The sequence below is a fragment of the Coenobita brevimanus genome, chromosome 70, assembly GCF_032717465.1.
Source record: "Coenobita brevimanus isolate Jiangsu-jjx chromosome 70, ASM3271746v2, whole genome shotgun sequence".
Lineage (NCBI taxonomy): Eukaryota > Metazoa > Arthropoda > Malacostraca > Decapoda > Coenobitidae > Coenobita > Coenobita brevimanus.
This window is the reverse complement of record NC_137023.1, coordinates 36405152-36477240: the sequence shown is the minus strand read 5'-3', so window position 1 is coordinate 36477240 and position 72089 is coordinate 36405152.

The window sequence follows — 72089 nt, the reverse complement described above, 5'->3', positions numbered from 1 at the left end:
GGATGAGGATTCGGAGACATGGAGTGTCAGTGTGGCCTTTCTAGAGGGCTCTGTAGACGGTTAGTGGAGAAAGTAAAATAATGCTTTAAAACAGTAACCGTTTCGGGATTTCAACATGTGTGAAGGTGGGGAGATTTGGGAACTTGTTTCGTTAAAAGAACTTTATTAGCTACATTTCGTCCTTGTGTGAAGCACAGTACTGTACTGCACACTCTGGTTTTAAAGTAAACGTTGCGTATTGGTTTAATAATGATTATTTATTTATATAAGCAACGAAATTAATTATGGTCAGCCTAAACCTTAAAATGAAAAGATTCTCTAAGCATGAATGAACTAGATGGGCCTTGTATTGAATAAATAGATGTTTAAAGGCAAGGAGACCAGTTTCCATATCTTATAGTAATGAGAAGAAAGTGGAAGCAGGAAGGATACAACTGATGCTCTTAACTAAGTTTTTAATTGAAATAATGAGATCAAGACAGTCGCCTTAATCACACCTCCTTCCTATATGCTGTAGTCCACTTTGAAGACTTACCCTTCGGGTAACTTTCCAATTTAAATTCTTTCCCCACGACATTTCTTTCAACAGTATCATCAAACTTCTTCACTGTTGTCAGAAGGGTATCATCAGTGGAAGCCATCGAGAGGAAGTAGGCCTTGCATTTTGTCTGTTCGTCACCGCCGCACATGACCGTGGTGTAATCAAAGGCTCCACCCTGACCCTCGGGCATATCTATGTAGTACAGGACTTTATCTTCAGCCGTCCAGCGTACCTGTACTGCGTCTTCACTGAGTTGAAGCACCGACACCTTGTAGTCTGTGGGAGAAGGGAACGCGCATCAATCAGTGTGATGAGGGACGAGCTGATAAGAGCAGAATAGTGAAGCGGTGAATAGCAGAGAAACGTGTATTCGGAAACGAAGCACAGACACCTTGCAGTGTGGAGAAGGCAGTGGTAAGATGGAGTTATGAGCAGAGACGAGCTGGTAGTTGCAGAATGATGCAGTAGTAAACAGTAGAGAGGGGATGATTAACCGTTTGACTGCTTAAAAATTTCATTTTAGCATTAGCTATGAGTCACTCATTCAGTCACATGTCTAGCCTTACATATCGGTATTATATGTTACCATTAGAAGGTAGGCTAAGTAAAATAATTAACTGTTGATAGAAAAACATCGTTAATCTTCAGGCGGGTAAAAAAATTAATGACACCAAACTGTACCTGCACCAAAAAAAATATATAAATCATGCTGTTATGAGTCAATGACTAGAAGCCTGCTGACACTAGGTGATCATCAGACAAGTCGCGTCGCTCTACCAACACCTCCCCCCCTCCCCAGACTTGCAAACTAAACAGTATTAAAATAACCAGACTTTAATATTCAAAGTATTGTAAGCCATTAACCACCTTATACTCTCATTTTTATCTGGATGAAGTATATGTAAATGTCTCAAGGTAGCCAGTATGTAACAAGAAGGCGTCATCGTTGTGAAGAGATCAATAACGAAATACTGTGCATATATGGAGGATATGGAAGTCTTGAAGTTCATTGAAAACACAAACACAAAAAAACTTTAAGTCTTCACCTGTCCCGGCGTGAATAATGTGAATTTATGAGTTATCCTTGTACATCAGCAAAAATACTTCAGTTCCCCTCCCATTGTGTGAAATACCTGATGAAAAAAATCTCACTCAAAGATGTGTATACAAATTCTCGACGGTTACCATACGTTACTCTCTAGAATTCGGCGTGCTATCCGGCGGCACTGCTTACACCAACAATGGTACAGGTCTGAGCAACAGTAATATATTTAACCCCAAGAAGGCACATGCATAATTACCTTCAAAGGAGAAGTCCAGAGATTCTTTGACATCTGGGTCGAGAGAAACGACCAGGATGTTGAAGACAGAGAACGTATCGTCTATCAGTGTTGGTGTCACTTCACAAGCTGTTTCCGTCACAGTACAAGTCAGTATCTCCGTGGCCGTCGGCGCGGCCTCTGGCTTATAATACACCACTTCTCCTGACGCAGACACGTAATTTGTAATCTCAAGCTTCAGGCTGCCCTCATCTAACAGGCGAGTTAAGGTGGCTCCAGTATCCGTCATTTCTGGACTCAGAGTGGAAAATGTGAATTAGCTGATGTTTTATTAGCTGCCACGGAAGATTCACTTCACAGATTTTCAGAACTGGAATGAATAGAACCAAATGGAGTAAGTAATCTTCACGTATGATGATGAAACTTCAAAGGAATAATAAGGATCACACACACACACACACACACACACACACACACACACACACACACACACACACACACACACACACACACACACACCGCTCGCTGGTGCAGTGGTAACGTTCTCGCTTGCCAACTGGTGGACGGGAGTTCGCGCCTCGCTCAGGTTGCGAAAAGTTTCACTGACGAAGTGGGTGGTTACTGTCCCCCTTGAGCAAGGGGACGGGTGTGTGAATGTGTGAAGGTCACAGCCTTGCCCTTAGATCGGACTATATGAGCTCTCAGCTCCCTTCCGGGAGGGTAAAAAGCTGACGATCACGACCATCAAGTGATCCTGACCGACCCGGTGAATTACACACACACACACACACACACACACACACACACACACACACACAATAAAACCCACATTTTCATCATCAAATTCTCTTATGTATAAAAACTGAAGGTTTACCTGTAAATGGTGTGAGAGGTTGAGTGCGATCACACTGAGCCAAGTCTCGGTTCTGCTGGGTGAGTGATTGTTCTTTATGGTTATAACACAGTAACACTGGGTCACTGAAGTCGTCAAACTGGATGAAATACGTGACCTTCGATTCCGACGCGGAGCAGGCCCCGTTGTTAACCGTCCAGCCTGCGGGGCATGGGTCCACCCTTAGTGAAGCAGTCTGGGAGGTGTCCTCTCCACGGACTCCAACTTTGGCTACATTCGCGTCTGGCACAGCTGCAAGGCAAGTACCGGTAGTCAACAGCGTGTCTGCCACGTTTTACATATCTACAGTATATATCTACGATTATATCAATGTATGTATATATATGTTTGTCTATCTATCTATCCATCTATCTCTCTATCTATATCTATGTGTGTGTGTGTGTGTGTGTGTGTGTGTGTGTGTGTGTGTGTACACATGTGTACATAATTAGTAGTACATAAGTTTGACATACATGACTTATAGCTGTCATGAAATTATTTGGATCGATGTTCTAATGTTCTCGCTGTAGAACTGAGATGGGTGTTCGTTTACCTGTTAAAGAAACGAATGTTTCACCGTAGCCGATGACAGTGTCACTTGAATCGCTCATAAGTACCAGCAGGATCAGTTCTTTATCGACAGGCAGCTCTGATTTCGGGACTGTGAAGGTTATGACTTCTGGTGTGTTTGCTTGAGCGCCACCTGCTTCAGATACTTCATGAAGGTACTGAACTGCAGGCAGCGAGTCATTTGGATGTATAACGACAAGAGTTGTTTTCTCTACGTCTGTTATCTCTGTTGCAGACAAAATCTGAACTTCTAGTTGGATGTTGTCGTCGGCACGCAGGTTGCCTTCCAGAACTTGTGTCAGTTGCAGAATGTCATACGTCATGGCTGAAACACCATTTGAACAATATTAACCCATATAATAATGATGATAATAATAATAATAATAATAATAATAATAATAATAATGATAACTAGAAGCACACAGAGAGCACATACCTCAGCCAGTGCCAGTAAAATTTATGATTTCCTGCACGTGGATCTTGATCCACTTTGTAATCCAGTCAACTGTTCTTTGACCCACTGCCCACCTTAAAATCCAGTAAAAGCCTTTTAAGAGACCTTGTACATAAATAAACAGGAGTGGATACATAACTGTTCCATTCAGGTGGCGTAGGTAATTATAATAATAATAATAATAATAATAATAATAATAAGACCAAGAAAATAACATATTTAACATTTACGTGCAGTCAGTCGATGCTAAACATCAAGTAGTTAATGTCTGATTTCTGCATAGTGATCCTAGTTCCAAATTATTTTTATGTAATTGAGTGAGAATGTGAAAACAATATATCCCCCCTTTTTTTATTTTTCTGGTAGCCTAGTGAGTCAACAGAAGGTGAATAGCGCTACAGTGCTTATAAGGCATAAAGTAAGTAAAGGAATAACCAAACATGAAACTGTTAATAGGGGTTGTTAATCACAGCTGGTAACTGATAAGCCAAGGACAGTAGTATGACTGGTGGTTGCTGTGATGTAAAAATGACAACAGACGATCTCATTTTATTCTTCAGTAGGGGTCTGAGACTAGACTGCCGAAGTCCAGTACAGTTAAAGGTAGATGACCAGCCTAGTCCCCTTGATGGCATTACCTGATGGAAAAACCTCCGGTCACCTCTTGGGGATCAAACCTACCTGTATGCATGGGCATCACTTCCTGTGAGTTCTAATCGCCAGACTACAGTATAATGTCAGTAATCAATAATTAGGTATTTTCCGAACATGGTTACTTACCGCCGCCGTTGGTTGATTCAAATTCCCTGCCTACAACGTTTTTCTTTGTGCTGTCATCACTCTTCCTCACTTGAACCACTAATGTCCCACTGATGTCAGACATGGAGAGGAAGTAGGCTTTGCACTTGGTTACTCCCTCCTCGCAGACCAGAGTGGAGGTGTCAAATGCTCCTCCCTTATTTTCGGGCATTTCTATGAGATACTCCACCTTGTCTATGGCTGTCCAGCGAACCTCCACTGCGTTGGGAGTGACTTGATGTACAGATACCTTGTAGTCTGTAGGAGAAAGTACAGTTATATTGAGCATTTTTTTTCTTTATGATTTAACATAGATTTGGAAACCAGACCACCAATCCTTGCATTCCTCTCACTCACTATTGTACCGTGGCATGCAGGATCACTTTCTGGTTGTAATGGTTATTTAGTAACTATCAGCGATGTTCTCTACTACTCCACACCGGCCAACTTGTTTGTAGAGCCACACCCTCTCCGCCATCATCAAGACTCGTGGAAAGCCAGTATGGAATTTACGAATAAATATAAATAAACTATGCAACACAGTACGCCAGTTTATTAACAGCATGGAATTTTCTTGAGACTGTCATGAGAAGGTATGCATCTGTGGATAAGTTGGCTTATGTGGAGTATAGTGATAGGTTTGTAGGTAGGTGGATGGAAAGCTGATGACAGGGAGTGCTGGAGCTCCCGTTTCATCAGCCCTCAGGACAGTTCCTGACCATCCCCCTTTGCTGAACTTTTTCAGTGTCTCAGTTACACAGAGAGTAGGCCAGCATGCTCTCCAGTACAAATTTCTCTAACTATCTTCACCAAACTACATGCACAGTACACACTACACTTCCTATTCAAAATTTACCCAAAATGGCGTCGTTTTATCAAGCCTCGGAGTCCCCAGGGGGGGGGGACCATAAATGCCCCCACCATCTGCCCCTCTCCCGGTGACGACTCAAGGTGCCTGGAACCACTGTCTGACTCTCTTCTTCTTCTTCATTTCTGCAACATTCGCGGCCTTTCCTCTAACTTTCGCTCTGTTGAGCACCACCTCTCCTCCTCTAAACCTCACCTTCTTTTTCTAACGGAGACTCAGCTGTCTGGGGCAACTGACAGCAAACCCTTTTCTGTATCCTCCTACTTTCTCTATACTCATTTCAAAGCCAAAGGTGGCTGTTGTGTATATATACGCAACGACTTATCTTGCTCTCGTGTTCCTGAACTTGATTCTTCTGAATTCTCCACACTCTGGCTTCGGCTTTCCTGTCATTCTCTGACTAAATATATCTGTGCTGTTTACTTATCCCCTAATTCTACTGACTATCAAAAATTCTTCGACTATCTTACTTCTACGATGGAACACATTCTATCCATTTCTCCTTTCTCTGAAATCTCCATTCTTGGAGATTTCAATGTTCACCACCACCTTTGGCTCTCCTCTCCTTTCACGGATCCACCTGGTGAACAAGCCTACATCCTTTCTATCCTTAATGACCTAGAGCAGCTTGTACAGCACCCTACCCGTATCCCTGACCGCCTTGGAGAGAGCTCCAACATACTTGACCTCTTCCTCACAACTAATCCTTCTGCTTACTCTGTTAATCTTTTCTCTCCGTTGGGCTCCTCCGATCACAACCTTATTACCTTAACCTGTCCTATCACTCCGGTACGGCCTGTGGACCCTCCAGGGAAACGTTGTCTATGGCATTTTGGAGCCGCAGACTGGGAGGCCCTCAGGCAATACTTCTTTGATTTTCCCTGGAATGATTATTGCTTCTATGGCCGTGAGCCATCTGAGTGTGCCTTGCGCATTACGGAGGTTATTCTCTCGGGCATGGAAGCATACATTCCTTTCTCATATCCTTTGACTAACGCAAGAAAGCCTTGGTTTAATCACGCTTGTTCTAATGCTGTCCGCAACAAGGAGAGGGCCTACAAAAGGTACCGGAGCCAACCCACCCCTGAATCACATCATCTTTACATTTCTGCCCGGAATCGTGCTAAGTCTGTTCTTCGCTCTACTAAAAATAATTTCATCCATACTAAATGCTCTCAACTCTCCAACTCGAATTCTTCCGCGCTCCTTCTGGCATCTTGCCAAAAATCTTTCTAACAACTTTACCTCATCATCCTTCCCTCCTCTTTTCTACTCTGATGGTTCTGTAGCTATTTCTTCTACTGATAAAGCAGATCTCTTCACACAGACTTTCTCCTCCAATTCTACCTTAGACGATTCCGGTGCTGTTCCTCCATCACTTCCCCCCTCTGACTTCCTCATGGCTGACATTAAAATTTCTTCAGTTGATGTATTTTCTGCCATCACTGGCCTCAGTACTAACAAGGCATATGGGCCTGATGGGGTCCCTCCTGTTGTTCTCAAGAACTGTGCTTCTGTGCTTACACCCTGCCTAGGCAAACTCTTTCGTCTTTGTCTGTCAACTTGTACCTTTCCTTCTTGCTCTCATTCAGCCAGTCCCAAAGAAGGGTGACCACTCCCAACCCTCCAACTATCGTCCAATTGCTTTAACGTCCTGTATTTCAAAATTTTTCGAGTCAATTCTTAATAGAAAAATTTTAAGGCATCTTTCCTATCACAACCTTCTTTCCGATCGTCAGTATGGGTTCCGTCAGGGACGCTCCACTGGCGATCTTCTCACCTACCTTTCAGACTCCTGGTCATCCTCCTTTCGGGACTTTGGCGAAAGCTTTGCCATTGCACTTGACATCTCAAAGGCTTTCGATCTAGTCTGGCATAAATCTTTAATTTCCAAACTGCCCTCCTACGGTTTCTATCCTTCTATCTGTGCCTTCATCGCTAGCTTCCTTTCTGGTCGTTCTATAGCTGCTGTTGTAGACGGCCATCGTTCTTCTCCTAGATCTATCAATAGTGGTGTTCCTCAGGGCTCTGTCCTATCACCAACTCTCTTCCTTTTATTCATCAATGATCTTCTAAGCTGTACATCTAACCCTATCCACTCATACGCTGATGACTCCACCCTTCACCTTTCCATTCGGTTCCCGCAACGCCCATCTCAACAGTTACTTCAACAAACAAGGGATGAGGCTATGGCACACCTAATGTCTGACTTGGCTCGTATCTCTGACTGGGGTAAAAAATAATATGGTTGTCTTTAATGCATCTAAGACTCAGTTCTTACACCTATCAACCCGACAAAAATCTTCCACAGGTATACCCACTAATGTTTAATAATATTCAGCTTAATCCTGCATCATCCTTGAACATGCTTGGGGTTTCATTTACTCGGGACTTATCTTGGAAAGATCATATTACATCTCTTGTAAAATCTGCTTCCAAGAGATTGGGTGTGCTAAGCCGTCTCCGCTCTTTCTTTACCCCTGCGCAATTGTTGACTCTATACAGGGGTTTTATCCGCCCCTGTGTGGAGTACAACTCTCATGTGTGGGGAGGCTCCCCTCATACAGCTCTTCTCAATAGGGTGGAGTCAAAGGCTTTTCGTCTCATTAACTCTCCTCCTCTTACTGACTCCCTTCCAACCTCTGTCTCTTCGCCGCACTGTTGCATCTTTATCTCTTTTCTATCGCTACTTTAATGGTCACTGCTCCTCTGAACTGTCTGCTTGCATTCCTCCACCTCTACGACGGGCGCGTAGCATCCGTCTGGCAGCAAACTCTCATCCTTTTTCTGTCCAACTCTCTAATGCAAGAGTTAACCGTTACTCCCAGTCTTTCACATATGCAACAGGTCAGCTCTGGAACTGTCTCCCTCTGTCTGTATTTCCTGCTGCCTATGATCTCCAGTCTTTCAAACGCAGTGTGTCCAGGCATCTCAAAATGATCGGATCTTGAATTTGGCTCTATATTGTATTTTGTTTTTCTCTTGGGGGGAACTGTTACTGCGGGCTCATGGCCTTTGGTTCCTTCTTCCTCGCATAAAAAAAAAAAAAAAAATCTGTATCTTGTCTTTTTCTGAAAAATCACTGGGCAGTGGATGTGATGTACACCCACTAAAATAATTATCGGCAGCCCATGGTCTGATACCCCTTGGAACTCTCACTAGCACATACGAGGTAACAGTTGGTACACCTGATACTCCCCCTCCCTCGTTATCCTTGCCTCCCCCCCCCCATCTCCCTCTCTCTCATTTTCTCTCTCTCGTCAGATATAGTACAACTCCTATAACTTCCTGTCGTGTATTATGAATAATTCATAGCAGTGAACGAAATGCTGCGAGGAAAGGCTCGAAGTATTATTCACTAGGATATGCAGAAATCAAAGTGCTATTATTCTGCTTGGCACCCATCGTATCCGAGATTACCAGCGTAGGAATTTCTGACATGATACAGTGACAGCCACCATTAGCATTTGAAGAATGGGTTTATGGCAAACTCAGCTAAATACATCCGCTTCCAAAGAACTATACTACAGAGTTATATCTGATCTGCCTCATGTTCCATTTTTATCTCAATATCCTTCCCCTTGAAGAATTTTAAGTTGTATCGTATTATTCACTCCTTAGTACCAGTCTTTAATACCTTTCTCTCTTATCAGCCGTTTTCTTTTATTTCTCTGTCATTTCATACTATATCAGTTTAGTTTTTTTTAATTGAAAATCTCTTGTAACTGAAGCCAAGCTTTTTATAGGGCCTGATTTTTACCTTATACACACCGATGATCCTGCATAGCAGCCTACTATTGCACTAGAATTGTATTAATTAGTTATACTATGCATTACTTTAACAAGGGATTGATCGGCAACCCCTCAGCCATTAACATAACATGACAAGAAATACGGTATGACAATAAATCACCATTACAATATGGTACTAGCCACAAAGAAATTAATTAGAAAATATGATGAGCCGTAGTATTGTGTATTAATAATGCCATTAACCTGCCGCGTCCCATTGACATATATATACGTCCACACATTTTGTCACTGTCAATCCTGTTGACGTATATAAGTGCTCATCAATTGCAAGGTCCCTAATTTGCACAATTTTCAATTTTCGCGAGTGATTTTTGGTACATATACACGGGACACCTACAAGATGCCAGACAAGGACAATGCCTTACCCCCACATGACCTCCCCCCCCAGCATGCCATTGTCTCGGCAATTCACCTGTTACCAGTGACCTGGCCAGTAAAGACATGTCGTGCCACGGTACGAAATTCAGGGCCAGAGTGATTCCTCAATCGATGATAATGTGGAGGACAAAGTTTACATAGCATTAGAGGAAGAAACAGTCAGAAATGATGATCAGGTAATGTCACCAAAAAAGGTCAGGTATGTTGATGTGTTTGGTGAGTGAAACAATGCTTATATTGCCTATATTACTGTGCGAAAACCAATATACTCTCGTACTACATATAAATTCGTACCAAATAAATAAATAAATATCGTTTATGAGTGGTGTGGAATAGTTACCCTCCCATAGAACTCGTTTTCTTTGGAGCCAGCCTAATAGAAAACACAGTAAGATAAGGAGGTACTGCTACCTGTATCGAGTATTTTAAACCTCAGGTGAGCGATTTCTCCATGAATTTTCCATGTTTCTCACCAAAGGCAGAGGTTTGAGCCAAAAATTTTTTTTCCAAAATTGGTCGGGATTGGGGGAAGTCAGTGGTGGAAAAGTGGTCGGGACGAGGCGGGTTAAGGTAAAGAAGATAACCTACAAAGTTATAAAAATTCTGCCAGATTAAATGGATGAACATCACCTTGTAGTCTGGGGAGAAGGAAATGCGCATCAGTCAGTGTGATGAGGAAGGAGCTGATAAGAGCAGAATAGTGGAGTGAAGAATGGCAGAAACTAAGTCTACTAATGCCAAGTCGGATCACTTCCATCTAAAACGTGTCCAAGCTGGCGCAGGGGGCGGAGCATCGGAATGACGTCAGCTGGCATGAAACCCAAGTTCAGTTGACGCCTGACCGTGGCAGTGAGTGGATGTATGCTGCACTCTCCAGATCATGACACATTTTCAGTCCGAAGTGAGGGAAGGGACTGAAATGTGTGAGGGAAGGCGTTGGTGTGTGAGGGAACCAACTGCCGTGTTATACGGTTAAACGAGTCCGCACTTCTTCCCCTTCTTCGTTTTCCCTTATTATAAATGTTTAATTTGAGTCTGCCCTTTTATACATTTTCTGTTACTTAAGTCGACTGATGTCACACACAAGCCACGCCTCCCTGCGTCCTGAGGGAAAGTGAACCAACTTGGTATTAGTAGACTTAGGGCAGAAAAACATGTATACGAAAATGAAGCACAGACACATTGTAGTGTGGAGGAGAAGGCAGTTGTAAGTTGGAGCGATGAGCAGTGGCGAGCTGGTAGTTGCAGAATGATGCAGTAGTGAACAGTAGAGAGGGGATGATGAACAGGTGACTGGTTAACCGTTTGACTGCGTATATTTTCATTTTAGCATTCGCTATGAATCACTCATTCAGTCATCTGTCTAGCTTAACATAACGGTATTATATGGTACCATTAGGAGGTAGGTAAAATAGTAAACTGTTGATAAAAAAAACAGCGTTATTCTTGAGGCGGGGAAAAAATTAATGACACCAAACTGTACCTAGTTGTACGAAACCAGATATATAAATGAAGTTGTTATGAATCAATGACTAGAAGCCTACTGATATTAGATGATCAGACAGAAGCCGCATCGCTCTACTAACACCCTCTCCCCTAGCTGGTTGTTTGTTTGTGGATATTCGCCCCATAACAGTGGCGGGGCACAGGTAAACAGAGAGCCCATCAAGGTAAGAGGTAGAAAAAGGCTTCCCTAGGTAAGTATAGCACGGCAGGCAAATTGGCAGACAAGGAAAGGAGGCAAAGGGAGGGGACGACTCGATGGTGGAAGAGTGAGGCCGGCTGCAGATGGGTCGATGAGGGCGTGGCAGGATGGGTAGAGCAGGATGGCCAGCGTAGCGCCAATGGAACGGGCACCGACGACGAGCTACAGGTTGAAAACCGCCCCAACCCTGCCCTAAACCCCCTTGCCATTGATGTACTAGGGCGGTAGAGACTCGTCCAGCACAGCAGCAGATGGAGGCCGAGGAGGGAAGGCCCAGTCGCGGTCATGTGGAGGGGTGGCCCCGATCCAGGTGGTGGCAGAGGGAGGGTCGTCGGCCATAGTCTACGGGTGGCAGGCGGAGAAGCCTCACCTTCCTGCTTGGCAGGACCTAGGCCCTCGACCTCTGGGTGGAAGGGACAGGCCAGACCCCCTTGGTTGCTGCGGAGAGCTGGTCCCGCCGTGGACAGGCAGAGATGTCGACACGGCGAGAGGTGGGCTGCGAGAGCCCCCCTAGCTTGCAAACTAAACAGCTTGCAAACTAAGCAGTACGGTATTAAAATAACCAAACTTCAATATTCAAAGTATTGTAAGCCATTAATCAGCTTATACTCTCATTTTTATCTGGATGGAGTAGATGTAAATGTCTCAAGGTAGCCAGGATGTAACAAGAAGACGCCATCGTTGTGAAGAGATCAGTAATGAAATACTGTGCATACATAGACCTGGAAGTCTTGAAGTTCATTGAAAACACAAACGGTATGTAAAGACACTAGCACCTAGCTTGCACAAAATAAATAACTTTAAGAATTCACCTGTCGCGCCGTGAATAATGTGAATTTATGAGTTATCCATGTACTTAAATAAAAAGAAAAACTCAGTACCCCTCACATTGTGTGAAATACATGGTGAAATAAGTCTCACTCAAAGATGTGTATACAAATTCTCGACGGTGACCTTACGTTACTTTCTAGAATTTGCCATGCTATCCGGTGGCATTGTTTACACCAAGAATAGTACAGGTCTGAGCAGCAGTAATATATAAATTTAACCCAAAGAAGGCACAGACATAATTACCTTCAAAGGAGAAGTCCAGAGATTCTTTGACATCAGAGTCGAGAGAAACGATCAGGATGTTGAAGACAGAGAACGTATCGTCTATCAGTGTTGGTGTCACTTCACAAGCTGTTTCCGTCACAGTACAAATCAGTATCTCCGTGGCCGTCGGCGCGGCCTCTGGCTTATAATACACCACTTCTCCCGACTCAAACGCGTAATTTGTAATCTCCAGTTTGAGGTCGCCCTCTGCTGACAGGCGAGTTAAGATGGCTCCAGTATCCGTCATTTCTGGACTCAGAGTGGAAAATATGAATTAGCTGATGTTTCATTAGCTGCCACGGAAGATTCACTTCACAGATTTACAGAACTGGAATGAATAGAACCAAATGGAGTAAGTAATCTTCATGTATGATGATGAAACTTCAAAGGAATAATAAGGATCACACACACACACCCACAGACACACCCACCCACCCACCCACACACACACACACACACACAATAAAACCCACATTTTCATCATCAGATTCTCTTATGTATAAAAACTGAAGGTTTACCTGTAAATGGTGTGAGAGGTTGAGTGCGATCACACTGAGCCAAGTCTCGGTTCTGCTGGGTGAGTGATTGTTCTTTATGGTTATAACACAGTAACACTGGGTCACTGAAGTCGTCAAACTGGATGAAATACGTGACCTTCGACTCCGACGCGGAGCAGGCCCCGTTGTTAACCGTCCAGCCTGCGGGGCATGGGTCCACCCTTAGTGAAGCAGTCTGGGAGGTGTCCTCTCCACGGACTCCAACTTTGGCTACATTCGCGTCTGGCACAACTGCAAGGCAAGTACCGGTAGTCAACAGCGTGTCTGCCACGTTTTACATACCTACAGTATATATCTACGATTATATCAATGTATGTATATATATGTTTGTCTGTCTTTCTATCTATCCATCTATCTCTCTATCTATATCTATGTGTGTGTGTGTGTGTGTGTGTGTCTGTGTGTGTGTGTGTTTGTACACATGTGTACATAATTAGCTTAGTACATAAGTCTAACATACATGACTTATAGCTGTCATGAAATTATTTGGATCGATGTTCTAATGTTCTCGCTGTAGAACTGAGATGGGTGTTCGTTTACCTGTTAAAGAAGCGAATGTTTCACCGTAGCCGATGACAGTGTCACTTGAATCGCTCATAAGTACCAGCAGGATCAGTTCTTTATCGACAGGCAGCTCTGATTTCGGGACTGTGAAGGTTATGACTTTTGGTGTGTTTGCTTGAGCGCCGCCTGCTTCAGATACTTCATGAAGGTACTGAACTGCAGGCAGCGAGTCATTTGGATGTATAACGACAAGAGTTGTTTTCTCTACATCTGTTATCTCTGTTGCAGACAAAATCTGAACTTCTAGTTGGATGTTGTCGTCGGCACGCAGGTTGCCTTCCAGAACTTGTGTCAGTTGCAGAATGTCATACGTCACGGCTGAAACACCATTTGAACAATATTAACCCATATAATAATGATAATAATAATAATAATAATAATAATAATAATAATAGTAATAATGATAACTAGAAGCACACAGAGAGCACAGACCTCAGCCAGTGCCAGTAAAATTTATGATTTCCTGCACGTGGATCTTGATCCACTTTGTAATCCAGTCAACTGTTCTTTGACACACTGCCCACCTTAAAATCCAGTAAAAGCCTTTTAAGAGACCATGTACATAAATAAACAGGAGTGGATACATAACTGTTCCATTCAGGTGGCGTAGGTAATTATAATAATAATAATAATAATAATAATAATAATAAGACCAAGAAAATAACATATTTAACATTTACGTGCAGTCAGTCGATGCTAAACATCAAGTAGTTAATGTCTGATTTCTGCATAGTGTTCCTAGTTCCAAATTATTTTTATGTAATTGAGTGAGAATGTGAAAACAATATATCCCCCCTTTTTTATTTTTCTGGTAGCCTAGTGAGTCAACAGAAGGTGAATAGCGCTACAGTGCTTATAAGGCATAAAGTAAGTAAAGGAATAACCAAACATGAAACTGTTAATAGGGGTTGTTAATCACAGCTGGTAACTGATAAGCCAAGGACAGTAGTATGACTGGTGGTTGCTGTGATGTAAAAATGACAACAGACGATCTCATTTTATTCTTCAGTAGGGGTCTGAGGCTAGACTGCCGAAGTCCAGTACAGTTAAGGGTAGATGACCAGCCTAGTCCCCTTGATGGCATTACCTGATGGAAAAACCTCCAGTCACCTCTTGGGGATCAAAGCTACCTGTATGCATGGGCATCACTTCCTGTGAGTTCTAATCGCCAGACTACAGTATAATGTCAGTAATCAATAATTAGGTATTTTCCGAACATGGTTACTTACCGCCGCCGGTGGTTGGTTCAAATTCCCTGCCTACAACGTTTTTCTTTGTGCTGTCATCACTCTTCCTCACTTGAACCACTAATGTCCCACTGATGTCAGACATGGAGAGGAAGTAGGCTTTGCACTTGGTTACTCCCTCCTCGCAGACCAGAGTGGAGGTGTCAAATGCTCCTCCCTTATTTTCGGGCATTTCTATGAGATACTCCACCTTATCTATGGCTGTCCAGCGAACCTCCACTGCGCTGGGAGTGACCTGATGTACAGATACCTTGTAGTCTGTAGGAGAAAGTACAGTTATATTGAGCATTTTTTTTCTTTATGATTTAACATAGATTTGGAAACCAGACCACCAATCCTAGCATTCCTCTCACTCACTATTGTACCGTGGCATGCAGGATCACTTTCTGGTTGTAATGGGTATTTAGTAACTATCAGCGATGTTCTCTACTACTCCACACCGGCCAACTTGTTTGTAGAGCTACACTCTCTCCGCCATCATGAAGACTCGTGGAAGGCCAGTATGGAATTTACGAATAAATATAAACAAACTATGCAACACAGTACGCCAGTTTATTAACAGTATGGAATTTTCTTGAGACTGTCATGAGAAGGTGTGCATCTGTGGATAAGTTGGCTTATGTGGAGTATAGTAATAGGTTTGTAGGTAGTAATCTGTAAGTATCTTGTGTTTTTCTGAAAAACCACTGGGCAGCGGATGCGATGTACACCCACTAAAATAATTATCGGCACCCCATGGTCTGATACCCCTTGCAACTCTCATTGGCACATACGAGGTAACAGTTGGTACACCTGATACTCCCCCTCCCTCGTTATCCTTACCTCCTCCCCCCCATCTCCCTCTCTCTCATTTTCTCTCTCTCGCCTGATATAGTACAACTCCTATAACTTCATGTCGTGTATAATGAATAATTCATAGCAATGAACGAAATGCTGCGAGGAAAGTCTCAAAGTATTATTCACTAGGATATGCAGAAATCAAAGTGCTATTATTCTGCTTGGCATCCATCATATCTGAGATTACCAGCTTAGGAGTTTCTGACGTGATATAGTGACAGCCACCATTAGCATTTGAAGAATTGGTTTATGGCAAACTCAGCTAATTACATCCGCTTCCAAAGAACTATACTACAGAGCTATATCTGATCTGCCTGATGTTCCATTTTTATCTCGATATCCTTCCCCTTGAAGAATTTTAAGTTGTACCGTATTATTCCCTCCTTAGTACCAGTCTTTAATACCGTTCTCTCTTATCAGCCGTTTTCTTTTATTTCTCTGTCATTTCATACTATATTAGTTTCGTATTTTTATTGAAAATCTCCTGTAACTGGAGCCAAGCTTTTTATAGGGCCTGACTTTTACCTTATACACACTGATGACCCTGCATAGCAGCCTACTGTTGCACTAGAATTGTATTAGTTAGTTATACTATGCATTACTTTAACAAGGGATCGATTGGCAACCCCTCAACCATTAACATAACATGACAAGAAATACGGTATGACAATAAATCACCATTACAATATGGTACTAGCCACAAAGAAATTAATTAGAAAATATGATGAGCCGTAGTATTGTGTATTAATAATGCCATTAACTCGCCGCGTCCCATTGACGTATATATACGTCCACACGTTTTGTCACTGTCAATCCTGTTGACGTATATAAGTGCTCATCAATTGCAAGGTCCCTAATTTGCACAATTTTCAATTTTCGCGAGTGATTTTTGGTACGTTTACACGGGACACCTTCCTCTACAAGATGCCAGACAGGGACAATGCCTTACCCCGCATGACCTCCCATCCCCCCAGCACGCCATTGTCTCGGCAATTCACCTGTTACCAGTGACCTGGCCAGTAAAGACATGTCGTGTCACGGTACGAAATTCAGGGCCAGAGTGATTCCTCAATCGATGACAATGTGGAGGACATAGTTTACATAGGATTAGAGGAAGAAACAGTCAGAAATGATGATCAGGTAATGTCGACAAAAAAAGGTTACTGGTTTTCACACAGTAATATAGGCAATGCTTATATTGCCTATATTACTGTGTGAAAACCAATAAGCTCTCGTACTACATATAAATTCGTACCAAATAAATAAATAAATACCGTTTATGAGTGGTGTGGAATAGTTACCCTCCCATAGAACTCGTTTTCTTTGGAGCCAGCCTAATAGAAAACAAAGTAAGGTAAGGAGGTACTGCTACCTGTATCGAGTATTTTAAACCTCAGGTGAGCGATTTCTCCTTGAATTTTCCATGTTTCTCACCAAAAGCAGAGGTTTGAGCCAAAATTTTTTTTTCCAAAATTGGTTGGGACTGGGGGAAGTCAGTGGTGGAAAAGTGGTCGGGACGGGGCGGGTTAAGGTAAAGAAGATAACCTACAAAGTTATAAAAATTCTGCCAGATTAAATGGATGAACATCACCTTGTAGCCTGGGGAGAAGGAAACGCGCATCAGTCAGTGTGATGAGGAAGGAGCTGATAAGAGCAGAATAGTGGAGTGAAGAATGGCAGAAACTAAGTCTACTAATGCCAAGTCGGATCACTTCCATCTAAAACGAGTCCAAGCTGGCGCAGGGGGCGGAGCATCGGAGTGACGTCAGCTAGCATGAAACCCAAGTTCAGTTGACGCCTGGCCATGGTGGTGAGTGGATGTATGCTGCACTCTCCAGATCATGACACATTTTCAGTCCGAAGTGAGGGAAGGGACTGAAATGTGTGAGGGAAGGCATTGGTGTGTGAGGGAACCTACTGCTATGTTATACGGTTAAACGAGTCCGCACTTCTTCCCCTTCTTCGTTTTCCCTTATTATAAATGTTTAATTTGAGTCTGCCCTTTTATTCATTTTCTGTTACTTAAGCCGACTGATGTCACACACAAGCCACACCTCCCTGCGCCCTGAGGGAAAGTGAACCGACTTGGTGTTAGTTGACTTATGTCAGAAAAACGTGTATAAGAGAATGAAGCACAGACACATTGTAGTGTGGAGGAGAAGGGAGTTGTAAGTTGGAGCGATGAGCAGAGGCGAGCTGGTAGTTGCAGAATGATGCAGTAGTGAACAGTAGAGAGGGGATGATGAACAAGTGACTGGTTAACCGTTTGACTGCGTATATTTTCATTTAAGCATTCGCTATGAATCACTCATTCAGTCATCTGTCTAGCTTAACATAACGGTATTATATGGTACCATTAGGAGGTTGGTAAAAGAGTAAACTGTTGATAAAAAAACAGCATTATTCTTGAGGCGGGGAAAAAATTAATGACACCAAACTGTCCCTAGTTGCACCAAACCAGATATATAAATGAAGTTGTTATGAATCAGTGACTAGAAACCTGCTGATATTAGATGATCAGACAGAAGCTGCATCGCTCTACTAACACCCTCTCCTCTCCCCTAGCTGGTTGTTTGTTTGTTTGTGGATATTCACCCCATAACAGTGGTGAGGCACAGGTAAACAGAGAGCCCATCAAGGTAAGAGGCAGAAAAAGGCTCCCCTAGGGGAGCATAGCACGGCAGGCAAATTGGCAGACAAGGAAAGGAGACAAAGGCAGGGGACGACTTGATGGTGGAAGAGTGAGACCGGCTGCAGATGGGTCAACGAGGGCATGGCAGAATGGGTAGAACAGGATGGCCAGCGTAGCGCCAATGGAACGGGCACTGACGACGAGCTGCAGATTGAAAACCGCCCCGACCCTGCCCTAAACCCCCTTGCCATTGATGTACTAGGGCGGTAGAGACTCGCCAAGCACAGCAGCAGATGGAGGCCGAGGAGGGAAGGCCTAGTCGCTGTCGTGTGGAGGGATGGCCCCGATCCAGGTGGTGGCAGAGGGAGGGTCGTCGGCCATAGTCTACGGGTGGTAGGCAGAGGAGCCTCACCTTCCTGCTTGGCAGGACCTAGGCCCTCGACCTCTGGGTGGAAGGGACAGGCCAGACCCCCTTGGTTGCTGTGGAGAGCTGGTCCCGCCGTGGACAGGCGGAGATGTCGACACGGCGAGAGGTGGGCTGCGAGAGCCCCCCTAGCTTGCAAACTAAACAGCTTGCAAACTAAGCAGTACTGTAATAAAATAACCAAACTTTAATATTCAAAGTATTGTAAGCCATTAACCAGCTTATACTCTCATTTTTATCTGGATTGAGTAGATGTAAATGTCTCAAGGTAGCCAGGATGTAACAAGAAGACGCCATCGTTGTGAAGAGATCAGTAATGAAATACTGTGCATACATAGACCTGGAAGTCTTGAAGTTCACTGAAAACACAACGGTATGTAAAGACACTAGCACCTAGCTTGCACAAAATAAATAACTTTAAGTATTCTCCTGTCCCGACCTCCACCACCACAACATACCACCTCCAGTCATGGGGGTGGTATATTGTGGTGGTGGAGGTCTGGTGGGCCGGTGTGAGGTGTTGGAGGAGGTTGGTCCAATGGCGGGTGGTGAGGTTTGGCTCCTGGTGGGGGTTAGAGCCAGACGATTTTGCTCAGCGTTTTTAATCCCTGCAGACGATTTTACTCAGCTGACTGATTTTTCTGTCCTACAAAGTGTGGAAAGGCGGGAGGTTTACGCAGAGGGGGCAGTGTAGCATTTTTTCCCTTGAATTTATGAGTTATCCATGTACTTAAATAAAAAGAAAAACTCAGTACCCCTTACATTGTGTGAAATACATGGTGAAATAAGTCTCACTCAAAGATGTGTATACAAATTCTCGACGGTGACCTTACGTTACTTTCTAGAATTTGCCATGCTATCCGGTGGCATTGTTTACACCAAGAATAGTACAGGTCTGGGCAGCAGTAATATATAAATTTAACCCAAACAAGGCACAGACATAATTACCTTCAAAGGAGAAGTCCAGAGATTCTTTGACATCAGAGTCGAGAGAAACGATCAGGATGTTGAAGACAGAGAACGTATCGTCTATCAGTGTTGGTGTCACTTCACAAGCTGTTTCCGTCACAGTACAAATCAGTATCTCCGTGGCCGTCGGCGCGGCCTCTGGCTTATAATACACCACTTCTCCCGACTCAAACGCGTAATTTGTAATCTCCAGTTTGAGGTCGCCCTCTGCTGACAGGCGAGTTAAGATGGCTCCAGTATCCGTCATTTCTGGACTCAGAGTGGAAAATATGAATTAGCTGATATTTCATTAGCTGCCACGGAAGATTCACTTCACAGATTTACAGAACTGGAATGAATAGAACCAAATGGAGTAAGTAATCTTCATGTATGATGATGAAACTTCAAAGGAATAATAAGGATCACACACACACACACACACACACACACACACACACACACACAATAAAACCCACATTTTCATCATCAAATTCCCTTATGTATAAAAACTGAAGGTTTACCTGTAAATGGTGTGAGAGGTTGAGTGCGATCACACTGAGCCAAGTCTCGGTTCTGCTGGGTGAGTGATTGTTCTTTATGGTTATAACACAGTAACACTGGGTCACTGAAGTCGTCAAACTGGATGAAATACATGACCTTCGATTCCGACGCGGAGCAGGCCCCGTTGTTAACCGTCCAGCCTGCGGGGCATGGGTCCACCCTTAGTGAAGCAGTCTGGGAGGTGTCCTCTCCACGGACTCCAACTTTGGCTACATTCGCGTCTGGCACAGCTGCAAGGCAAGTACCGGTAGTCAACAGCGTGTCTGCCACGTTTTACATACCTACAGTATATATCTACGATTATATCAGTGTATGTATATATATGTTTGTCTATCTTTCTATCTATCCATCTATCTCTCTATCTATATCTATGTGTGTGTGTGTGTGTGTGTGTGTGTGTGTACACATGTGTACATAATTAGCTTAGTACATAAGTCTAACATACATGACTTATAGCTGTCATGAAATTATTTGGATCGATGTTCTAATGTTCTCGCTGTAGAACTGAGATGGGTGTTCGTTTACCTGTTAAAGAAACGAATGTTTCACCGTAGCCGATGACAGTGTCACTTGAATCGCTCATAAGTACCAGCAGGATCAGTTCTTTATCGACAGGCAGCTCTGATTTCGGGACTATGAAGGTTATGACTTTTGGTGTGTTTGCTTGAGCGCCACCTGCTTCAGATACTTCATGAAGGTACTGAACTGCAGGCAGCGAGTCATTTGGATGTATAACGACAAGAGTTGTTTTCTCTACGTCTGTTATCTCTGTTGCAGACAAAATCTGAACTTCTAGTTGGATGTTGTCGTCGGCACGCAGGTTGCCTTCCAGAACTTGTGTCAGTTGCAGAATGTCATACGTCACGGCTGAAACACCATTTGAACAATATTAACTCATATAATAATGATAATAATAATACGAAGAAAATGGAATATTTAACATTACGTGCAATCAGTCTGTGCTGAACATCAAGTAGTTATTGCCTGGTTTCTTCATAGTGTTCCTAGTTCCAAAATAATTTTATGTACTTGGGTGGGAATGTTTAAACAAAGTATCCCCCCTAATGGGCCAAGGGAAGGTGAATAGTGCAACAGTGCATATAAGGCACGAAGTAAGTAAAGGAATAATCAACATGAAACTGTTAGTTGTTAATCAAAGTTGGTAACCGGTAAGCCAAGGACAGTGGTATGACTGGTGATTGCTGTGATGCAAACATGACAACAGACAGTCTCATTTTATTCTCCAGTAGAGGTCTGAGGCTAGACTGCCGTCGTCCAGTACAATTAATTGTAGGTGACCAGCCTAGTCCCCCTGATGGAAAAACCTCCAGCCACCTCTTAGGGATCGAACCTACCTGTATGCATGGGCATCACTTCCTGTGAGTTCTAATCGCAGGACTACAGTATAGTGTCAGTAATCAATAATTAGGTATTTTCCGAACATGGATACTTACCGTCGCCGGTGGTTAGTTCAAATTCCCTGCCTACAACGTTCCTGTTTGTGCTGTCATCGCGTTTCCTCACGTGAACCACTGATGCCCCACTGGTGTCAGACATGGAGAGGAAGTAGGCTTTGCATGTGATTACTCCCTCCTCGCAGACGAGAGTGGAGGTGTCAAATGCTCCTCCCTTATTTTCGGGCATTTCTATGAGATACTCCACCTTGTCTATGGCTGTCCAGCGAACCTCCACTGCGTTGGGAGTGACTTGATGTACAGATACCTTGTAGTCTGTAGGAGAAAGTACAGTTATATTGAGCATTTTTTTTCTTTATGATTTAACATAGTTTTGTAAACCAGACCACCAATCCTAGCAGTTCTCTCACTCACCATTGTACCGTGGCACGGAGGATCATTTTCTATTTGTAATGGGTATTTTTAAGTAACAGCGATGTTCGCTACACTCCACACCGGCCAACTTGTTTGTAGAGCCACACCCTCTCCGCCACCAGCAAGACTCGTGGAAGGCCAGTATGGAATTTACGAATAAATATAAACAAACTATGCAACACAATTCGCCAGTTTATTAACAGCATGGAATTATCTTGAACGAAATAGGGATGACTATCAGGAGGAGGTGTGAATCTTTGGATAAGTTGGCTGGTTAGTGATAGGTTTGTAGATAGTAATTTGTAAGTATCTTGTCTTTTTCTGAATGTCACTGGGCAGAGGATGAGATGTACACCCACTAAAATAATTATCGGCACCCCATGGTCTGATACCCCTTGCAACTCTCACTGGCACGTACGAGGTAACAGTTGGTACACCTGATACTCCCCCCCCCCTCCATATCCCTGCCCCCCCCTCTCTCTCTCATTTTCTCTCTCTTTCCAGATACAGTACAACTCCTATAACTTCATGTCGTGTATAATGAATAATTCATAGCAATGAACGTAACGCCGAAAGGAGTCTCAAAGTATTATTCACTAGATAATACAGAAATCAAAGTGCTATTGTTGTGCTTGGCACCCATCGTGTCCGAGGTTACCAGCTTAGGAATTACTGACGTATTGTAATGTAGTGACAGCCACCATTAGCCTTTAAAGACTGGGTTCATGACACACTCAAATAAACACATCCGCTTCCAAAGAACTACACTACAAAGTTATATCTCTGAGCTGCCTCATGTTCTCATTTTATCTTTTTTTTTTTTTTTTTTAATGGCTATCGGCCATAACGTTGGCCATTAAGCCAAAGTGTCATACACTGGACATATATACATAAACACACTTGTACATGTAGGAAAACACAATATCCAGACCGTCCATAGCACAGACGACAATCAGGAGCAGTAGAGCAGGAAGGCATGGGCAGCAAAAGTGACGGCTAGGACTAAACCGTGGAGGCAGCAGAGTCTGAGTCTGAGTTGGAACCTGCGGCAAGATGAGACTGCACGGCCCCGAGGGTGTAGGAAAGTATACGACACTCCTCGGGGTCGGTAACAGTCTTGAGGGACCCCCGGCGCAGCTCGGTGAAGGAGAGCATTGCCTGCCGGTAGTCCCCCTTGGAAAACTCTTACTCGCCAGACTCCACTGGTGCCGTGTCCTCATAGTGGAGCAGCTGGTTCTCCAGTATCTCGAGGCCAAGAGGGGGGAGGGAGGAAAAGTTTCCCCAAGAGAGTTGCCGGACCGAACTAGAGGACCTGGCACTCTTCGCTCCCTGGTCAGTTGATGATGGAGGAGGCACAGCAGGAGTCACCTCTTCAGATACAGGTGCGTCAGAAGCAGCCTCAGGTGGAGATGAGGATTCAGCATCCCCAACCTCCATGGGAACCTCAGGTACGGGCTGAGAGGCAGACTGGCGGGAGACAGCATGCCCCGACAGCTGAATCCTCGTCGGTGGAGTGGAAGGCTGCAGCTGCAGCACCCACGGTACCAAGAAGGTGGGAGTCGAAGAGGACTGATGGTGACGACGAAGAGGACGAGGACAAGGAGCTCCCCTCCCAGGCCTCCTCTGTGCCATGGGTGTGGAAGAAAAAGACTCTGGGATGGATATGGCAGGGAGCCCGTTGGCCTGGAAAATGACGAGCAGGCGCCGAGCAAAAACCGACATATCTCCCCCCGAAAAGGCCTTAGCAACCTCCACACACATGGTGATGATGGTAGAGGCAGAGGAGGCAGGGAAGGAGGCAGGAACATCAAATGGTGGCCGCCGCCGCCGCCGACGACGACGGGGGAGGGCATGGGGCGAGCCCCGAACTGCCTGGCCTGCAGGGCCAGTGACAAAGGCAGCTGTGGGGGCCTTAGCATCCTCCTGTATAACAAATTCTACCTCCTCGCCAGCAGCAACAGACGGCATAGGGTGGGCAGGGTTTGGGGCCACGATGGAGGAGCGGTGAAGGAACACATCCCCCCCCGCATCCCGGCGTGTGATGAAGCCGTAGCCCTTCCGGACGTGGAACCACTTGACCTGCCCCACAACTTTGGCCGTCATGGTCGTCCTAATGGATTCCTCAGCTGCTGGATCCTATCCGTCCCACTGGAGTGAGAATCTCCACTCGAAGTGAGGGTGTGTGTCTTCGCAGGTCAGGAGCTGGATCTCCCTGCGCGGCCGGATCCAAACTGACCGGTTATCTAGAGACGACTAACACCAGAAAATAGAACTCCACATTCATTTTATCTCCATATCCTTCCCCTTTAGGATTTTTAAGTTGTATTTTCCCTCCTTAGTGCCAGTCTTTAATACTGTTCTCTCCTATCAGCTGTTTTTTTTTTCTTTTCGTCTATATTAGTTTCGTATTTTTATTGAAAATCTCCTGTAACTGGAGCCAAGCTTTTTATAGGGCCTGACTTTTACCTTATTCACACCGATGATCCTGCATAGCAGCCTACTGTAGGACTAGAGTTGTATCAATCAGTTATACTATGCATTACTTTAACCAGGGATAGATCAGCAATCTCTCAACCATTAATATAAAGGTATGACAAGAAATCACCACTACAATATGGTACTAGCCACAAAAATATTTATTGAAAAATATGATGAGCTGTAGTATTGTATATTAATAATGCCATTAAGGTAAAGAAGATAACCTACGAAATTATAAAAATTCCACAGGATTAAATGAATGAACTTCACCTTGTAGTCTGGGGAGAAGGGAACACGCATCAGTCAGTGTGATGAGGGACGAGCTGATAAGAGCAGAATAGTGAAGTGATGAATGGCACAAAAACGTGTGTATACGGAAATGAAGCACAGACACATTTTAGTGTCGAGCAGAAGGCAGTAGTAAGTTGGAGTGCTGAGCAGAGGCGAGTTGGTAGTTGCAGAATGATGAAGTAGTGAACAGTAGGGAAGGGATGATGAACAAGTGACTGGTTAACCGTTTGACAGCGTAAATTTTCATTTTAGTATTCGCGGTGAATCACTCATTCAGTCATCTGTCTAGCCATACATACCGGTATTATATGTTGCCATTAGAAGGTGGGTAAAATAATAAACTGTTGATAAAAAAAAAAAAAACAGCATTAATCGTCAGATGGGGGGAAAAATTCATGACACTAAGCTTTACCTAGTTGCACCAAAACAGATGCAGGTATATAAATCAAGTTATGAATCATTGACTAGAAGCCTGCTGATATTACATGATCAGACAGAAGCCGCATCGCTCTACCAACCCCCCCCCCCTCTCTAATTTGCAAACTAAACAGTATTACAATAACCAAACCTTAATATTCAAATTATTGTAAGATATTAACCAGTTATTACTCTCATTTATATCTTGATGGAGTACAGTAGATGTAAATGTCTCAAGGTTGCAAGTATGTAAGAAGAAGGCGTCATCGTTGTGAAGAGATCAATAATGAAGTACTGTGCATACATGGAGGATATGGAAGTCTTGAAGTTCATTGAAAACACAAACAGTATGTACATACAGTAGTACCTATCTTACACACACACACACACACACACACACACACACACGCAGACACACGACTTAGGTATTCACCTGTCCCGGCGTGAATAATGTGAATTTATGAGTTATCCTTGTACATCAGCAAAAATACTTCAGTACCCCTCCCAATGTGTGAAATACCTGATGAAAAAAATCTCACTCAAAGATGTGTATACAAATTCTCGACGGTTACCATACGTTACTCTCTAGAATTCGGCGTGCTATCCGGCGGCACTGCTTACACCATCAATGGTACAGCTCTGAGCAGCAGTAATATATTTAACCCCAAGAAGGCACAGGCATAATTACCTTCAAAGGAGAAGTCCAGAGATTCTTTGACATCTGGGTCGAGAGAAACGACCAGGATGTTGAAGACAGAGAAAGTATCGTCTATCAGTGTTGGTGTCACTTCACAAGCTGTTTCCGTCACAGTACAAGTCAGTATCTCCGTGGCCGTCGGCGTGGCCTCTGGCTTATAATACACCACTTCTCCTGACGCAGACACGTAATTTGTAATCTCAAGCTTCAGGCTGCCCTCATCTAACAGGCGAGTTAAGATGGCTCCAGTATCCGTCATTTCTGGACTCAGAGTGGAAAATATGAATTAGCTGATGTTTTATTAGCTGCCACGGAAGATTCACTTCACAGGTTTTCAGAACTGGAATGAATAGAACCAAATGGAGTAAGTAATCTTCACGTATGATGATGAAACTTCAATGGAATAATAAGGATCACACACACACACACACACACACACACACACACACACACACACACACACACACACACACACACACACACAATAAAACCCACATTATCATCATCAAATTCTCTTATGTATAAAAACTGAAGGTTTACCTGTAAATGGTGTGAGAGGTTGAGTGCGATCACACTGAGCCAAGTCTCGGTTCTGCTGGGTGAGTGATTGTTCTTTATGGTTATAACACAGTAACACTGGGTCACTGAAGTCGTCAAACTGGATGAAATACGTGACCTTCGACTCCGACGCGGAGCAGGCCCCGTTGTTAACCGTCCAGCCTGCGGGGCATGGGTCCACCCTTAGTGAAGCAGTCTGGGAGGTGTCCTCTCCCCGGACTCCAACTTTGGCTACATTCGAGTCTGGCACAGCTGCAAGGCAAGTACCGGTAGTCAACAGCTTGTCTGCCACGTTTTGCATACCTACAGTATATATCTACGATTATATCAGTGTATGTATTTATTTGTCTGTCTATCTTTCTATTTATCCATCTATCTCTCTATCTGTATCTATGTGTGTGTGTGTGTGTGTGTGTGTGTGTGTGTACACATGTGTACATAATTAGCTTAGTACATAAGTCTAACATCAATGACTTATAGGTGTCATGAAATTATTTGGATCGATGTTCTAATGTTCTCACTGTAGAACTGAGATGGGTGTTCGTTTACCTGTTAAAGAAACGAATGTTTCACCGTAGCCGATGACAGTGTCATTTGAATCGCTCATAAGTACCAGCAGGATCAGTTCTTTATCGACAGGCAGCTCTGATTTCGGGACTGTGAAGGTTATGACTTCTGGTGTGTTTGCTTGAGCGCCACCTGCTTCAGATACTTCATGAAGATACTGAACTGCAGGCAGCGAGTCATCTGGATGTATAACGACAAGAGTTTTTTTCTCTACGTCTGTTATCTCTGTTGCAGACAAAATCTGAACTTCTAGTTGGATGTCGTCCTCGGCACGCAGGTTGCCTACCAGAACTTGTGTCAGCTGCAGAATGTCATACGTCACGGCTGAAACACCATTTGAACAATATTAACTCATATAATAATGAAAATAATGATAATAATAATACGAAGAAAATGGAATATTTAACATTACGTGCAATCAGTCTTTACTGAACATCAAGTAGTTATTGTCTGGTTTCTTCCAAAATAATTTTATGTACTTGGGTGGGAATGGTAAACAAAGTATCCCCCCTAATGGGCCAAGGGAAGGTGAATAGTGCAACAGTGCATATAAGGCACGAAGTAAGTAAAGGAATAACCAACATGAAACTGTTAGTTGTTAATCAAAGTTGGTAACCGGTAAGCCAAGGACAGTGGTATGACTGGTGATTGCTGTGATGCAAACATGACAACAGACAGTCTCATTTTATTCTCCAGTAGAGGTCTGAGGCTAGACTGCCGTCGTCCAGTACAATTAATGGTAGGTGACCAGCCTAGTCCCCCTGATGGAAAAACCTCCAGTCACCTCTTAGGGATCGAACCTACCTGTATGCATGGGCATCACTTCCTGTGAGTTCTAATCGCAGGACTACAGTATAGTGTCAATAATCAATAATTAGGTATTTTCCGAACATGGATACTTACCGCCGCCGGTGGTTGGTTCAAATTCCCTGCCTACAACGTTCCTGTTTGTGCTGTCATCGCGTTTCCTCACTTGAAACACTAATGCCCCACTGGTGTCAGACATGGAGAGGAAGTAGGCTTTGCATGTGATTACTCCCTCCTCGCAGACCAGAGTGGAGGTGTCAAATGCTCCACCCTTATTTTCGGGCATTTCTATGAGATACTCCACCTTGTCTATGGCTGTCCAGCGAACCTCCACTGCGCTGGGAGTGACTTGATGTACGGATACCTTGTAGTCTGTAGGAGAAAGTAGTTATATTGAGCATTTTTTTTCTCTATGATTTAACATAGTTTTGTAAACCAGACCACCAATCCTAGCAGTCCTCTCACGCACCATTGTACCGTGGCACGGAGGATCATTTTCTATTTGTAATGGGTACTTTTAAGTAACAGCGATGTTCGCTACATTCCACACGAACCAACTCGCTTGTAGAGCCACACCCTCTTCGCCACCATCAAGACTCGTGGAAGGCCAGTATGAAATTTACGAATAAATATAAACAAACTATGCAACACAATTCGCTAGTTTATTAACAGCATGGAATTTTCTTGAACGAAATAGGGATGACTATCAGGAGAAGGTGTGAATCTGTGGATAAGTTGGCTGGTTAGTGATAGGTTTGTAGGTAGTAATTTGTAAGTATCTTGTCTTTTTCTGAATATCACTGGGCAGAGGATGAGATGTACACCCACTAAAATAATTATCGGCACCCCATGGTCTGATACCCCTTGCAGCTCTCACTGGCACATACGAGGTAACAGGTGGTACATCTGATACTCCCCCCCCCCTCCATATCCCTGCCCCCCCCTCTCCCTCTCATTTTCTCTCTCTTTCCAGATACAGTACAACTCTTAAAGCTTCATGTCGTGTAAAATGAATAACTCATAGCAGTGAACGAAATGCTGAAAGCTGTCTCAAAGTATTTATTCACTAGGTAATACAGAAACCAAAGTGCTATTATTCTGTTTGGCACCCATCGTATCCGAGATTAACAGCTTAGGAAATTTTGAATGTTGTGATATAGTGACAGCCACCATTAGCATTTATAGAATGGGTTTATGGCAAACTCAACTAAACACATCCGCTTCCAAAGAACTATACTACTGAGTTATATCTCTGAGCTGCCTCATGTTCTCTTTTTATCTCAACATCCTTCGCATTTAGGATTTTGAAGTTGTATCATTCCCTCCTTAGTACCAGTCTTTAATACTGTTCTCTCCTAGCAGCGTTTTTTTTTTTTTTTTTTTTTTTTTTTTTTAAATTGAAAATCTCCTGTAACTGGAGCCAAGCTTTTTATAGGGCCTGACTTTTACCTTATTCACACCGATGATCCTGCATAGCAGCCTACTGTAGGACTAGAATTGTATTAATCAGTTATACTATGCATTACTTTAACCAGGGACAGATCAGCAATCTCTCAACCATTAATATAAAGGTATGACAAGAAATCACCACTACAATATGGTACTAGCCACAAAAATATTTATTGAAAAATATGATGAGCTGTAGTATTGTGTATTAATAATGCCATTAAGGTAAAGAAGATAACTTACGAAATTATAAAAATTCCACCGGATTAAATGAATGAACTTCACCTTGTAGTCTGGGGAGAAGGGAACACGCATCAGTCAGTGTGATGAGGGACGAGCTGATAAGAGCAGAATAGTGAAGTGATGAATGGCACAAAAACGTGTGTATACGGAAATCAAGCACAGACACATTTTAGTGTGGAGCAGAAGGCAGTAGTAAGTTGGAGTGCTGAGCAGAGGCGAGTTGGTAGTTGCAGAATGATGCAGTAGTGAACAGTAGAGAGGGGATGATGAACAAGTGACTGGTTAACCGTTTGACAGCGTAAATTTTCATTTTAGTATTCGCGGTGAATCACTCATTCAGTCATCTGTCTAGCCATACATACCGGTATTATATGTTGCCATTAGAAGGTGGGTAAAATAATAAACTGTTGATAAAAAAAAAAAAAATCAGCATTAATCGTCAGATGGGGGGAAAAATTCATGACACTAAGCTTTACCTAGTTGCACCAAAACAGATGCAGGTATATAAATCAAGTTATGAATCATTGACTAGAAGCCTGCTGATATTACATGATCAGACAGAAGAATTCTCGACGGTTACCATACGTTACTCTCTAGAATTCGGCGTGCTATCCGGCGGCACTGCTTACACCAACAGTGGTACAGGTCTGAGCAGCAGTAATATATTTAACCCCAAGAAGGCACATGCATAATTACCTTCAAAGAAGAAGTCCAGAGATTCTTTGACATCTGGGTCGAGAGAAACGACCAGGATGTTGAAGACAGAGAACGTATCGTCTATCAGTGTTGGTGTCACTTCACAAGCTGTTTCCGTCACAGTACAAGTCAGTATCTCCGTGGCCGTCGGCGTGGCCTCTGGCTTATAATACACCACTTCTCCTGACGCAGACACGTAATTTGTAATCTCAAGCTTCAGGCTGCCCTCATCTAACAGGCGAGTTAAGATGGCTCCAGTATCCGTCATTTCTGGACTCAGAGTGGAAAATATGAATTAGCTGATGTTTTATTAGCTGCCACGGAAGATTCACTTCACAGGTTTTCAGAACTGGAATGAATAGAACCAAATGGTGCTAATATTTTTCATGTAATGATGATGAAACTAGAATGGAATATTATGAGTCTCTCTCTCTCTCTCTCTCTCTCTCTCTCTCTCTCACACACACACACACACACACACACACACACACACACACAATAAAATACACATTATCATCATTTAAATCCCAGTAGTATAATACCTGGAGGCCTACCTCTATGTAGCCTTGTTAACTGTATGCACTTAATCCGATAGACAATGGTTAGGTAATACGGCTGATGAAAATATTGTGTTCTGATTTTTATTTTACAGCGCTGCTAAATGATATTGTATGGAAGAATAATTATTGCTCTTGGCAGTAAATAATTTGCTACGCAAGGCTTACCTGATGATGACACTAGGGGGTGAGTTTTGTCACACTGCTCCACTTTAGTGTCGGACAGAGATGACAATCCAGCATTTTTGTAGCACAACAGCACCGGGTCGGTGAAGTCATTAAACTGCAGAAAATACTCAATATCTGATGTCATGCAGTCTCCGTTGTTTACTGAGAAATCCTGTTCACAAGTTTCTATCCTTAGCGAGGCGTTCATGGTTGAACTCCCTTCTGTATTTCCTCCCACCTTAGTTACTGATTTGCTTGAAGTGTCTGTAATGAAATATCAGTTCCCTATATTGCAGAAACTGATTACGTATATTGTCTTATGGATTTAAAATAATACAGTCTCACTGATTTTAATAGAGCCTCTTACAGTGGCTACTAATAATGTTACATTTGTTGGCTTGTGACTTGTATATTAATAATAAACATTAGAGTACCGTGTCATGCCTTGCAGTTACATTTTACCGTAATGACTAGCCTATGTCGATAATTTCGAATAATCATATTTTAGTATGATTGTATGTGAAATGTGGCAGTAATAATGTACTGTTGAGGCTTTGCTTACCTTTTAAAGTAACTGAAGCCTCACCGTAACCAACAGCCATACCGAGATTATCCCTGAGCAGTACCAAAAAGAAAAGTTCCTTGTCTAAAGGAATAGAGTTTGGAACTAAGAATATGATATCAGTATTTTCATTTGCTACGGTGTCATTGAGAGTTGTTTCTGCATCGAAAGAATACTCCGTGGCAGAGTTATCATCGGTCATACTTATAATGTTAAGATTGACCGTGTTCACGCCAGTTATGTGCTCAGACGACACTACTCTGACTTCCAGTTTGATGTTGTCCCCTTCAGGCTCAAGTTGTGTCAATCGGAGAACCTCAAGTCCCAGAACTGAAATGTATAATACACATAGTTAGAATCCCGTGGCCATATATATATATATATATATATATATATATATATATATATATTTTTTCCCTAAAAGCCCTTGCCCTTATTATGGTAATCTTCCATTAATAAGATTTGTTTGTCTGCTCAACGTTTGTTACCACTTTTGTATCTCAAACCTTCATAAACAATATTTACTGCCCAGTTCTAAAGTTCAGGATATATACAGTATATATATATATATATATATATATATATATATATATATATATATATATATATATATATAAATATATATATGTATATATATATATATATATATATATATATATATATATATATAAATATATATATGTATATATATATATATATATATATATATATATATATATATATATATATATATATATATAGGCTATATAAGGAAAAGAGAATGAGGTTATGCAGTAAATGGCGACTTGTATTTGTATGTAATGCATTATGGTGAGAGACTATTAATGTTATCAGAAGGAGGAAATCAGTAGTCTGAACGTATGTGTTAAATAGTCGTTTAATATTTTTCTTGTAATGACAGTTTTATTTAGCAGTAATAGCCAGTGTTAACTCCAAAGCTAAAGAGTATTTACGTAAGAGAGAGAGAGAGAGGAAACACCGCAGTATCCTGCAATTCACAGTTGAATTGAATACTGGTACTGTGCTGTAGTTGTGTCCCTAGGGTGATCTGAACTTGACCGTTGCCCCTTCTGCAGTTCACCAAACTCCTTTCGGGGAATAGAGAAGGAGCCGAGGGACGGTCGTGTACCCGGGCAGCGGAACCATTGCGTGAAAGTGTTTCTTTCCATCATTAACATATTAAATGACGACAATGAAGTCCCTAGTTTGTATGGTCAAGGTGTTAATTTCATGTTTTTACACTGGATACGTGTTGTATCAGTGTGCATTGTAGAAAGCTGTATATTTGTGTGTATAAAATTTATTCAAACTCATTGGTTGGTTATATTCCCGGTGTGTGACCAGTTTTCGAATCTGTGCCTTAGCATATCAATGTCTGTGACTCATATACTGTATTACTACCCCATGTAGGTATGAAGGCATAGTGGTTACAGCAGTGCTGTATTGACGCTAAGGCCTCTTGTGATTCCTGGTCTCTTTTGCATCATCCCCTTACCTCCTCGTTCCCCTCATTCTTTCTGTCTTTCGTTCTGCTCTGTATATCGTCTTGATCAGTGTCGTAACCCATTCACTGGACGTTGCCATACCACCCTAATGCACTCTTACCAAGCTTTTCCAACTAACTGCGTTTACATTCACACCTCTCTCTGACAGTCTCATTTCTTACTCTGTACTGCCGTCTTGCTGCTTGCGTGGCACTTAATCTTTAACATTTTTGTTTCCCCCCCCCAAATTTACGACCAATGTCTGGCATTCATACAATACAGTCGGAACCAGCGTGTCTTCTTACATAACCATTTTCACCTGGAGAGACATGCCTTTCATTACTCCTTTGTTCTTTGCCCCTTTGCTCATCATTACTTAGCCTATTTGAATAAATTTTACACACACACATATACAGCTTTGTACAGTGCACATTGATACAACTTGTATCCGATATAAATGCATGAAATAACACCTTGACCATACAGACACACTGGGGACTTCATGGTCTTCGTTTAATACGTTAATGATGGAAAGGAACGCTTTCACGCAATGATGCAGCAGTGTGTAATTGAATGGAAGGTGTCATCGAGACTGATGTGGGTGAAAGCGAAATTTGAACGTGAGTTGTGGGTATTCGTGAGTGCATATAGGCCTGGTAGCGCAAGGGATGCAGAAGAGAGGGAGTCTTTCTGGAATGATGTTGGTGAGTGTATGCAGTGTTCTGGAGCGATTGTGAATGTGGTAATGATGGGAGATCTGAATGCTAGAGCGGGAAATGTAGTAGTTGAAGGTGTAGTTGGTATGCATGGTAAGCCTGGAGGAAATGAAAATGGGGAACGAATGATAGGGATGTGTGTTGAGCGAGAGATGGTAATTGGAAATACCTTGTTTGAGAAGATATTTATAAGTACATGGGTGAGACAGGGAGGTGGAAGGGTTGTTGATAAGGCATTGATGGACTATGTGATTGTATCCAGGAATGTAATAGGAAGATTGTTGGATGTGAGAGTTTTGAGAGGGGAGGGTGGAGGTATGTCTGACCACTACTTGGTGGAGGGAAAGTTGAGAAAAGGTAAGAGATGGGTGAGAGCTAGGAGAGTTAGGTGTGGCAGGGAGGTTTTGAAAGTTAGTTGGGTAAAAGAGAGAAAATGATAGAGTATCAGGAGAAATTGAAGGATGAGTGGAATGTAGTGAAAGATCAGGAGGATGGCAGTGTGGAGGAGAAATGGCAGTTGTTTAAGCATACTGTGGTGGGGCATGCGGAAGAGGTGTGTGGTGTGAGACGAGTTGGTGGTGGTGTAAGAAAGGGAAGTGAATGGTGGTGCGAGGAAGTAAGTATGGCTGTGGCTGAGAAGAGACGTGTATAGGAAGTGTGGCTGCAGAGGAAGGATGAGATGTCATATGAAAGGTATAAGGAAAAAAGGAATAGGGCGAGAAGGGCTGTGCGTGATGCTAAAGTGGCGGCAGATGAGAGGTAGAGTAGGCAGTTGACTGAGAATTTTCAACAGAATAAGAAAATGTTTTGGAAGGAGGTGAAAAGGGTGCGAAAGGGAGAGTCTGGAAAGGGAGAGCGAGTAAAAGCAGAGGATGGAAGGATGTTAACTGAGTTGGATGCAGTAAGGAAGAGATGGATGGAGTACTCGTATTTTGAAAGATTGTTAAATGTAGAGGAGGAAAGGGAGGCTGAGATTGTGGCAGATGGAAAGGAGATGAAAACAAGGAAAGCAGCAGGTGTGGATGGTGGGTGTGCTATGGGATGCCTGAAAGGTGGTGGAGTGACCACTGCTGAGTGGTTAGTAAGATTGTTGAATGTGTGTTTTGTGAGAGGTATGGTGCCAGTTGACTGGGCAAGTGCATATGTGGTTCCGTTGTATAAAGGTAAGGGTGATAAGTATGAACGTACTAGCTTTAGGGTTATAAGTCTGTTGAGTGTTTTAGGTAAGGTGTATGGCAGAGTGTTAATTAAGAGAGTTAGAGAGGGTACAGAGGGAGTGATTGGTGATGAGCAGTGTGGCTTTAGGAGAGGGAGGGGATGCGTGGATCAGGTGTTGGCTGTGAGACAGGTGTGTGAATAGCATTTATCGAAAAGTAATGATGTGTTTGGGGCGTTCATGGATTTAGAGAAAGCGTATGATAAAACTGATAGGGAGGCTATGTGGACTGTTTTAAGATTGTATGGACTTGATGGTAGGTTGCTAAGAGGAGTGAAAAGTTTTTATGTAAATAGTAGAGCGTGTGTAAACGTGAGAAATCCCCTGTGAGTGATTGGTGTCCCGTGAGACTGGGGCTGCGGCAGGGATGTGTGGTGTTGCCTTGGTTGTTTAATATTTATATGGATGGTGTTGTAAGGGAGGTGAATTCAAGTGTTAGGTGGAGGTTTGAGTCTGGTGAATGCTGATGGTACAGAGTGGAATCTGAATCAGCTGCTGTTTGCGGATGATACTGCACTGGTGGCTGATTCAGAGCAGAGATTGAGACAGTTGGTAGAGGAGTTTGGAAGGGTGTGTGAAAGGAGGAAATTGAGAGTAAATGAGAATAAGAGTAAAGTGATGAAGTGTACGAGGTTGGTATAGATGGTAGGAGGATGAATATAGTTTTGAATGGTGAGTTGCTTGAGGAGGTAGAGTGTTTTAAATATCACATGTTGCTGTGGATGGAAGAATAGATGCAGAAGTGAAGTTTAGAATGAATGAAGTAGGAAAGGTGCTGGGAGGAATGAAGAAAGTGTTTAGATGTCGTTCGCTTAGAATGGATGTAAAGAGAAGGCTGTATGAGGGTGTTGTGATACCGACTGCGTTATATGGGGCTGAAACGTGGAATATGGGTGTAGCAGAGAGGAAAAGTTTGAAGGTGATGGAGATGAGGTGTCCGAGGAGTGTGTGTGGAGTGACGCGTATGGATCGAGTGAGAAATGATGAAGTGCGAAGGAGAATGGGAGTTGTGCGAGAGATGGCTGATTGAGTTGAGCAGAGGGTGTTGCGATGGTTTGGGCATATGGAGAGAATGGATGATGAGCAATTAGTGAAAAAGATAGCTGGTTCGGATGTGAGAGGTGTAAGGCTGAGAGGAAGACCACGAGTAGGATTGATGGACAGTGTGAATAGAGTGTTGGATGTGAGAGGGATGTCTGTTGAGCAAGGAAGGGTGGTTGCGTGTGATAGGAATGATTGAAGAGAAATTGTGAATTGATAAATGATGACGCAGCCCTGAGGGGATATTCTCCCGCATTTGCTCTGATCAGCTGATCAGGTCAGATGCAGTTAAGGGGATGGGTCCATTATGATGTGGCAGGGGTAAACCAGCTCTGCTGTCGGGCCCTGCCGTGGATGTCGCTGATTGCACCGCGCAGTTGACCCTCGTGCAGTGTGGTGCGATGAGGATCTGTCCCCTCTCCCCTTGGGGCTAAGATGCGACTGAATGTGTGTGTGTGGATGAGTAAATTGGGAGTGTGTCGTCCTGTCTCGGCTACCTCCCTGTGTAGGGGGAACCAGCCTAGGTGTCTAGATAGATAGATAGACTTATTTCAGGTCACCGATTTTCGGTTGCTGCTTTGCCCATCACCAAATGCCTGAAACATTCTACGTCATCCACAGTAGGCTACATCTTACCCATGTAGGCTTACCCTTTTATCATGGTACTCTGGCTCCCTACAACATCCAATTTCTCTGTCTGTCTGTCTGTCTGTCTGTCTCTCTCGCTCTCTCTCTCTCTCTCTCTTTCTCTCAAACTTAGGTACCATCTGCCGTTTTTTTTTTTTCCTCAGCTTGCAAGAACTGGGTTGTTTCATGTGCAAACTTCCAAGTATGTCTTTTCTTGTATCCTTTAAACTTGTCCCTCCCCTCAGTACCCCCTACATACTCGTATACCCTTTCACCAGCTTATCCACCACCATTCTGAACAGCCGTGGGGACATCGTTCATGCTTGTTGTAACCACCCTCCTTAACTCACAGAGTACATCCTTTTCCTGTGCCTCTCATGCATACCGTTTTCCCCACGCGCCATACATTTGTAACACTTACCACAAAGCCGCCATCAGCTGACATACACCGTCTCCAAGCTCTTACAAACCACATACAAAGCCCTACCTTTCTTCAAATAATACATTTCACACGTTTCTCAAAGCTAATACATTAGGCCTTATTTATAAGATATATTAACCAGTTATATCACGATGATGAAATCTGCGTAACAACTAGGTACTGTTTTAACACTTTTTTTTCGTCACTTTAGTATTGACACTGGTTTTGAAGTCAGTGTGGAATGGAATCTGCCCAACAACACGAGTGTAGATATGAATGTGTATTGCGGGCCCCTGATCTTTGGTTCCTTCTTTCTTGCATTACAAAAAAAAAAAAAAAAAAAAAAATCAGTACCAGTTGATGTCAGTGGATCAATATGGCCGCCATCATCACATCCGGGGAGCCTCGCACGTCGACCACAACGCCATCTGTTTCACTGGCCTCACACTGGACACACGCGCCTTCGACGTCACAGGAAGAGTCAGGAAGCATGTCATAATCATCAGGAGTGACATACAAATTGCTGCTGTACGGGGCAGCAGCCAGGCTGACGTCATCTTTATTGGTGAGCTTGTCAACATCCACATCGACGCAGCGTGGCCCTTACTGTTTGCGTGAGTCATGATTTACGTTCACCTTTGCTTATAAAACTTTAAAATTGTCGTGTACAATCGTCTTCACTTATAAGTAATATAGTGAGTGGTGCTGGAGGTCGACGTAGTTATTAGTGTACTTATCTACATCGCACGTCTGTTAAGGCAGCCTCGTTATAGACTTACAATGGTCCGGCCGAGTGCGACTCATATATCAAGTAACTGTGCTAGAATCTGTATGCTTGAAAGTTAAATAAATTGTTTTGTACGTCAATGCCTCTAAACCGTGCATACTATAGTGGTGCTGGGACGGATGTGGGTGTTGGGAGACGGGAGCATAGGTGTTCATGCCTTTTTGGTGCTCTTGGAATCCAAGTGTGTGTGTGTGTGTGTGTGTGTGTGTGTGTGTGTGTGTGTGTGTGTGTGTGTGTGTGTGTTTTAAATAAGGTCTGTTCACACTTTCTGACAGGAGAGAAAATAATTTGGATTTCTGTTCAGTGAACTTAATTCACAAAAGACTACTTAATTGCCAGGCCAAAAATATATGAAACCACAAGTTTTTAAAAACTAAAACCCGGCAAACTGCGTTCACAAAGTAGAATGGTCAGATTCAGCCAAATTCAAGGTATTAATATTGACTTTGTAGGATGGAGTTAGTACCGACATTCATTATAACGTAAGCCCACTCCATGCAGAAAATGTTTAAGTATCATGAGTATGGATATGTTGGTGACACTTGAATTTGTCCACCCCTAGTGAGATGGACATTGGGAAATTCGAAACAATATATTGTGAACAAGGAGCAATAGTTTAGTGAATACCACACAGTTATTTTGTTATGATTTGATAACGAGTTAGTTCTCTTTCAGACTAACTTCACTTAGTCCGTCAGCATTGCTGGACGCGTGCCTCGCAATGTGACTTTTCTTGTAAACCTTCTAATTGTGTCGAAATGTGAGCTGTCAGCAACCCGGGTGTACAGTGAGCAACAGAAGTCGTGTCGCGGTTTTCTCCGAAGATTAAATGTAACTCGTGAAACATTTTGAACCGTCCGTATGACAGACGGCGGTATGTACCAGACGCTTAGCCCGTTAGCTTATGTTTTCACTAAATTTCACGACACGATTATTGTTGCATACTGTACAACTCGGGTATCCTCATTCGCCATGCTGTGGTTTGAGCTCATTGAATTGAGATCAAAGTCAGACCTGGAGCACAGACCGAAACTGAGCCGTGTACTCCCATTTCACCATCGCCAAAGTCATAACACCCACATCCACCTCATCGCCATCAAAGTAAGCACGGATTACAGGCATTGATGCAATAGAGGTTTTATTTAACCTTAAAGCAAACAGATTTAGCATCATCATTAGAGTCGTCGTGGTTTGACCAGTAGGCCTATAACAAGGTTGCCTTAAAGGACGTGCGTTGTGGACAACTACGCTGGTGCCACACACACCTCCAGCGCATCATACCCTGTAGTACTTGTTAGAGAAGGCAATATGTACGACACTAATTTACGATGTTCCAGTACTTTGAATGTAAATTACTGGGCAAAAGTATCACGGTGTCTGGTGAAGGAAATTAAGCTTCAATAGAACAATCATGGTGTGATACCGTACATAGATCTGGCAGAGTGTAATGGAACAACCCAGGCGGCCATACCTTCTGTAGGCCGCATTCTAAACTTCTCACTCGGCGATTTACTGTACAAAATTTCATCTCGATGTTCTTTTGTGTGTAGTTTATATCGTATTCAGTGTTGACCTAGTCTGGATTAGTAGCACACAAAGGGATATACTACAAATGTGTTACAACCCACATAAATTGTTAAGGAAGAAGTGTCATGTAATCTCCAGAACCATCGAGAATACGGCTGACTATCAAGAGTTCACTTTGTCCGGAACCTCTCTTCATCAACATTACCTGAAGCATCTGCAACAGTCACTTCACATCAGTAGGTCCAAACAGGTTAGGCTACTCCTTTACAGATACAGTGGGAAGATGGAAGCATTACCGCATATGACGCTGGAGAGACCTGTATGCATGAGATTTTTTTTTTTTTTTCCCCAGGATAAAGGGAGGTGGTTTCTTGATGAATGATAAATGGTGAAGGGTTATGCCAAAGGTGTTGAAAAGGATTTCTTTTTTATCCTCACAGCTATTCATTCATTAACAGACTGACTCTTTTACTCCAACTGTAAGTACTCGTAGCTGACCATATATGTATCATACCTTTCTGTGTCACATACTTCGCCTATCATGTAGTTCATTTTGTAATTTCTTCTCGCACAGTGCCATCACCCCATGCCTTCCTTTCTTAACACCTTCCATCTGGTGTGTGTGTGTGTGTGTGTGTGTGTGTGTGTGTGTGTGTGTTTTAGTTTCTCCGAATACTACCAGTTTGTTCAGCTCAGGAGATACTTAAGAACTTGATTAACCCCTTCTCAGCATCGAAATCTTTTAAAAGAACGAAATCGGCTGAAGATAGCAAGAACATTAAAAAAAGGGATTAAATGGGTTAACTCTTTCACTACTTCCATGCTTTTACATTCTTCGTTCAGATCGGTGACACTGCACATAGCCAGTCGAGCATACCTAGCTTTACTGGGCTCTAGGGCAGGCACAGGTCACAGATCTACGACTTCTGAAATCGTACGGGGCAGTTGTTCTGAAGATGAGGAGATTCCCGCCTCTTCACGACACGCAGAGAGTACGTGGGTAGTATTTTGTCTGCTCCAAGGATACCTGATAACCTCAACACGAAAGCAGCAAGAAATAATGTATAAAGATGTGAAAGCGTATGTGAATCTCATCCTGGACTTTGATTCCGAATTTTCAGTCTACAGGACGTATTATCTAAACAAAGCGCGAAGGATCGAGAGGACTAACTGCTGGTGGCGACTGAGGGCCGTAGTATAAAAACTGAGCGCGCGAAGGTGTGGACAACCCCTGAATTTTTTTTTCTACGATAATTTTTGAAGCACATGGTGATAGCAACATGTAGCACCTTTTCAGTATCGTTGCTGACCACACGCCGTAATGTGGCATCCAGGCTGATCACATCTGACAATTTTATAGGTGTTCCATAAAATGACGCGTCCAAAATTAGAGGCCTCTTCGCACCTTTGCTGTTTACATTCCATTACTGCTAGCGCCAGACGATTTTATTCAGCTCTGGCGAGACGTTTCAGAGTGGAGTTAGATATCGCCATCATTAACCCCCTTCAGTACTAGGGGCCCGTTATCAGTTGGGTAAATTCGTCTGGTGGCAGCAAGAACTACTTAACAATATACGTTATCCAAGCTTACTTCGCTTCCATCTCATCACAGGCATGGGAACCTCTGCCCTTTATTCAGTGTCATATTCTAGTGGGCATAGGAGGCCTCATGGCGCCTCAGACTTAGCGATTTATTTATTTATTTATTTGCATATTACAATTGGACGTTCCCTTGAATGCTATTTAGGTCGTTTTAATGTCGACTTAGTTAAAACTGAATATCATGAAAGAAGGTATTGAGGCGTAGTGTGCATGATAAATCACTGGAGGCGTTACGAAATCATCAAAAGCCATCAAGAATACAACTCTGTGCAAAAATGTTACTTGTTGTGATGCAGATGTGGTTCATTATGTTCTCTGAAGACCTTAGGGAGACAGCGCCGATATTTTGCTCTGACATCTAATATTTAACCCATTCAGTCCGAGGACGTATCTTACATTCTAGTCCCACTAACAGGCCTAACTCCAGAAGATATTTAATTTAGGATAGACTTCACTGAACTGGAAGGGTTAGGTGTAGGCTTTGATAACTACTTCACAAGTGGCTGAAGGATCGATGTGGGGTAGTGAAGGGGTTGATTAAGGCTATAGTTAACCCCACCAGGTCCAGAGATCTCTCTTAATCTGAAGAAAATCATCTGGATATAGCAAGAAAAATGTAAAGAAGAAAGCTGAATCGAATTTAAAGGGTTACCACTATATCTTATAACTAAAATTTATGAGTTCACCAACTGTTATGAAATTTCTGCTGGACTTCAGAAATATCATCGATGTTATGCATAATCATGGGTTATTTTTGTTGATTTTTTTTTTCTCGTTCCTCTCCACTCAGCAGCACAGTTGGGAACCTCGATGTCGATTTCATGGTTGCGTGTCATATGCAAGAGGAAGATTGGAATTCATCATATGTAAATTATCTGCTTAAATGATTCTTGCGCAGTTGATAGGCATTACTCCAAAGCCATCTTCGTTACCCCTGTTTTCATACATCATTCTGCTCCCAATGATTTAATGCCTGCCTCTTCTCCTTGGTGACGTGTTTTTCGTTTTATTCTCACTATAACGATTTTATGCAACTTTGAAAGGATAACAAGCATTAGAGGTGTTAATTCAGGCTGTATCAAGCCCTCAGATGGCAGGTCTCTGAGTATTATCCTCTGGAGGTATACCCGTCGTCAGGAAACTTGTGTCTTAAGCCTCGCCCCCTTCCTGGAGTCATAGCTTCAATGCTATATCCTCCTCCTCTCTGGGCGGTGGGTGAGGGGGTGGGGTTTAAGAGACGAGTTGCCTGACAATGGGTATAACAAGAATAATCATAAAGGACCTCACTTGATTGTAGACGTTAAGGTCAGTATAGTAATAGTATGTTGGAAAGAATTCATCCCATCAGTACGGTAACGCCCCTTTTTTCTTTCTTGCGTCTCTAGACAATTTTACATTGCTTCGGGGAGATTTTTTGGTCTGGGGGTTTTATATATATATATATATATATATATATATATATATATATATATATATATATATATATTAAGAGAGAGAGAGAGAGAGAGAGAGAGAGAGAGAGAGACCTCCTTAACCCCTTCAGCACGAGACCAGATTTGAATAAAAATTTGTAATAGCAGGAGTAAAGTAAGAAACACGATGTCGCCGGAAGGAGCGTGTTAATGGTATATGGTTTAAAGTTGACGATTCCATGTTATTCATTTCTTATTTTTATTGCCTTTCTTTACATGTAAGGCTCCGAGTCTCTTCTGATCAGGAACGACCTTTTGTAGTTTTGTTATTGCTGACGCCAGATGATCTTATTCAGTTTAGGAGACCCCCCACCCCTTGCAGAAAAGCTGATAAAGGTATACTTAACTCTATAGATGGCAAAGTTTACCCTTACGTGAGTGAAATCGTTTGATGGAAGCAAAAATATGAAGGAATAAATTAAAACTCATCAGATTGAAAGGATAAGACTCTTCAGTTCAGTGGCATGGTATTTCTATTACCTCCAGACGATTTTGTTCAGTTTAAGAGAGACTTCAAACTACGGGTGTCGGATGAAGCTTTCAATGACCCCATCACCCTATGGCGTCCTCTGCAAGATGACTGAAATCGTTTGTTGGTAGCGAAATAATATTCAGTTTTTACTTCTAATAAAGTACTGTACGTACGGTATGCCCGGTTTATTATTTTGTGTTTGAGGTTCTATCCGACGTGTTGTATGGAATTTATAGTTTAGTTTAAAATTATTAAGCTTATTCAGGCATTTTGCATACATATAATTGTGTTGGTGACATGTATACCGTATATGTTGTTGCAACCCAAGGTTCATCTGGACGTGAACGCAGTCGACTACAAATCGGCCACTTCATCCAGTTTCACAAAGAGGTCTTTTGATGGCTGTGTTGTAGGCTTGTCTGTGTTGTGATAGTTTGGTGTCTGAGGTGAGTAATCGTTTTGTGGTGTGAAGGGCTGCATTACAATATTGGCATACTAGATTGTTTGTGAGTTGTATTTTGTGTTGGTACTGTAGCAGGGAAGGGTGATGGGCACATCACAGCTTGGCCGGGTACACACGTGTGTCTGTGGTTAGGGCAGTTTCTGAGGGGTGGATGTCTGGTGATGGTTCATTAAGGATGCTGTTTGGCTGGAGGTTCCGAACGATTGTGGTAGTCATATGTTGATATATGTGTTGTAGTGTTCGGCGAAGGGGAAGGAAGTTATTGAAACACTCTGTTATACTGGACAATAATTTGTTTCTTGTTTCTTTGTGGAGGAGGGTAATGTAACAGAGTTAAAAGAGTGGGATGGATCTTACGCTGAAGCGATGAATTGTGTGCCTCTCATATTTGTGTGATCGTTGTTTAGAGTTCTTTTTGTCTCGATTTAGATTATTTGTATTTGTGGTATTTGTGTCTCTCGTCACTCTTCTTTTATTTTGAAGCTTTTCCATGTTTCTGGTGGTATAGGTTAGGATCCAGCATAGATTAGCGTAATTGATTGTCGTTCTAATGAATTGTTTGTAGGTTGTTTTCAGAAACTCTTTTTTGGTGTCCGAAGGTAGTGCCTGTGAATATTTAAAGGGACCGTATTTACAAGATGCTTTTCCATTGACGTTGCTTGTATATTGATCAAGGTTCATATACCGGGTATGTATCTAAAGTAAATATTAGAATTTTGGTTCCATATATATATAGATAGATAGATAGATAGATTGTGTGTGTATTTAAAGGAAGTATTAGAATTTTAGCTTCATAGTCAAAATATATATATATATATATATATATATATATATATATATATATATATATATATATATATATATATATATATATATATATATATATATATATATATATATATATTATATTATATATAGTATATATGGAGTTATGAGAGGTAAAAAATACTTATGGAAAAGGTTTGGGGCTGGTAACGAAGTAAAAAATACTTATGGAAAAGGTTTGGGGCTGGTAACGAATATCAGATCAATACAGCGCTTGCCACACAGGAAACCATCCTGTTTATCATTCACCAGATCATCTGACCTTTTCTTATCTTTTCTGTTGGTACTGTTCCATATATCTCACCCACAACACTCAGCACACCTACCCAAAGATATTTTTTGCACTCACTTTGGACACCTATGCTGTTACACAATGATACAATACGGTAACTGACATCTTCCATTCAAGTGGTACTGCTTAACTTACTATACCCCGACTTCTTGGTATTTTTCTTACAAACTCGTCATCGCATTGTCTTCATTATATGCGATCATTTGCACGTAACTCTTAGCCGTACATGGACGTACACTCGAGGAACGTTCCACGTTAAACAGTAGCTCAACACTTCGAAACAGTACATAAGAGACAAGTGGTAGCAAAGCAGTAGCCAGCACTCATTTCTCTGGTAACTGTGTGAAAAGGGATGGGGAAGGAAGGCGGAGGGGTAGGAACCATCGGCTCCACCGACCCTCCTCCTCCCATAACTTTTCCCGTCCCACACTGTTACCAGATAGTTGAGTGTCTGGCTACTGCGTCGCTAGTGAATATCTCATGTTTAAAGGTTCGAACTGGCAGGTTGGTGTACAAGGCGAAACTTGCCTCGAGTGTACACCGGATTGCGTAAAGGGGAGTGTATGGTGGGGTGCTCAGGGCAGGCGTTGTAAGGCAGCGGACATGGATTTCTGTAGATTTTGTTTGTCCTTAGTTCCCAGAACCTAAGGTGCTTCCACACCAAACGTTTGCAGACACGGGCAGATGTTGGCGGGAGTTTAACATCACTAACACAGACAACTAGCCACACTGCACGCGGTCAAGAATTCCGTGAGTGACAGTGATACAGTAGTCTTGCCCCCCAAAAAAAGCATTTGGCATGGACACGGCCTGAATTCTCTCTCTTTTGCTCAGATGCATCCGCGCTACTTTGATTTTCACCTTTACGACCATTATTTCTTTATTCTCCAGTACCCTTCTCAGCTTTATTAATGATGCTGTCAGTTATATATGCGGTATTAAGACTGAGCTGCTTAAGAAGAAGGTCATAGCATGCAGTAAATCAGTTTGGCTGTTTATATATGGGGAACATTGTAGAAGTTTTGATAGGAGGAGGTGAGGGTAAAAGAATTATAATCCTCTACCAAATCTTCGCTCGTACCATTCGATGAAACATTAAGATATGACACAGATGACATGAATTTTCCATAACTTTGATTATCCTCAAATTCCATAATCATTGCTCAGCATTTCTACTCAGCATGGCCTATATCAAATCTGAAATTACTAAGTAAAGTCGATGGACATTCTCTTTGTGTGTAAGGAAGAATGACTGCACCTTAATTAACTAATCACAGCAGAGTAGTTAGGGGCTGGCTACAAAAAGAATGCTTTGATATGTGATTTATTTATTCAAAAGAAAATCTCATACCATCACAACTGGAAACTTAGCAAATGAAAACCTATGAATTCTGACACTTAAGCGAAATAATATGTAATAAAAAGAGAAAAAAAGAAAAAACATTTCAAATAACACAACATACTTGGCAATTTTGCGTTCTTCATTCCGAATAAGAATTATACATTATTGCAGATACAAGCCAGCTTCATTGTCAAAGACTGTCAAAGTCACCTGTTCACTAGTAATGTTGTTACAAACAACCCTGCACTACATGCACTAATAACTGCCTATATTAATATTAACTACACTATAGGAAATAAGTATAGTGAGGTTACACTCATTGTCTTAATATGGAGTAATTTAAAACCAATTCTATCTGTATTTTTCAAACCACTCACGTCGTAATTTTGAGCAAGGTATAGCTACAGAAATGTATTAACCCGTAAATAGTATTACCAACTCCCTAAGGAGCAAAAACGAAGAAAATAGAACAACATAAAATTTGGTTGTTCATGTACTGGATAAACCAGTGTCGATCCAGCCACCATGTACAATATAACAATAATTGTCATTTCATTTATATATAACAGCTTATTCTGAAAAACATCTCAGTCGCGTATTAGTGCGGTCCATTTTAAACTCGCTACAGAACATAATGAACCACATTATAACCACAGCAAAAAAAAAAAAAAAAAAAAAAAAAAAAAAAAAAAAAGTATAATATTCACACAGTATAAAGGACAGATGTTCACCTGCCATCGCGTGAGGCAGGAGTAATGTTAGTGAACATTTTGGCCGCGATGGGTACCGCTGAGTCCTCAGTCTCCACCACTAGGTGCTCCCCATGCTTGCCTGAACCCTGTCATGTGCAACAAATATATCATTACGACAGAGAAAAGTACTGGTATTCTTACGTTGTGCACCAATATCATAAATATATGGTTTACCTGAACTTTTGTCATAGTCTGACTTAATTTACACTTGGACGGCATCCGCTCTCCAAAATGCACTACGAAACTATAGAAATATTTATTTCATTTACTTGTATGTCATTAATTTGGAGGGATGAGAGGAAGGAAGGAGAGAGGGCTAGCAGCAGTTAATGTCTTCCCACCCAGCTCAAAAGCCACATTGAGGGAAAGAGAAATAGATTAGATGAATTCTTCGCGCGCACGGCCTGCTATGGCACGTCAGAAGTCTACAAATTAAAAAATAATAGTATTTGATTGTGTTCATTTTCTATTCTTTTAGCTGTATTTTTTGTCAAAGTTTTACAAGATATATATCCATCTATCTATCAGTCTGTCTGTTTGTCTACCTGTCTAGCTATCGATCTGTCTGTCTATATCTGTGTGTGTGTGTGTGTGTGTGTGTGTGTGTGTGTGTGTGTGTGTGTGTGTGTGTGGATGCACTAAACATGACGTTCACATGAGGGATCTGGTATAACAGTAGCTAAGTTTGGCTAACGGCTACTGGACTGATTGGTGTACTATTTATAACAATGGCCTAAAACAACGCCCCCCAAACCCCTCTCAGCCGGCAGTTGGCTTGATCAGGTAACATCGCCTCGCCTCCAGTTACACACGAGGAAGATAGCTGGAGCCATCCTTCTTGGGAACTGTAGTAAGGCACTGTTCTCTCCTGGGTACAACGAAGGACTTAGTGATTCAGAGACTATTGCCTTCCTAGGTCGGCCCCTGCCGCTAGCAAAGCCCTTCAATTATTTATGCACCATAAAGGTGGACGTCAACAAGCCTTACATTGACAGGCAGATCTACCACGAACGTTCAAGCTATTTTTTAAAGGTTCTGAGGGGCAACTGATCTGCTTCGCTGAGAAATATCTCTCTGCTGCTGGAAAAGTGACCTGTTTCCATCAAGTGTCTCAGGCACGGGTATATACGTGGTAGGCTTGTGGAGAGTAGGGTGAGAAGTGCTTGTGGAAACTGTGTTGTTGTAGTAGTTGTGTTTGTGGGAAAGAGTCTGTATATTGTCACTGAGAGAACATTGACAGGGTGTGAACATGTGAAATCTCATAAAAGGACAGACTACTACACCCTCTTAAATGTCTGGCCAAGTAGTACCGAGCCCAGGTATGAGTTGGTGGTCACATAACTCACCCGGCTGCTGGACATGATAAAATTCTATGTAGCCTGTACCGATGGTGCAGAGTGGCATGTGATGTATGCATATGATACTGTGTCATTTGTCAATAAAGAACGGGATCTGTAGAAGGTGGTTCAGGTTTTTTAAATGTCAGGGGCCGGTGAGGTCTGAAAGGTCAGCATGTAGATATGTTAGTGTCCAGATTAATTTATATGTGCGACATTTTGGACTTACAATAAACATTCCATTCCACTCACTTCACTAAACTGAATAATCTCTGCAGCTACTTCATCAACAGCTGCTCCCTTCCCATACTCCAGACTCTGACAGCATGCTTCACTTTTGCCAGTGTCACTTTCTCAGACACCACCAAAACCGCTCATGATTCCCGCTGCCTTGCTATCATCATGCTCATTCACCATCCTTTCAAAGTACCGGTACTGTTTCCATTTGCTCCTTACTTTACTTTAGTTTGTTGATAATATTCTACTCATATCTCCATTCTTTCATCGACCCAAGACACTTCTGTCTCTTCTCTTACATTGTCTTTTCAACATCCACATCCCACCATGTTGTACCTTTCTTGATAGTTACTACACCTGCAACGTTACTCACAGGTGTAGAACTCCTTGACCTTAACTCCTGCGCTACTTTAAGCACATACTGATTTATCGGTGTTTTGTTTCTCAGTTTTTCCACTTTCGTTCGTTAACTCGGAGTATTCCTGTCTCACCGTATCCATCATACACCTCTCATTTCCACCTAGCACTACAGTCTACTACAGTCAAATGGTCAGGTAAACCTTTGCATCGTTGCTCTCAGTCCTTGTGTCAACATCACCGCCAAGCATCTTCCAACATGCACGTAATCGGTGTCTCTTCGGCAACTTCTTCAGTCACTCTATGTAGCCGATATTTATGTGCTTCTCCCGGTTTGACACGACTTTCTTGGGTTCAACATATGGCTTTCTGAATGTGCCTTCTCTAGCACATTTAATTTTCCCCTGGACTCCAGAATAAGTCATTACATATTTTACTGGGATGATGTCAATGACGTCGCATTCAGGTTTTCCATACAAACACCCTACCACTTCATCAAGCTGTTCACCGAACCTGTCATTTTCTTGCTTACCTATATTATTACAAGGCACCTACGCAATAATGATTATCACTTTCAACATCTTAATTTCAAACTTAAAATAGATGTGCCAAGAGTTGATAAATACGTAATCAGTCATTCGTCATTCCTGAACTCGCTTCCTGTTTCTATTTTCGTACAGTCATCTTTCTTACCTCTCACATTCCATACAGACACCCGAATCAGTATTTTTTTTTCTCTCTCTCTCTCTCTCTCTCTCCTTGGCTCCCTGCCAGGCACAGGGCCCAGATCCTAGGCATTCTTGATATTTGCCAGGATAACAGAGGGTGGATGTTTACTCGACACTGCCCTTTCCCTTTTCGGCCAGTTAAGTATGCAGGTATTACGGGGGATTATTCTTTCCCATACCCCCAGGGAATGGTTGTATGGGTACCACCAAACATAATAAATGGTTCGCTTGAGAGTAGGAAATAATTTGGCTTGTTAGTCAGTGCAGAGTCACAAGCAGACAGCGTTACACATTGCTTCCATTTTCCCACTAAGTTTTGAAAGTAGCAGTCGGTTTGAACTTACTGTTGTGAAGTGATAGTTGCACATGTTGCAAGAGATGTTGGTGGCGAGAGGTTCCCGATGATGTGAACTCCTGATGGTGAAGGTGTGGCCACCTGGGTTGCTCCACGACACTCGGCCAGACCTACGCGTCACACCATCCACTCTTGGTGCTGCCGCCATCAGAATTGTGAGCAATAGGGAACAATATTATATCTTGAAAGTCTAGTAATCTTCATTAGATTATATGACAGAATAATTTAAGAATTTACATTTCAACGTAATATCTTAGGTCGGCAACATTAGAGGTTTAATGTTTGTAAGCTTATTTACCGTGAATCACGACTCTGGCCAGGTAATGTATGTATGATTGTTAATAATCTCACCAATGAAGAAGACGTCAGCCTGACTGCTACCCAGCACAGCAGCAGTCTGTATGTCCCTCATAATGACCATGACAGCCACTCTACTGGTGACGTCGAAGTTGCGTGTGTCGAGTGTGAGGCCAGTGAAACAGATGGCGTTGTGGTCGGCGTGTGAGGCACCCTGGAAGCGTTGCTGGCGGCCATGTTGGTCCAAGAGCACCAGCTGGTACTGACCCAGGTTATCCAGGCCCATGGCAGTCTTTTCATGAAGATCACTAAAGCATACATCAACATCGACATATGTGTTGTCGGACAGGTTCCATTCCAAACTAACACTCTTTATTGACATTTCTGTGAAAGGGGATTAAAGTTAGTATGTTTATCCAAATGAACAGTAGGATTAATCGTGGAGACGTGAAAATTCTTCTCTCAGTCAATGAAAAATCCATTGAGATTCAGAGACTCAAATCGGACATGAGCTATTGCCCATGTTTCACAATTGTACACTATCACAAAACACACACGATCCATCAGAAATCCTTTTAATGCACAGAGTTCCTTATCGTCAGGGGCAACAGCCCTGAAAACTTCTGAATCGTGCTATTTAGTTGAAAACTTCTGAATCGTGCTATTTAGTTAGTAATCACTCTTCGCATCTTACATTATAATATATAAAATGCATTCTTAACATTACGATTCTTCATCTTTCACTTTTTGGGGAGGACAAACACCTTGTTTCCTTTCCCTACTTCTTTTCAGTATTACGGACAAGTAAGTTGAGCTTACGCAAATCCATCCCTATTAGAGAGAGAGAGAGAGAGAGAGAGAGAGAGAGTTTCCTTTTCTTACACTTCAATTCTTATACGGAAACGAGACATGTAAGACAGGTTTCATTGTATAACAGACGAAAGGTAGGGAGGGGCGTGGTTACATGGTGATAATCATGCTGAACTTTAATCTAACTCAAGTAAAGCTTAAACCCGAAAAATAGATAACTGTCAATATCATGCACAGTGAAATGGGCCTCTCGATCATTCACACATCATTCGAGCCCCCAGAATCCTGACTCCACCTCACAGATCTAACAATCGGTTCGTGGAAATTTCTCATGAATTACATTTCTGACTTATCTTTACAATATATGCAAACACACACCCTTCACTTAATATAACCTGTTCAACTTCCATCGTTAATCCATTGAATCCAATGACGTATTTTTAACTATGTTATTACTGCCTTCAGACGATTTTATTCAGCTGAAGGAGAGAAAATCCGATTCTGAAAGGGTTACTGACTTTCAAACCTCGTCGGTACGGATGGTTTCTCAAATGTTAACAAAATCGTGTGGAGGAGGGAAAAAAATACTTCATTAAATTCAAGAGGTTAATTAATAAGCAGAAAACAATATTTGATAACACCACGCCGCACACAACACACTGACTTCACACTTTCCAGCACCTCCACACCTCTGCCATCTCCTCACCACCTCCACACCTCTGCCATCTCCTCACCACCTCCACACTTCTACTACTCAACCTCCACACCTACCATCCTACACTCCCTTCACACATCTTCCATCTCCACCTTTCTGCTTCCTCCACACCTAACGTCACCACATCTTCTGCCACGTCCTCACATCTACCACCTCCGCACTTCTATCATCACGCTGCTGCTACATCTACACTCTCTGCCACCTCCACACTTCTACCACCTCCATGCTCCAGGTACAGCTACACTTTCTACCACCTCCACAATTCTACCACCTCCACGCTTCTGTTACATCTACACTTTCTACCACCTCCACACTTCTACGACCTCCGCGCGTCTACTACATCTATACTTTCTACCACCTCTACACCACCTCCACACTTCTACCACCTCCACATTTCTACCACCACCACGCTTCTACCACATTTACACTTTCAACCATCTCCACACCTCTACCACCTCCACACTTCTACCACATCTACACCGCTGCCACTTCCACACCTATGAATTCCACACCTCTGCCACCCCCACGCTTCTGCCATATCCACACCTGCCATTTCCACACCACCATGTCTACACTTATACCACACACCTCCTGCCACCGCCGCACCTTTACCACCTCCACGCTTCAACCACGCCATGCCTCTACTACCATCGAGCCATACACGGTGAGAATGATACCCCAATCACCCTGTTTACAGTTACCAGGTAATGACTATCACCTGATTTGGGGTTCACTGGACTTAACGCTGTCAGAATTCATATGAGTGAAAACAGCATTTGGTATTGCCCAGCTATACATGTACAACTAGAATACAAGTTTAGAGGTGGAATTGTTGTTGTTGCAGCACCTCCCAGGCTCATCTGATTGTGAACCTAGTGGATTGCAGGAAATCGGCGACTTTGACCGGTCACTCCCAGAGGTCTTTTGTTGTGGTTATCTTGAAGTTGTGTTATTTGTGTTGTGATAGTGTTGTGCACGTGGTGAGTAAGTGTGTTAAGGTGTGGAGGGCTGCATTGCAGTGTGTGCAAAGTGGATTGTTTGTGAGTTGTATTTTGTGTTCGTATTTTAGCAGGTTTGGGTGGTGGCCACATCGCAATCTGGCTGGGTGTATTTGTATGTCTATGGGTATAGTTTCTGAGGGGTGTATTTATGGTGGGAGTTCTTGATGGATACTGTTTGGCTGAAAGTTTTAGATGGCTGCGGTGTCTGTGTGCTTATGTGTGTATTCATGAATTGTAGTGTTGGGTGGAGGAGTGAGGATGTTGCTGAAATATTCCTTGTAGTGTTGGTCTTGATGGTAGGTTACTAAAAAGGGTGAAAAGTTTTTATGTAAATAGTAGAGCGTGTGTAAGAGTGGGAAATGCTGTAAGTGATTGGTTTCCCGTGAGAGTGGGGCTGCGACAGGGATGTGTGATGTCTCCTTGGTTGTTTAATATTTACATGGATGGTGTTGTAAGGGATGTGAATGCAAGAATTTTAGGTGGAGGTCTGAGTCTGGTGAATGTTGATGGTGGAGAGTGAAATCTGAAGCAGCTGCTGTTTGCAGATGATACTGCACTGGTGACTGATTCAGAGGAGAGATTGAGACAGTTGGTAGAGGAGTTTGGAAGGGTCTGTGAAAGGAGGAAATTGAAAGTAAATGAGAGTAAGAGTAAAGTGATGAAGTGTATGAAGTTGATAGATGGTAGGGGGATGAATATAGTTTTGAATGGTGAGTTGCTTGAGGAGGTAGATTGTTTTAAATATCTAGGGTCACATGTTGCTGTGGATGGAAGAATAGATGCAGAAGTGAAGTTTAGAATAAATGAAGTAGGAAAGGTGCTGGGGAGAATGAAAAAAGTGTTTAAATGTCGTTCGCTTAGAATGGATGTAAAGAGAAGGCTGTATGAGGGTGTTGTGGTACCAACTGCGTTATATGGGGCTGAAACATGGAATATGGGTGTAGCAGAGAGGAAAAGTTTGAATGTAATGGAGATGAGGTGTCTGAGGAGTATGTGTGGAGTGAAGCGTATGGATCGGGTGCGAAATGATGAAGTGCGAAGGAGAACTGGAGTTGTTCGGGAGATGGCTGGTAGAGTTGAGCAGAGGGTGTTGCAATGGTTTGGGCATATGGAGAGAATGGATAATGAGCGATTGGTGAAAAAGATAACTAGATCTGATGTGAGAGGTGTAAAGTTGAGAGGAAGACCACGAATAGGATGGATGGACAGTGTGAAGAGAGCGCTGGATGCGAGAGGGATGTCTGTTGAGCAAGGAAGAGTGGCTGTGCGTAACAGAAACAAATGGAGAGAAATTGTGAATGAATAAGTGATGACGCAGCCCTGAGGGATATTCTCCCGCATTTGGTCTGATCAGCTAGTCAGGTCAGGTGCGGGTAAGGGGATGGGTGTGTTATGATGTGGCAGGGGTAAACCAGTTCTGCTGTCGGGCCCTGCTGCGGATGTAACTGATTGCATTGCGCAGTTGACCCTTGTGCGGTGTCGTGCTGTGAGGATCTGTCCGTTCTCCCCTTTGGGGCTAAGATGCGAATGAATGTGTTTGAATGGATGAGTAAATGGGGAGTGTGTCGTCCTGTTTCGGCTACCTCCCTTTCTTTGGGGGAAGCAGCCTAGGTATATAGATAGATAGATAGATAGTGTTGGTCTATTGCTCGTTTCTTGTTTCTTTGTGGACGAGGGTGAAGCAAAATGCTGTTACAAGGGTAGGATGGTTCTTGAGCAAAAACAGTGAATTGTGTGCCTCTCATATCTTCAAATGAAGTATTTTTATTTCTTGATGTGATCTATATTTGTGGTTTTGGTGCATTGTGTTATTATTCTTAAGGTATTGTTTTGTGTTTTTAGAAGCATATCCATGTTTGTGTTGACTAAGGTTGGGGCCCAGCTTAGGATTTCATAGTTTACGGTTCTTTTAACGATCTGTTTGCAAACAGTTGTCCGAGATTCTTTCTGTTGTCCAGAAATAATGCCAACGAGTGTCTTCATGGCATCAAGTTACGAGATTCCTTTGCATTAATGTTACTTGTGTGCCGAGAAAATGTGTGTGTGTGTCCAGAGAAAGTCCTAGAATTTAGGGGTGTCTTTACTTTGGGAGTGGATGGTTAAAGAGGGAAACCTGAGAAGGAGTTTGAGATTCATGTCTGTCCGCAGTGAAGAGGATAATGGTTGATTTGGTTGTGGAGGAAGTCATTCTGTTTTGTCTTAGCCAATAATTCTGCAAGTTCAATTATAGATCGAAGTGGACTGCTGATCGTGGAGATTTGGAGTGATGTGAAGCAATTGCCAAGTCGTCGGCATAGGACAGGGCTGTTACTGAGGGGGGAAGGGCTGGCAGGTCGCAGAGGAAAAGGTAGAATAGTGCGGGTGGAAATGCTGAACCGTGTGGAAGATCGTTGGATGGTATCCTGAGTTTTGAACTTTGATTTTGGTACAGTACCTGGGCCTGTTTACTTGAGAGGACCTAGATAGGACATATAGCCCTGCTAGGGTTGCAGGAGAGCGCTACCCCTCCCAGCAAAGGTAGCTTCCTGGGCACGGCGCGAACTCTCGACCTTGCGATCTCGAGCCACAAGCTCTACTACTGAACCGCCCCGCTCCCCAGGAAGGAAGTTGGGCAGCCATTGATTTTATCATTTTCTTCCATTTTTGTGTCCAAGATTTCATTTATTAGGATGTGTTTTGGTATTGTGTTAAAAGATTTGTTAATATCTGTATCTTCTGTGGTGGTTCTTGATGGTGGTTGTTTCTTGTTGAAGCCATCAAGAATGAGTTGATTTGGAGATGTGGGTGTAGTTGGATTTTTAGGTTGGAATCCATGTTGAGATTTAGAGAGAGAGGGGTCTGGGTAGTGATATTCTTTAAAACTAATCTTTCCATGATTTTGGATGGTGTGCAAAGTAGTGATATTGGTCTGGATGATGCAGTACTGTTGGGTGGTTTTCCTAGCTTGAGTAGCCTATGGGGGTGATGGTTGCTTTCTTCCACATAAAAGGGATTTGGTTGAGTCCAGAAGTTGAAAATTGCAGTCACTGTATTTATTACTAGGGGGCCAAGATGTTCTGAGTGGATGTTTGAGATCTGGTCGGGATTTTTTTTTTTTTTTTTTTTTTTTTTGCGCCTCCCCCCGCTCGCGCGTGTGTGTTTGTTTTCAGTTGCTGTACATGTCGTGGGATGAAATATGCTGGAGTTTGTGTGTGTGTGTGTGTTTAATTGCTGTCCGTGTCGTGGGATGAAAGGAGCTGAGTTTGTTTCCTTTGAGCTCGTTTTTTGAGAATCGTGTTTTTGTATCATACGGTTGCATAGTAGTTTATTGAGTTGTCTGTTTTTCTTCCAGGAATGGTTCCATCATTGCTTAGAAGGGCTTCATGAGTAAGTGAGAAGGAGGTTTTGGCTGTGTGGATATTTCTTATTGTTTTTCAAAATTTGCTGCTGTTCGTTCTGTGATCAATGTTGTCCACAAAGTTGTTCATTTTTTTATTATGTGTATTGACAAGGTTATTTATAGTATTGTTTAGGTTCTAGTGGGGTGGGCTGTCTTTTTCTTTAGTTTGTTTCTGTCTTTGACAAACTGTTTTAATTTGGGGGAAAAGTTGGGGGAAAAGTTTTTCGTGTTGCCACTTTGGATACGAAATTTCCTGTCTATTGTAATGATTCTTTTAAAGGAAGTAGCTGCTTTGTAACTGTTATAGAATGAATCTATGGTACCGTGTAGATTTTTCTAATGTTTGCTCCATGTCCTGAGTGAACTGTGCCCAACGAACTTTCATGTAGCTGGTGAAAGTTTTCCTCTCTTTCTCAGGATTTTCTGTTATAGTATTTGCAGTTATGATGGGGAGGTGGTCTGATGATGGTACCGGTATACTATTTTCCAAAAGTCTGATTAGCTAGTGAGGGGGTACATCGGGTGATATCGAGAAAGGAGGCCATCTCATTGCGACTGTGTGGGGGTCGTGTTGGTGTATGGTGGTTGTTTAGAATGTTCAGATGTACAAATTATTCCAGCGTAAAGGCCCCACAGATGTCTTGGATCTATATGTTTAACCATGAGGGGTCTATTCCATTTAAATCACCGGCACGTATTACATCAGGGATGTTCTGGAATGGAGTGAGGGATGGGGTGTATCCTGGAGGACATGATATGGGTTGTGGTAAGTATATGTTAACAGTTTTGCTTGTTTCATTGTGTATCGTACCGGTATTTTGATTTGTACCGATGTTATTTCTGTGATTTTGTTTTTTGGTACGTGTGTCTGTTGTGCTAGGTGGGGACGCCCATCATCCACCCACTTAGTGTAGTGGTACCCTGTTTTTAGGGTAGCTGTACATCGAGTGGCAAGCCAAATGATTTCCTGTAAACCAGGAAATCATTTACAACGCTGGGTGGTAACCTTATAACCAACCGACACGTGTTCCCAACCTGAAAGCAAGTGTGCTGGCGGAGGGTTAATGCCCCTCTCCGCAAAACAACTAACTAAAAATTAGAACAAGAAGCCTCGGACCAGGACTGACCAAAAGATGACGACTAAGGACCGAACAAAGGACATGATACGGATGGCAGGGTTGTTATGGTTTAAATCAAAAGATTTAAATCATGTGATTTAAATTGATTTAAATCAGTGTGAAAAAATCATGATTTAAATCAAATTGGATTTTTTTTATATAAATACAGTAAAAATGAAGAAGACAGAATGTGATGGATGTGTATTGTACAGGTGCATGAAGTCTGCTTGGCCTATACTCTTCCTGTACTGATCTTAATCAAGTCAGGCAACAGTGACTGCCTTTTGTTACAAGGCAAATATTAAAAAACAGAGGAAAGAAGGCCCTTTGATAATAACAGTAAATGTGATTATAGTGTTAACATATGAACTAAACTCTGCTTTGAATACACAGTAAGAAGACTCAGTCCAATAATTATGATTCTAATCTGACAAAATATAAAACTTTTAACATTGGTAAAGGCTTAGTACCAAAAAAGTCTTCATAAATGTGGGGAAAAAAAAAATCCAATTAAGTAAAACAGTTTTAAATAAAATCAGATTTAAATAAAATACTACAGATGAAAAAGAAAATATATAAATGCTATTTTTTTTCCAAACCCTGAGTGTGGGTAACCTCCTCCATACCAAGAAGTGCTAGTCTGTGGTGCACTGCCTTATTCCCACTTCCCATTCACATTATTATTTTCAGCTTTCTGCTTATATGAAGAGTAATATATAATCATGCCTAATGAGACACACTGCAGCAAGTGGGTGGAGAAAAAGACCCAGTATGGTGCTCTTTTGACAGAATTCCCAAACGCACAAACAGGGTTGGTAAAAAAAAAAATCACAGACTTAACAAAAATCTGATTTAAATCCAAAAAAAATCAATTTAAATAAAAAAAACTCGATTTTTTATTTAAAAAAAAAATCGTGATTTTTTCCAACCCTGATGGATGGCGACGTGGAATGTAAGGGGTGCAAATGATGAGGTGAGAGAGAGAGAGATTGTCCAGGTGCTTGCGGGTGCAAAAGTGGATGTATGTGGATTAAACGAAACTAAATGGAGAGGAGAGAGCGTGAGAGAATGGGAGTATGTATGGGGTATATGTGCAGGAGTAGGTGAGAATGAGAGGGCAAGAGAAGGAGTGTGTATTATTGTGGGTAACAGGTGGAAGGAGAATATAAGGGAGTGTGGATCAGTTGGCTCAAGGATTGTGTGGGTAAGACTGAAAGTTGGACTACAAATGTGGGCGATTGTATGCGTGTATGCGCCAACACAAGATCGTGCACGCAGTGTGAGAGAAGGGTTCTGGACAAATGTGGAAGTGTATATGGAAAAGTTTGAAAGGAATGAGAGTGTTTCTGATTGGTGATATGAACGGTAAAGTAGGGAATGTGAAGGTTGATGGAGTAGTTGGTGAGTGGGGTGTGCCTGCTGAGGAAGATGAGAATGACAGTGCTTTAGTGGACATTTGTGCCGGGAGGCGGTTGGTGATAACCAGTACCCTCTTCAGGCACAAAATGATCCACAGGTATACATGGCGAGTGATGAGAATGGTGGATGGTGAACTGAATGAAAGGAAGGCAATGATTGATTATGTGTGTGTGGATGAAAGGATGCGAAAATGTGTAATGGATAAAAGAGCATATAGGGGGAGGCGGTGGCTCAATCGGTAGAGAGGTGGCCTGTAGTCCTTACGGACCCAGGTTCGAATCCCGGCTGGGGCAGGGAACAGTTTAAGGATTTGAATTTCATTAAATCAGGCTTTACTGATCTACCAGAAGACCCGCCGACATGTCGTAAAAATACCCCCGCTAATATCAATACACCAGTCCTGTATGAGACAGCCCTAGCATGTATTCAATATGGACAGTGGGTGTTAGCGCCGAAGTGATGACATGTAGAGGTGTATGGTATGTAGGAGGACTGCTGGGCCTTGATAGCAGGCTGTGAAGCCTATGCCCAGAGTCGGACACATAAAAAAAAAAAAAAAAAAAAAAAAAAAAAAATATATATATATATATAGAGGCTGGGGGAATGGACTTTCTGACCACCACTTATCAAGGTCCAAGTAAAATGGAGAAATAGAAGAAAGGAAGGACGGGAGGAAGGAGTAGATGCAAGGAGAGTGGAAAGGTTACAAGAGGATGAGAAAAAGGAAGAATATGAGAGAAGTGGAGGAACGATTGGGTAAATATGAATTGGAGCAGATGAGGGACGTAGAAGGTGTGTGCAAGATATTCACAGAAGAAATATATGCAGCATGTGAGGTTGGGTGTGAGGTGAAGAGAAGACGAAAGGGGATGCAAGGAACAGCATGGTGGAATGAAGAGGTGAGACAGGCTGTGGCACAGAAGAAGAAAGCATATAGTGAGTGGATGAGAAACAGGGGTGTGGAAGAAGTTGAGAGACAGAAGAGAGTTATATGTAGAAAGGAAGAGAGAGGTGAAAAGATTAGTAAGAAGAGAGTGGATGAGGAATTTGGAAGAAATTTGAGTGTCAAGTGGAGGAACTGTAAGAAAATGTTCTGGAACGAGGTAAAGAGAGTCAGACAGGGCGGCAGTGAAGTTAGTAGGGGAGTGAAAGATAAAAATGGTAGATTACTGATTGAGAAGGGAAAAAAGTGAGCAGATGGAGAGAACATTTTAATGAATTGTTAAACACAGAGAATGAAAGTAATGCGAGTATAAGTGGCTGGGAAATGGCTGGGAAAACGTGGGAGGTGAGAAGACAGGAAGAAATCAGTAGGATGGAAGTTGTGGAAGCAATGAAGAAAGTCAAAATTGGGAAAGCCCCAGGAATTGATGGAGTGTGTGGTGAAATGCTGAACCATGGGGGAGAGATAGTAGTAGAATGGATGTGGAAGATGTGCAGATTGGCCTGGGAGTAAGGTAGAGTCCCGGAGGATTGGAAGTCAGGTATAATTATTCCCTTGTACAAAGGGAAAGGGGAAAAAGAAGTGTGTGGTAATCATAGGAGCATTTGTCTTCTTAGTGTGATAGGAAAATTATACGGTAGGATACTTATTGACAGAGTTTGGGAAATAACAGAGGAATTGGTTGGAGAAGAACAGGGTGGCTTTAGGAAGGGAAGAGGTTGTGTAGATCAGATAATCATTCTTAGGTCTTTAGTGGAAAAGTTTCTAGAGAAGGGAAAGAAGTTGTATGTGGCCTTCATAGATTTGAAGAAAGCATATGATAGGGTGGATAGACAAGGATTGTGGAAAGTATAAAGAATATATGGAGTAGATGGGAAGTTGTTGAATGCTGTGAAGAATATGTATGAGGGTGCTAAGGCTGCAGTGCTTGTGGATGGTGAACTGAATGAATTTGGGTTGAAACAGGGATGTGTCATGTCTCCGTGGTTGTTCAATCTGTACATGGATGGGGTTATAAAAGAGATACAAGGTAGGGTAGTGGATGTTGGAGTGGCCCTAACGAGAGAGGGCAGTGTTTGGAAACTCCCTGTACTGTTGTTTGCAGATGATACTGTGTTGTTAAGTGAAGACAAAGGGGAGCTGCAAGGCTTGGTGGATGAGTTTGGGAGAGTGTGTAAGAAACGGAATATAAATGTGAATGTAGGGAAGAGTAATGTTATGGTCTTTGAGAGAGGTGAGGTCAGTGAATGCACAATGAGACTGGATGATGAAGAAATGGAAAATGTGAGTACGTTTAGGTACTTGGGTAGTGTGATGAGTAAGGATGGAATTTTGGAGGGTGAAGTGCTTGAAAGGGTACAGCAAGAAAGAAAGATTGCTGGTTCCTTGAAAGCGGTGATAAGAAACAGGGAAGTGAAAAAATTATTACATGACAGTATTGTGATACCAATGGAAATGAGTTATTTGAGAGGAGCCTGTGAAGTCACATGAAGAGACAGACTGACAAAAGAGGATGTGAAGGAGCATTGTGGTGTGAATATGGATGTGATAGGAAGCGTTAGGAGAAACACAATGAGGTGATTTGGCCATGTAGAGAGGATGGAGAATGAGAGACTGACGAGAAGAGTGTATGTGAGTGAGGTAGAGGGGGAGAGAGGGAGGGGAAGGCCAAGGATGAGATGGAGGGATGGAGTGGAGAGGTATATGAGAGAGGGGTGTGTGAATTTGGAGCAGGGCAGTGAAATGGCTGGGGACAGGGCGACGTGGAGGCGATTTGTTTGTGGCCACCCCGTATGGGATTAAGGCGTCTGGCAATTGATAGATAGATAGATAGTGTCTGTTGTGTAGTGTTTGTGCAAGGATGTCTTTGTAGACCATACATGATATCTTCGTGTACATGAGGGTATCCCCCCATCCTGTTGATTGTTCTGTCTTGTCTAACAGTAGTGTAATTTGTGGAGTGTCGAACCTGTTTGCGAGTTTTAGTTTCTTGTAGTAATTGTATGTCAGGTGTGTTATGAACGTTGTGTAGCTTTGTTGTCATTGTGTTGATATCATTTTTGTTTAATTGTAAAATTTTCATTGTGTTTCTTGTGTCTGCACATGTGCGATCTTTTGTTTTGTGAGTTGTGAGAGTTGGGTGGGTATGTGATGCAGTAGCCACGTGTCCATTGTGTGATGGGGCTCTTGTGTGATGGCAGGCCTTAGAATCAGAGATGCAGCCACCTTTTACAGAGGTTATACTAAACCTACCATTATCTGCGTGCGATTTCCTTGTTACATTTATAGCGTGTGTTTCTCTATTGACCAGGGTTGAGCGTAATGTCTCTGGCGAGGAGGAGCAAGAGGGACCAGCAGACCAAAGTATCTGTAGGCTATCCAGGGGAAAGCAAGCAAGAATATATTTCTGGGAGTGCGGTTTTGTACCGAGACTTCAGTGCACTATCCTCCCTTTGGAAGTGTTGGGGAGGGGTTAGGGCCGTTTGGAGGCCCAGTTGGAATCCTCACATTGGTTGGGACGACTCTTCTGGGCACAGTTGTTGGCTCTATACACCCCTGTGTAGAGTACAACTCTCATGTGTGGAGAGCTCCACACTTACAGTTCTTCTCAACAAGGTGGAGTCATAGGCTTTTCGTCTCATGAACACTTCTCCTCTTACTGGCTCCCTTCAACCTCCGTCTCTTCGCCGCACTGATACATCCTTATCTCTTTTCTGTCGCTATTTCAGTGGTCACTGCTCCTCTGAACTGTCTGCTTGCATCCCGCCACCACAACGGCGGGCGCGTAGCATCCGTCTGGAACAAATTCTCATCCTTTTCTGTCTAACTCTGATGCAGGAGTTAACTGTTATTCTCTGTCCTTCATGTCTACAACAGGTCAGCTCTGGAGCGTCTTCCTCTGTCTGTATTTCCCACTGCATGTGGCCTCCAGTCTTTCAAACGCAGTATCTCTAGGCATCTCGAAAACGAACGGATCTTGAATTTGGCTGTCTGTTATATTGTTTTTGTTTTTTTTCTTGGCAGGAACAATCTGCGGGCTTCTGGGCTTGGGTTCCCTCTTCCTGGCATAAAAAAATAAAAAAAAAAAAAAAAATAAAAATAAATCCTCTAGCCAGGGTAGTCGACGTCATCACTGGAAGGCAGCGCTCTCCAGCGTCAGAGACGAAATGAATGGACAAAATGACAGAAAAGAAGGCAGAGAATTTAATAAAATCATATTTAAAACACATATTTGGAATGAAAATGATTTAAAGTTTACGAATCAGGGGAGAGAGAGAGAGAGAGAGAGAGAGAGGGAGGGGTGGGATTCGTTGCATACAGGTAACGAACCATTTGTAGCACTGAAAAATTTAATACGGTACCGTACCTTTAGAGATGATGTTTAGGTTATTGGTCATGTCTAACTGCTCACTCATCACATGGAACTCCGGAGCCATTTCGAGGAGTACTTGATATACCGAACTCTCCAAGTGAATGAAATGTCCATAGCAGTATGAGCTAGCGCTGCAGTCGACATCAGCTTCCGAAAACGAGTTGCTGCTCGGAGGTGATAATTTAATCTTGTAGACGCCCTCTACTTCCGAAAACCAGACAGCTTCCAGAGTAGTATCAGATAGCTGATACAGTCTCAAATCTGGATCTGAAAAATAACATCATGTATCACTGAAACTGGCATATCTACATAACTGATAAGGACAACACAGCGTGAGAGGCAAGGAAAGAACTCAGACATTTCTCCAAATTATGACATCCACGCAACTCGATTTATACTATCCAGGGGTGGGATACCCGAACATATTTACGATCGAATCCTTGTCGAATCTTAGATTTGGTTTTGAAGGAAGACCTAGAGACATGGGAATGCTGTACCGTACTCTTCATTCCATGTTCTTCCTGCACAAAACGGATATAATCTGCGATAATTTTTCTCTCATAGCTGAGATATGCTTTTTGTAGGAGGAACACGAGACACGGGAGGACTTGGCTCTCTCATTTTTCTCTTTTACCCCTGGAAAAATAAGTCCAAGTTACGACACAGAATCGATCGTAAATATACTGTATTTGAGAAAGTCGCATATGAACTGGGTTTTTAACCGAAGATATCAAACACACTAGCATAAATAAGACTCAGTTCAAGAGGGAAAAGATTTATGGCCACTGATTGTGCGATGGTCATTAAGACATATAAGCAGTAGGTCCCTACTTACTCTGTGTCCCAACGTTTTCCTAGAACACGACCCACAACATAAGAATTACTTCCAAAAACCCCATTGTTCTGCTGGCTGAATAGGGGAAAGAATTGAAGTGAATTTTGTTCAACAGTCTGACCGACTCGAGAAACGAATTCAGGCTTTGCTAGTAGCAACCTTTCTCCCCCCCCCCCCTCCATCAAAGTAACTGAGCAAATGACTGAAAGCACACGACAGACACTCTCACAGACCACGATGCGCAACCGGCGAGTTACAGAACCTGGTGCAAACAGATTTGAGTAAAGATAACCCTGTTCAAAGATCTCATGGTCTAACTGTGCCAAGTAGGCTTATATCAATAAATGATCAGTGTTAGGCGAGTAATAAAATATTTGTATGAAAACGACCTCTCTGTAATGTGATGGCGGTGAATTCATGATACATCCATCTTTGTCCTACGCTTGCACACCAGCAATATAATATTGCCACTGAACTTCTTTTAGAAGTCTGAAATTCTGCAATCAGTGAATGTGAACGAAATGAAGACAGGCTATAATAAAGTACTTTCTTCTAAGAGCAGTGTAATAAAAAAGGTATATACAGTATATATAACATGTAACGCGTGTGTGTGTGCTGAGTGTTCTTGGCCTTTGTATGGCCGGTATGGATGTTGTGAATCAGCAGGAAATAGAGAGAAAATAATACATTGTGGCCAAAGAGTGCTCCCTGGAAGCTTCTGCCAACACAGATGTGTGTTAGCCGTGTTAAGTTTGGGAAGCAACTGACCGACTGGACATTAGAACAGAGGAAATTAGAACTGTACTTGCCTATTTAATCACAAACACTCACATACGTATATTACGACTGGTCAGGGCTGTCACTGGGCGCCACTGACGTGGTACACTATTCTTCATAAGAACACCATGAAAACTGTGAAATATCCCGAGTCATTGATTGTCTGGGGATGTTGTATATTGGAGAATCTAATTTGTCTTTATGTGTGTGTGTATGGGGGGGTAACGTTCTACCTAAGAATACGAATATAAATGCTGATGGGTGCAGTACTGTGGTGAAGGATTATTTACCTTTTATTCCTCACCATTGTGCATCAGAGTATTTTACAGAGGTCAGTGTATCGTGTCAACATTTGTGCAGGAATTTGCGAAACTCTTTCAGTTTAAAAGCCGCCGGAGGATATCAGTAAGTTGTGAATTACGGTCATTAGTGTGGACTACTACAGGAAACTTGCCTTTTCCATGTTCAGGTGGCGGTAGGGCGTTATTAGAAGCCCGAAGGATGTGCTGATATTTAACATGTATATTTTCGACACCCAAATTTTTTATACACTGAAACAGAAAATAATTGGCGATGAATGAAGTGGTATTGTGTATGCAATGGGGATGGATGGAGGAGGAAAGGTATGAAGTCATCATAAATTTCTAGCGGACACTGTATCTAAGAACCAAATCCTAAAGCACAAAATTTATAATCAGTAAAAAAAAAAAAAATGTCGGTACATTCTGCAAAAATTTAATAAACTGATTACTGTAATCTGACAGCAGAACCATTCATCTTTTTGTCTGTTGTATGAAAAGTGTTTCCAGCACTGGTGAAGGAAGGCACCGACCACAGCAACAGAACAGGCAAAAAAAAAAAAAAAAAAAAAAAAAAAAAAAAAAAAAAAAAAAAAATCATCGGGTCAGTAACGTAAACATTGTCGGCCTGTTCATTGCACCAGCCTATGCAATATATTACTTATGGAGGGAAAATGAAATAAAATTATTAATACATGACTTTCAGTGCCGCTGTTATTAGATCTGGTTTGCTATTTATCTCTCTATTCGTCTATCTATGCCAGACGCCTTAATCCCGTAAGAGGTGACCACAGACTAATCACCTTCGCGTCGACCTTTCATTTGGCTGACCTCCCTCCAACTCACACAAACCTCTCTCATATATCGCTCCAGTCCATTCCTCCATCTCATTTTTGTCCTCCTTTTCGTTCTCTGCCTCTGCACCTCACTCATATACATTTCTAGTCAATCTGTCATTCTCCATCCTCTCCAGATGACCAAGCCATCTCAGAGTATTACTCTTAATACTTTTAGTCACATTAACAACAATACCACAACGTTCCTTTACTTCCAAATTTGTTTGTCTGCCTCTCCATGTCACTCCACATACTCCTCTCAGATAACTTATTGCCGCGTCTCTCACTCTAGACTTGTGTCCACCCATCAGGATCCAAGCTTCACTTCCATATGTTTCTGTAATAGCGGCTGGCGTGCTGCCTGACGATTTAGTAGAATATGCTTTGATGGCCTTCTTTCGTCTGACGGCCGCCTTCGATCCTCCTGTTTTTCTTGCAATTTCACGGTTGTTTAGCTCTTGACGCATCAGAGAAGCAGAACACAGTTTTCCTCCATTCAGTGTTTACTAGACCCCAGTGTCGTAGGTGGGAGGGAGATAAAAGCTGGAGTAAACATTTCGTCCATCAGATCATGTAATAAAAATCTTCGAGTACCCGAACCCCTCCTTTAATTTATTCTTTCACATCACAAGTAGGTGTGGGTATGGCAATCATCAATACTCTTCATCCTTGAGACAGTGTTTTAGTTTCAAAATGACAGATTACTTACCGTTTGGCATTCTCAGGGGGATGTTACATAATCCGGCACTGCGGCGACCTTAACCCCAACCCCCTTTTTCCCGTAGTTTGCCTTGTTTTTGCCACTTTTATCTTTTTTGATGGTATAACACTGGGGCTTAGTCAGCTTCAAATAGAGGAAAAGAATGCCGTTATGGGTTTGGTTCCTGGAGGACACAATAACTGAAATTGCATGAAAAACTGGAGGATCAGAGGCGGCCACTAGGGCAAAGAATTTGTTGTACATTTTTCAGATCTAGTAATAGCTGTATTAAAAACCAAAGGTGAAGTGACCAAGTACTAATGGTCATAATTCATCGCTTTTTAAATACCCATATATTGCATGTATTGCTTGGTACAGTGAACAGGCCGACAATCTTTACTGCGCTGACATTTTTTTTTTTTTTTTTTTTTTTTTTTTTTTTTTTTTTTTTTGAGGTAGCTGTATATACGCGCTTGTTTGAGTACAATACATGCTAAGAAGTGCTGCAAAACTCAACGCTCTAAGCATCCGATCGCCTGTATCAGCCTAGAATTAGGGAAAGTTCTAGAAATGCTACTACTGTTACTGCTACTACTACTACTACAACTACTACTACTACTACTACTACTACTACTACCACCACCACCACCACCACCACCACAACAACGTCAGCAGCAATAATGATAACAACAACAGTAACTACTACTGCTGCTACCACCATTACAACAACGTCAACAGCAATAATGATAACAAAAACAACAATAACTCCTCCTCCTCCTCCTCCTACTACTACTACTACTACTACTACACTACTACTACTATACTACTACTACTATACTACTACTACTACTACTACTACTACCACCACCACCACCACCACCGCTAGTACTACTACTACTACCAAGCATTATGTAGTGTAATTCTTAATCTGCTGAATCATAACTTATACTGTATTAGTTTATTCTTGTTGCCTCCACACGATTTTGTGAAATTTGAAGAAACCACTTTTAATGACGGGGTCAGAAACAGCCACCATCATCCCTTTCACATCCTGGATTAAATTGTCTGAAGGCAGCAAGAATAAAGAATGTCATGAGATTAAAGTGGTTGACGAAAAAAAAAAAAAAAAAAAAAAAAAAAAAAAAGCAATGGGGCCCATAAGAATGAATGTTTTAATGGTAAAACAATAACCATGTGTTACCTACTTCAGGAACATAGCATAACTGCTTACTTTTTATACTGTCTGTAACTCCATTTGTTTCATCAAACACCCAGTACGACACAATGTCTCCTTGCCCCAACGTGCCGTTTAACGTACAACCGTTACTCGTAGTACCAGTAGTAGATGCGGCAGTTAAAGTAGATCCCTGGAGGCATACTATATCTCCAGTCACCTCTGCACTTGTGGTCACCGTTAACTTAGGAGTGGCAGGGGTAGTGAAGTCTAGCAGAGTGTCGTTGGCAGTTGTGGCTTAAAAAGAAAATAAAGAAAATTCTAGAATGAGTAACTGTTAAACAAAGCCCAGTAAAGAGGGTGCTTGGGTAAAAGGCTGCTGAGAAGGTAGGAGTGGAACAAAACAGAAAGGTGCATGTGATTTACCTTAGGAAATACCCTCAAGATGAAGGAATTGGAAAAAATCTCATAATCCCCTCAGTGTGGTGACATTTTTCTTTTGCTACGGAGATACAGGTATATCCAGCTTAACCCTTCCAGTGCGATGTCGCCTCGTATTTCAGTCACCCAGTTCTCCTTTCCAATCCTCGGGTGGGATGAGCAAGGGTCCAGAGAGCCAGAAAGAACTTGGATACTAAGCAAAGCTTGCCCAACCGAATAGGCTACTCCTCTCATTAACTCATCATTCAAACCCCCGAAGGCCTGGCTGCACCTGATAGGTCAAAGCTTATTCCAAATGTAGCTTCACATTCGTCTGTCTGACAGAATCAACCCGATGACTTGTCAAGTTAATGAGCGGTGCCAAACCCTGGTCATACACTCCTCCGTACTTCTTAAGGATGAATAAAATCGTCTGATGATAAGAATAAAAGCAGTTGGTCTTTACAGGTAAGTAGTAATAACGATAATAAAATGGGTTGGTCGTTGTATGTCATTACAGTATACTGTATTGTCAACTAATGACAATTGGACCCAAGTGCGTGGGATATGGAGAACGACTCAATTTCTCCCCAACTTACAAACTTAACTGGGACTGAGAGATTGTTTGTGTCTCGAGAGGTTTGTAAGTCGAAATCAGGCCAGGTAAGTACAAAAACTTGGTGAACTTATGAGTACGGCTTGAAACTGAATTTCATTAAAACCCCTCTAACCCTAAGAATGAGGAGGAAGCAGAAAATGTATTCCCAAGTGGTAAATCCATAATAACAGAGCAGACTAAAGGAGATAAGTAAAGAAGGCAATACTCGTACATTCGTCAGTGGCAAAACTATAACAACGGGCAAATAATAATAATAATAATAATAATAATAATTCCTAAGTGAAGGCTACTGGAGAGTAATAATGTCTCTTAGTAACGAGTTGAGATCGCTTACCCCGTCTTAAAGCTCATATTACCACTGCCACTAGTGTATACAGTAATTTGTAGATTTAATGCACCTAATATACAACTTCCTCACAACTACCTCCATTCTTCAAATTTAAAGGTTAGTACAGATGCACTCAGTGTCCAGTTTAAAGTAACAAGATTAGCTCACTATTCGTGCATCTCCATTTGTCGCTGCATCCGATGAAGCATTTGCGCAACATTTGAAGTGCCTTTTTTTTTTTTTATGTGTCCGATTACGAGCATAGGCTTTACAGCCTGCTCACAAGGCCCAGCAGTCCACCTGCATATCATACACCTCCACATGTCACACGTGGGCGTTAACACCCACCGTCCATGTTGAATACATGCTAGGGCTGTCTCATACAGGACTGGTGTATTGGTATTAGCGGGGGTACTTTTACGACATGTGGGCGGGTCTTTTGGTAGGTCTGTAAAGTCTGCTTTCATGAAATTCAAATCCTCAAACTGTCCCCTGTCCCAGCGGGGATTCGAACCTGGGTCCGTTAGACCTGTAGACCATCTCTTTACCGATTCAGCCACCGCCTCCTCCAAATGGATAGCAGTGCAAAAATAAATAAATAAATAAATAACAGTAATAGTAAATATACAAGAAGGAGCCCTCAGAGAGAGCAATATCCACGCCTTAAAATGTGTAAGAGCCGAACGTTTGACTTTGCCTTCTGAGCCCGATCTTTGACCGATTGCTCTCAAAATCGATTCACAGGACTTCCTTCTTTCCTGACCCTTAACATTTTCACCAACTTTTATCGACGTCTAATCAGAACGATGCAAGTGGGCGTTGTTGTGTGATCTTGGCCTTTGTCCTTTGTGACCTTGATGTGTGACTGGTTTTGCAAAGTGAATTCATAGTGATCTCTCTCTCTCTCTCTCTCTCTCTCTCTCACACACACACACACACACACACACACACACACACACACACACACACACACAGATGGTGATTCACTGCTCAGAGGCAATATATTCGCTACTGAGGTAATGGCCAGTTAACAACAGATGTGTCCTGTAATAATTTAATTTATGATATAGCTACGAAGTATTTTACTACAAAACCTTTCTTCACAAATGCTATAAAGCTTACAGTGTTACAGTATAAGTAAAATACATGGGTAGGACAAATATTTAAGTGTTTAGTTTAGCATATATAATATACGGTAGTAAAAAAAAACTAAGTTCTTTTTTGGTGTAAGGGCTTGAGTCTGAGTTCTGTACATGATGGTTCTCTTCAGCCCGATGACTTTTTTTTTTTTTAGTTTATTCTGACACTAGACTATTTTATTCAGCTTAGGATATACTTTTCGAAGTGGAGGGGTTAGATAATTGCCTAAAATAGAAAATACGTCTTAGGAGTGAAAAGGTAAGAGCGCGAACTTTGCCCCTAGTAGCGTATACACGTACGTGACAAGACATCCAGTTTTTGGTTTATTCTTAGTTGTAATTTAAAAAAAAAAAAAAAAAGACAAAGCTCCCTCTCGTACTAGTGTAAGCAAAGGGCTGTTGCTGCACTGGGAGAACACAGATGTAGGAGTGACGGCACTATATGGTGAAGTTTTAACCCTGTACATTATTCAGTACATTAGAATTAAGTATTAAAAAATGAGAATTAAGTTAGGTGTGTGTGTGTGTGTGTGTGTGTGTGTGTGTGTGTGTGTGTGTATACAGTTAATCGTAATTATGATACAACGAATTTTTCTGTAAGGTGTAATAAAAGTTGTATAAAAAGTTGCATAAAATAAATGTGAATCGGAGAATGAAAACGAACATTGATACAGCCCTTACCATTTCCGGTTACTGGAGTGATGGTAGCTGAAGCACCACACACATTAACAGTTTCGGCGTTTGTATCTGCGGATTCATCTGAAATCTTCTTGCAGACAGCTGTTGTTGTCAAATCTGGTTTAGTGGTCAAGAGGTAGAATGTACTCGTATGTGGTTCAGAATCAGTTATTCCAGCTGTTGCCGTAAATTCCAGTTCTGCTAATTTTTCTGTGATTAAAACGTCAAATTCTTCCGCTTCAGAGCATGGTAATTTAACTAGAAGGTCATAGGAGAGTCCATTTGGACTTTCATCGCATTCAGGGAAGGCACCTTCTTCTGCAAAAGCAAAATAAACTCTCATTCATTCAGGTTATAAGAAACATTAATATATGTGACAGTAGAGTAAATAATCCGAATACCTATGGAGAGTCATAACAAATGTTGCGCTTCAGATTTCCGTTATTGTAGTACCCTGATTATGCTCATTTGATCTATGTTGCTACTAGAATAAACTTGCTTTATGACAAAAATACCGAGTTGTGACTTGCCTTAACACAGCAGCACGATAAGTTCTGACTACTGTAGATGATGTGTCAGATAAAAAAACTAGGGTAATGAAAGAATTTGTCTATCAAGTGACAGTATTTCTTAAGCTTTAACAGGTTATAAGCATTACACATATAATTGCCAACATTCATCCTCACAGCGCAACTAATTACACAAAAGTAAGAGCGTTAGTAGTGTGAAGGAAGTCGTTACTGCAATAATAGTTTATACTCATTACTAATTTAGTTTTAATGGAGCATTCCTTGTATTGTGCTAGTTATGTATGTGTGTTTTCAATGCATTACTCTTTGTTTTTACAGGTTTCTGAGAATTTTGTAAACCACTGTTTGATTATACCGCTATTTATAAGCAAGGTCCAGTAATTTGTTTGATCTAGTTTTAACTCACCTACGTAAAATATTTGTTGAAAGTGTTGCATCATTTTGGCTCTTTATCCAAGCCAAAATGTTGAGAATTCTTTAGTTGCTTTTGGGAAAGTATATAAGAAGTGAGTAGTTTCAACAGCATTTTTCACATTAAAACAAACCTATTAATCAACGGGGAAATTTAGAGGGGGAGGGGGAGGAGAAGGTGTTTAAATTTTCTTGAGTTTTGCAGTGGTGATATAATGGGACGTATACTTGACTGGCAAACAAAGTCCTTGATTCGATTCTCAGGTCCACCTTGTAACCTTTCAACTGGGTCTTCTTTACCCTAGTCTACAACCGAAATAGAGACAGGAATTTTAAAAAGATTGTTACATGTCGTAGTCTGGGTAATGTTTGGGTGTTTTTCTTGTCAGTCGCGCTTGTATGTGCTTATGATTGGCTACAATGTAATGCCCGTTGATGTTGGAGTCAGGTTGGAGTAAGCCACAGCACTTATTATTCTTATATTTATTACTCGCAGCATATTCCCTTTCACTTTTCATTCGATCCCGTTTCTTTTATCCATTCTATCTGCTTTTTTCTCTTTTCCTCTGTTGCCTTTTAAATCTCTGCTTCTCACCAATCTTTACCTTTCTTACAAGTTACCACCCCAGCTTCACCACCACACGGTCGTAGCATTCCAAACCAGATTCTCCGTACATGCACTTCACAAATTATCCAGATCCATTTCCTCCGAGTTCACTGACTTTAACTCCTATCCTACCTGTACCTGGTATTTA